The sequence below is a fragment of the Scatophagus argus genome, chromosome 2, assembly GCF_020382885.2.
Source record: "Scatophagus argus isolate fScaArg1 chromosome 2, fScaArg1.pri, whole genome shotgun sequence".
Taxonomy (NCBI): domain Eukaryota; kingdom Metazoa; phylum Chordata; class Actinopteri; family Scatophagidae; genus Scatophagus; species Scatophagus argus.
Window position 1 is genome coordinate 24238151 of NC_058494.1, and position 71157 is coordinate 24309307.

The 71157-nt window shown below is 42.3% G+C and overlaps 4 protein-coding genes across 9 annotated transcripts in view; all 4 read right to left on the reverse strand.

The window, feature by feature from the left end:
• Positions 1-7181: 7181 nt before the first annotated feature.
• LOC124050252 (dnaJ homolog subfamily A member 3, mitochondrial-like) lies at positions 7182-12399 on the reverse strand. 2 transcript variants are annotated; one of them, XM_046372588.1, is made up of 12 exons: positions 12142-12399; positions 11164-11300; positions 10966-11049; positions 10589-10798; positions 10262-10414; positions 9990-10137; positions 9783-9847; positions 9550-9678; positions 9054-9169; positions 8811-8905; positions 8544-8691; positions 7182-7967 (listed from the first exon to the last, which is right to left on the reverse strand). In XM_046372588.1, exons 1-11 carry the CDS (start codon positions 12344-12346, stop codon positions 8558-8560), a joined length of 1476 nt encoding a protein of 491 aa, XP_046228544.1. In that variant the 5' UTR covers positions 12347-12399; the 3' UTR covers positions 7182-7967; positions 8544-8557. The 2 variants fall into 2 exon arrangements, with proteins under 2 accessions (XP_046228544.1, XP_046228553.1); XM_046372597.1 differs by having other exon boundaries at positions 8544-8688; positions 12142-12398.
• A 25307-nt stretch (positions 12400-37706) lies between these two features.
• On the reverse strand, positions 37707-48671 carry LOC124050361 (platelet-derived growth factor subunit A-like). Its single transcript, XM_046372838.1, has 6 exons — positions 47793-48671; positions 47423-47519; positions 43085-43192; positions 42577-42770; positions 39124-39250; positions 37707-38342 (listed from the first exon to the last, which is right to left on the reverse strand). Exons 1-6 carry the CDS (start codon positions 47853-47855, stop codon positions 38332-38334), a joined length of 600 nt encoding a protein of 199 aa, XP_046228794.1. The 5' UTR covers positions 47856-48671; the 3' UTR covers positions 37707-38331.
• A 13501-nt stretch (positions 48672-62172) lies between these two features.
• Positions 62173-68496, reverse strand: LOC124050172. 4 transcript variants are annotated; one of them, XM_046372448.1, is made up of 10 exons: positions 68365-68496; positions 66978-67054; positions 66368-66670; positions 66055-66288; positions 65813-65917; positions 65270-65479; positions 63675-64019; positions 63077-63431; positions 62933-62981; positions 62173-62716 (listed from the first exon to the last, which is right to left on the reverse strand). In XM_046372448.1, exons 2-10 carry the CDS (start codon positions 67030-67032, stop codon positions 62558-62560), a joined length of 1815 nt encoding a protein of 604 aa, XP_046228404.1. In that variant the 5' UTR covers positions 67033-67054; positions 68365-68496; the 3' UTR covers positions 62173-62557. The 4 variants fall into 4 exon arrangements, with proteins under 4 accessions (XP_046228404.1, XP_046228378.1, XP_046228397.1 ...); XM_046372422.1 differs by having other exon boundaries at positions 66978-67122; positions 68365-68495; XM_046372441.1 differs by having other exon boundaries at positions 66978-68127; positions 68365-68490.
• Positions 68497-69403: 907 nt separating this feature from the next.
• The window catches only part of LOC124050210, an 11692-nt gene continuing 9938 nt past the window's right edge, over positions 69404-71157 (reverse strand). The window contains exons 7-11 of one of the 2 annotated variants that reach the window (XR_006841580.1): positions 71001-71157; positions 70457-70808; positions 70313-70361; positions 69864-70094; positions 69404-69770 (exon numbers count right to left, since the gene is read on the reverse strand). The exon at positions 71001-71157 is cut by the window's right edge and continues 182 nt beyond it. Coding sequence is in view for 1 of the 2 variants with exons in the window: in XM_046372500.1 (XP_046228456.1) it covers positions 69957-70094; positions 70313-70361; positions 70457-70808; positions 71001-71157 (696 nt within the window). In the remaining variant the exon portion in view is untranslated. Of the gene's footprint in view, positions 70095-70312; positions 70362-70456; positions 70809-71000 lie in introns of both variants that reach the window. The other variant, XM_046372500.1, reaches the window with a different exon arrangement.

Here is a 71157-nt window from a genome sequence, read left to right on the forward strand (position 1 = left end):
TCTGCGAATTGACTTGCAATTTGACTCGCAATTCTTATGTGAACTGAGTTTTCCACCAGCTCCTAATGGGACCTGCAGGAGACAAGCTATGAATATCTGCATCTCAGAGCACTCCAGGAGAAATGGTAATAGGTTTTCTTGTTCCACAGAGTTAAAAACTCCCTTGGTTCCTCTCTTTGTTACAGTTCACTGCTGTCACAGTGAATTAAGTCAAGAGGGAAAAACTTAACGTGAACAGATTCATTTCTCTCCTATCCATTGAAGATTCTGTCAAAGACATTTAAAGGAATGCTGGCATACATCTGTCTCTCACTAAAATGGCCACTAACTTATCTCTGCAATATGTTTTTGGTCTCCTAAAGTTTGTCCTCCCAGCTTCAGCCAGATTTTCCTCTGTTAGCTTGTCAACAGTTACCCTTTAGTCCATTTTCTTTGTCCCCTTTTCCTTAATATTCTTGACATTGCTTCTTGTCCGACTGTAATTAGAAATAATTAGCTCTTAATTGAATGTCTTGACTCAAAAAAAAAAAAAAAAAAGTTAAATAAATCTTCAGAGAATAGTCCAGAACCACACCTGCAGCATGGGAACAATCAGACGGGGTTGGGTTGCGTTCCTGACCCAACAGAACAGTTCTGGCTCGTTGCAGCAGTAATAAATCAAACAGACCCCTCCTCCCGGTCAGCTACAACATCCCTTTGCAGTCTGTCTTTGCTTTTCTCTGGCGGAGGGAGCTGCCAAAGGATGTCGAGGCTGCTCAGTTTTGGAGATCTGTGATTACACCGTCTATCTGCTGGGATGGAGATATTTTTAATGCAGCCAGAACAATAAACAAGATTATCTTGTATTCTCATTGAGGCATAATGACAGCTTAGAATTTCACAAAGCATAAATAACATAACAAGGACTTGGGGAATCCTCAGTTCAGACTGGCTGGAGAGTGGATGTATTGTGAATAAGCACACAGTTGACAAAACTGCATGATTCAGTGTTACAGGCGACACAGCTTTTTCATTTAAAAAGGGAATTCCCTCAGAAATTCATAAACAACACTTACATTCTTGGTCAAACCTTCCTAAAGATTCTTAAAGGATTAATTCAACCTTTTCCAAGAACGATCAGTTTTCCTGCTGATAGTTAGACTAGAAGATATGAGGCTGGAACCAAGAGGAATTTAGCTGAGCTTAACTTAGTTTATCTTAGCTTAAACAGCTAGCCTGGTCCTGCCTATCATCACCAATTAGCACATTATAGGCTATTTTGTTGTGTAAAAATAACATGTGGTAAAAACCATAAAAATAATCAGGAAGTCAGTGCTCAGTGCCATTAAATAATACAGAAAAGCCACTCTAAAACCACAACTTGTTGTATTTACATGATATAATAACAAGATATAATATGTTAATTGGTGAGTTTTGGTGGTGCTGACAGGCAGATTGAAGCCAGGCTGTTTGCTATTTGTGCTAAAATAAGCTGCTGCTGCGTATTCACTGTGCACACATGAGAGTGGTATCAATCTTCTCTCAGAGGAAAGTGCGTGAGCGTATTTCCCAAAATGTCAAAATACATTTTTAAGGTCCATTTTCATGGAACAATAACATCTAAACTGCTCCCTGTTCTCCCTACACACACACACACACACACACTCATGCACACACACACTGTCCTCCCACATACCACCATCCCACCTTTAAGCAGCAGTCAGATTCATCCTGTAAGCTGCTGCAGTTAGTAGTGACAATAATCCATGCTGTGCTTGTTGCTGGCCATGCTGCTAACACTGAGTGATTTACTGCAGGGTTTGTTTGCCGTGAGGCTTACAAAAGCCACCAGAGGAGGCCAACCAGGGGAACGAGTGGGTGGGAGAGACAGCAGGAGGCATTTAACTGAATGATCTTAACTGAATGATTAGTGTGTGTGGTTCAGGCTGGTCAGTTTCTCTTAAGGACCGTGAGCCTGATGGAAACAAGGTAACTCATACATTTATTCGTGGATGTATGCAGCGAGTTTATCACGCAAATAAATACAAAAATCCAAGGGATAATGGAACCTATTTATGTTTTCAAAAGTTAATTTTTTAGATGTTCTGCAGAGTTTCTCAGTTTTAGTCAGGAAGTCCTCCAAGTGTTACAGTCATCCATAATCTGAATGTATCATTTAAGGACCACTCTTTGTTCTGGCCCATTCACTTCTAATCACACATAAAATATTACTAATCTGTACTGTGTTTTTTTTCCTCCCATTCCAGGCAGTCGTTAATTTCCACTGATTTCTCTAGAGTATGAAAATTGTTGGATTGTTTCGAACTATTAGTCTGGATTACTTGTTTTGTTAAAAATTGATCTGCATTATTTTTGTGAAGTAATGCAGAGCACATTTCAAATCGGTTTGCACTTAAACTGCAAGTCTCACAAGCAAATGATTTTCACACTATAAAAAAATAAATGGAAAACAATGGGGTAACCACATTCCAGGAAAAATAAATCCAAAAGTCTAAAAACTGTATAGCCTGAAAATAATGGTCCGTGATCAGAATTTGTAATTAATGAACTAAGACTTAATTTATGATAATTTAACACAAAAAGACTTGCATCATGTTTTTATATTTAGGATAAATTACAGTTCTAAAACTCTGGATGTAATGATCTAATGAACATACAGAACACACACACACACAGCTGCCCTGGTCCAGGTCCAAATCATTTCAGCATATTTTGTTTTTGGCTAAACTGATGGTCTCCCAGAGGCTGCCTGCTTAAACTGCTGCTGGTTTTATATAATAATTATCCAACCAAGGGAGCCAGTGACTTCACTCTTATATTTCTTCTCTCACAGAAGGACTATAAATTAACCAAAACCTCAAAATATATATATTTTTTCAGGCAGGCATGTTGGTAGCTGGGTTGAAAGCAAACAGGCTACACAATCAGTTTTACAAATCCTTGTTAAAAAAAAAAAAAGGCCTGGAAAACATTACCAGGCATGAGGTCATCCGTTTGTGTGCTATATGTCATTGTATGTGTGTGTAGCTGGGTGAGAGCCGTAGGACTGAGGCCAGCCCAAAACATCAGCCAATCAGCTCTGGATTGATATGGCAAGACCATATGGAACAGATCTGGCAATCTGGTAATCTGATACTAAATCTGGGGTCAGCCTTTTAATAGTTGGTAAGGCAGAAAACATCTCCTTGACCCCTTGAGGTGGACATAAATGCATGCACACCCTCACACCGCTATCAGCCCACATGCATGTGGCAGTGATCTGGAAGCCTAATTAGCTGAGGATGGGGGGCACTGGAAGGAAGGGGAGGGTGAAATTGGACCAGAGATTCCTCTGATTGTGGGTAAATGGGAAACAGGTTGGAACCAATGTTTAGCCCTTAGCTTTAGACACACACACACTTACAAGCTAAATGATGGTTACTGAATCAGTGATGAAATATCTCCATGCTGGCCCTGCCAAGGTGTCCCCTGTGATTATGGCCTCCAGTCTCTGGTTGCCATTATCCATTGGTCCAAAAAGATGTTAGTTTGGAGGCTGTGATTACAGAATGAATCACAGACTAATCTGATTTGGATTACTCACTCGTGCTTCTCTTTCTGCACTGTGCAGTTTCAGAGATCTCAGATCACTAATTTAAGAAACATTTTATAGACTTTAGGTGCTGACACTTTTATCTAGAGAAATTACACATAGACCAAGTAAGGAGGCGGAGGTCACGCCTTAATATGAGGTTTTCTCTGATGACCTGCTGGCCTTGTGGTTGGATGTGCAAAGTTCAAGATTCATCTAAGCAAGTAGTCATCCAGCTGAAGTGTCATCAAGCATTACTGTGATTTCTGCCAGCACCAGGCATGTTGCTGTGTGGTTAGCACTGTCGCCTCACAGCAAGAGGGCTCCAGGTTCGAGTCTGGGTCTGGGCACTTCTGTTTTTGGAGTTTGCATGTTCTCCCTGCACCTGTGTGGGTTTTCTCCGGCTTCCTCCCACAGCAACAAAAACCTCACATTAATTAATTGGCTGCTCTGCATTGTCCCTAGGTGTGTGTGTGTGTGCGTGTGATTGTCTGTCGTTGTGTGTTGGCCCTGAGACTGACTGACGACCGGTCCAGGGTGGACCTGACCTCTTGCCCAATGTCAGCTGCGATTGGCTCCAGCACCCCTTGACCCTGCACGGATAAGCGTCACAGAAAAAGGATGGATGGAAAAAGCACAATTCTCTGTGCACAAACTCATAGAACTAGGGTTACATCCTGGTAACTACTTGTATTACTTTTTTTACTAAGTAATAGGACAACTTGCTGCCTGTCTGTGTGCACCTGGCCACTGCTGGCCAACAGGAAGTGGGTGAAACACCACCACCAAGTCAGCACTTTGGTGCTCACTGCAGCTTCACTGACAGATAAAATCCTGATGATTTGTGTACATGGCTTGTACGTATAGATAAAAATCCCTGTGTGCAGGGTTTCTGGTTTGTGTAATTCCCTTGTTAAAAGGATTATTCACCATCCGGGTCTCAGCCGCTGCCTTATTTCCCTCTGGGGAAGAGGAGCTGTAGGCCCCCATCTATAACCTCAAGTGTCCTCTTCAGGACTCAGCCAAACCAGTGGGAACACAGCAGACAAATCCCAGGCTTAGAGCTCTCCACATAAAACAATCCTCAGTTCCCAGTGGACAGTGAAGCACCAGTGAATAATCCTGGTAAACCAGGCTCAGAATGGGTAGCTTCCAGGCTACCCAGAGAGGCACTAAAGTTCACACACTGTCTGTCACCAGCTGTCACATTTTCACATATTCATTCTCCCTAAATGTGCTCTTAAGGTTTCAGTCAATCACTGTCCTTTTGCCCAAAGCAACAGCATTCTTGAGCTCAAAATATAATTATCCATCACCCTGCAATAGTAAGACAAGAGCACCCTGCAAGTCCAATTACCCGACCACACTCTGCTTTTAACCTTTTTATGTTGCCCCGTGAGAAGATGTGAGGCTGTTTGTACTGTAATGCTAAAGGGAAACGCACCCGTGGTGCCTACTTACTTTTCCCAGTTACTCCCAGCAACCAGCTGTCAGTCGCACATGATTGGCAGACAAAAGCTTTTATCTGTTTGTATAGCTGAGGGTCTATATGGGTTTCTGCCTTTATGGCCACACAAGGTCAGATAATGTCTTTAAGCCGGTGCCTCCATCCACCATTTAATTGCCTTTCACTGACTTTGGTAAAGGCTGTCTGGGTCAAAATCTGTCACTTAATTATGTTGTAAAGGTTTTTGTTGTCTGCCTGCTTTTCAGGAACTTGTTTTTAGTTTAGTGCCAATCTGGGGTTCATCTGCCAAAGAAGGTCAAATGTTATTTGTGGCTATTATGGCAACACCATAATAAAAAAAAACAAGAATAAAACACAGTAAAACACAATAAAGTTGACACTCCTGACACAGCTTGTATCAGAGTAAGAGTAAAGTTTTGGATGTAATTTCTAAATTCTAAGCAATTCTGAACATATGGATGCCGTTTTTATTTAAAGATGTAAATAGTTAATATAATAATGACTCTAAGAGATGTTGAGATTACAGAAAGAAGAAAGGGAGCTGAATGAATGGCTTCCATTCTTCTACTTAGATATACAAAACTTGGAAGTTTCAATCAAAACACAATATAATCTGAAAGATCTTAATAACAAACAGTTATGTGAACATAGACAGACGTATTTTAGTTGCCTCACAGATGACCCAGGAGCTGTATATATCTATGTGTCAGCATGTGCTTTATGATTTCCTTCAGTTTAAAGCAAACAGTGTCCTGTAAGCTTTTGGTGAATGACAGCACTTGTATGAAAGTACTCCTTCGGTCACTGATATTGATGTAACGTACATTTCAGCATGGAGGTGCAGACGCTGAGAAAAGAAACCTCCCCCAGATAAAATCCTTTCTTCTCCTTCCTTTCCCTCCAAACCAGAGAGTGGAGGAACATGGAGGGGAACCTCGGTTTGGTCCTGACAACAAAGCGGCAACCCACTCATCGTGGGTTGTCAACGTAATGACTGAGCAAAAGTGATTCACAATTATGACATCATAATGACAGGGGAAAGCGGTAATTTGTAGCATCCGGAAATCCTAGAAAGGGAAGGAGGAAGCCGAGGCTGCCTTATGTCAAGCTTATATTTTGCTACTGATGTATGTTCTCTAATCTAGACTCACGATTCAAGATATGGTTTTAATTAATTAAGAATTATTTTTGACCCTCCAAACACACCCAGAGATAATCCATCAACCATCAGCAGTTTACTGTTTAAACTAATTAATAACTAAATTTAATCTGTTATTGTTTACGGTTTTATTTTAATTTTATATGCTATTTAATGCATATAAACAGAAGATCATCTCAAAGCGGTCTCGACGAGAAAGTCTGCTCATATACATGTAATCTGGATGTAATATTATGTAGAAATGTTGATATGAAGCTTTATATGATTTTTGGTTTTTTTTTGGTTTTGCACATCATGTTTGTCAAAACCAGACGTGTGGTCCTCTGCATATACGTTTGTCATTCACCCATTGGTGTACAGATGCTCTGAGAGGATGAGGCACACTGAAAGTGATGTAACACAAACATCCTCGGTTTGCCCTCAATAACAACCCTCAGTAAGAAAATTTTAATTCATGTACATGTAAATCTTTTCAAATCTTTGCATAATATATCTTCGACAAAGACCTGAAACATTTGGTCAGAGAGCTTCCAATGTGATAAATGTACTGTGAGGTGCTTCAGCAGAGGAAGTAAAGCACAGTTAGTGCGTGTTCCCATAATAGAAATAAACTTCACTCTTTAGCACCAGAGAAACACAAATATCCACGTCCTGTTTCAGCCTTTACAAACCACGTTAAGAACAGCTGGCTGAGGAAATGCTAGTAATACAGAACCACTGGCCAGTTTGAGGAGTCACAAGTCCTGTTTCTGAAGACTGAGCACAGTTGGGAAAACCCCAGTCTGAAGCTACGAGCATCACAAAAGCTTCTGTTCAGATGCTGCACTCAGTGATGAAGTGAGCGGCTGCGAGGAGCAGTACTGAACAAGTGTTTACATTACTGACTCACACCGCCATCTACTGTTGACTTTGAGGATTGTCAAACAGATCCAAAAGCTCAGTTTCAAAATATATCTGAAACGAATGGATGAAGCAAAAAATTATTTCAATTGCTTTAGTATTTTATTTAATTTTGTATTTGCACAGTTTTGCTGCCACACACAGATACAACAAATCATACAGAGTACACCTAAGTGTGACTGAGACGGTTATCAGTTCCTTTTCTCTACCTGATTTTAGCTCCTGGTATAACTGCAATATGCTCCCATTTCACAGGACTGCTGTTTAGCGTATTGTGGAAGATTTAACATCTAGTGAGTGTTGGATCAAAAAACAAAACTGTCTCTAAAACTGTTTTTCCTAAAACCCATACGACTTATTTAACTGACCAGTTACCATGATGTGTGCGTCGGACATAGCAGTGTACTATTCAGACAAGAGTCTGACTGCACAGGAAGAGAAGCTGAAATGTCAGTGCTACAATGAGATCTTTTTTTTTAAGCTGACCTTTAATTCCTTTTTTGGCTCATCTTGCTGTTTGTAAAGCACTTCGGGACTCACTGAGCAGTGCAGGTTCAAACACAGTACACAGGGAGGAAAGTGATCCCACAATAGTCCTCTGTAGTCTTTTTCCTCTTCCAGCAGTGACTGAGTTTCTCAGCTCAGCACCTGACTGTGGTGATGGGCCAGTGGGAGTGTGGGTGGACCTGACGTCCATGTGGCCTGTTTGCCAACCACTGCTTCAACAATGTGCAACTGTGTCTACACAAATGCCACTCTGCTTCTTCCTCCTCCTCCTCCTCCTCCTCCCTCCATCCCCACAGCAAGAGGTGACAGCATGGAGGCCTGTCAGTGGATTTCTTTTGAACACGTTTACTGTAGTTTTCCACCTGGACAGGGAAGAAAGCAAACGTCTGACAATTGGTGTCACTTTTCATTATACAGGATTGTAAAAATACTGAGCTCAGCTATCCACCAAAGAAGACTTTATAATATTACTTTTTTCCTCCACAATTTTTAAATTAGTGGGACTGCCACAGTGAACAGTTGGATTTTTTTCCTCATTTCACACAGTCAGGAAATCAGTGTTATGTGATGGCATGTTTCTGGCCTAAAGCTGTCTAATTTAAGGATTTTCACTCTAAAAAAGCCGAGGCAAGCTCAGAAAGTTCAAGTTAAATGACATGTAATATAACTTCCTTTTTATGTGAAAAAACAGTAAAGTTCCCTGAAATCGGGACTTGAATTGTTGTCCTCAGTGGTAGCTACATGGCCCTATGGAGGACTGTGGTTATCATTTGTGGATTTTAGATGTGATTACAATTTAAGTCCTCATAAGTTTTTAAATGTAATTAGAAATAAACTGAGTTGAGATAATATGAAATGTTATGGTTTTGCTGAAGGTCATCTTTACATTTTCAACATGTCAGTGTGCCACAGGATCTGTGACAGCGTGAAGCTCCCACCTGCAGCCTGAACATCAACTAAACAGTTTCTTCAGTTTGGAGAAGAAGCCTCCTTGCTGCTTCTCGTCCTCCTCCTGCTGCCGCTTGTCCTGACTGTCCTCTGAGCCGGTTGACTTCGAACCGGAAGGTGAAGTGCTGCTGCGCCCTGCTGGACACAAACACACATTGCGTTCAGTTCAAACAGGGACAATCTGACTCTGTCTGTGTCTCTCTGCACACTGAGGTGATGTTTTAACTAAATAATTGTGATGAACCCTTAACTCTGACCTGCAGAAGGATCCACCCCGTTGACAGTCCCTTGAACATCTGTCTCCTCTTCCGCATACGTCAGTAAGAGAGAGCGTTGCCTCTGAGTCAACTTACTGCAGGAACCAAAACACAATTTAACGACACAAACTGAATTCATGATTCATTGTTGTCATTTATTTTCCAAACTAAGCAGTTCTGTCATTAATCTTGGCTTGCTGCGAAGTCTGATATACACTGATAGCATATCTATGTGGGTCTTACTTTGGCACTCTGATCTTGATGTGAACATAGTGATCTCCATAGACGTAGCTGTTCATCTTTCGAATGCCTTTCCCTTGCAGGCGGATCACCTGATCTGCCTGGCAACCTGAGGGAATCTGAAAACACAGATGACTTTCAAACTAAGAGCAGACAACAAAAATTTGCTCCAGTGAAAATCTCTGTTGAAATGTTTAGAAGAGGTGTGGCAGAGACATCATGGAATAAGAACGTTAAATACTGGCACTTCAAAGCTGCAGTCGAATGCATTAATTCATCAAATGTACTTAACTGCTTTAGACTTTGTTCATGCTCATCAAGACTAGACTGGGCCTGACTGACCAGCTGGTGGGTTTCCCCACCAGATTCCCCCAATATAACCAAGTCCAGTTGTATTTGATTCAATCTCCTTGAGATAGCAATGACGTGGATAAATGAGAAAATCCACAGACATGATGCTGTGCTTTCCCTACATGAAGCTGCAGACCTTCTGACTCACCACTATACTGATGGGATCATAGAGTCCCTGCGTCGTGGCTGTGCCCCCCAGGATGGCCTGAGCTATAGAGATGTATGCATCTGAGTGGATGTTCAAACCATCGCGCCTGAAAACTGGGCTTCTCTGGACCTGTACAGAAGACATTTCAGATCCAATCGTCAGATCATATTTAACCCCAGCACGACACTGGATTCAATATCTCCTTAAATGTTTCAAAAACAAACAAAACCAACCCTGAACGTAATGAGGATTTCTCTTTTCCCTACTGACATTCGCACCGTCTGACCGTTGTCCACTCCTGTGAGAAAACAGCATGTTTACACTCACATCTGGCACAAGACTAAATATACTGACATGTGCTGAGAATCTACATGTTGTTCTTTTTTGAAACAGGTCAGTGCTTTTGTTTCCACTTTTATCCCTCACTCGTGAGGACCTACCAGCAGGTACTGGCACAGAGACCGTCAGGCTCTTCTTGGTCTGGCCCGAGCCTCGGCACAGCGCGCAGGGTGTGATTATGATGGACCCCCTCCCGCCGCAGCGTCGACAGGTGCTGCGCATCATGAAAGGACCCGTGTTCACCGACTCCTGCAGGGGGACACACACAGACAGTAGTGTGGCTGACTAACAGCGCAGTGGAACTGTGTGGTGAAATCCTGAGGGGAAAACCCACTGCGCCTGAAGACAGATCCACATGCGAAAGGAAACTCACCATGCCAGTGCCGTTGCAATAGTGACAGTGAGACACCTTGGTGCCCGGCTCACTGCCCTTTCCATTACACCTCGGGCAGTCGTCATCGATGTTCACATTCAGCTCCTTGTTCACGCCCTTTGCTGCCTCTAAAAAGGCAAGGTCCATCACATACTGTGGAAAGAAAGAAGATATTAATATAAATACTGACGTGACATTCACAACTCAGTGAGCTGTTACATTTAATGCACATATTTTTAACCACAATAATAAAAGGTTTACTGCACTTGTAAAAATCAAAACCCACATGTAAAATAATGGTTAAACATCAACTCAAGCACTTCTGACCTCAGGCCTTTGTTCAAACATGTTGTGCATGTCTCCAAAGCCCATTCCTTGAGTAAACTCTCCAAAGATCTTCCTGAAGAGCTCCTCGGGGTCTATACTGGTCCCTCCAGTCCTGTAGTAGTGCTGCTGGGCTGTGTCAGCACGATTTGGGTCGAAGCCTGCTGCTCCGTATGAGTCATACTGCTTCCTCTTCACCTCATCGCTCAGCACCTTCACAAACAAACAACAGAGCAAGGAAATTCTGTGTTTACTATGCAGGTTTTAACAACATAATCCGATGAAGCTGCTTGTCACAAATTACTAATTGCCCTGCATTTTTGTATAACTGGTGAGTGAACTAAATTACAGTTTACACTTTTATGTCACTGCTTTGGTACCTCATATGCTTCAGCCAGCTTAGCAAACTTCTCTTTGGCCTCTGGGTCATCTGGGTTGGTGTCCGGGTGGTACTTTTTTGCCAACTGGAGACAGACAAAAAAAACCCCAAAAAAACAATTAATTTTCCAAACATTCCACATATTTGAACATCATAACCCTGCAGATATTCTCACAGAGGGACAAAATGTTTGTCTGACCTGGTAGTAAGCCTTCTTGATGTCCTTCTGTGAGGCAGTGCGAGAGACACCCAAGACTTCATACAAGTCTTGCTTGTTTGCAAACCTGCTGCTGGTGTGAAAGGAGTGGCAGGCAGCCCCACGGGGACATCTTATGGCTGCAAAGAAAATTATCCAAAACACATATATAAAATCATCTGGCATTTGTTTGTGCATAGCCAGCAGATAAAAATTAAACTGTTAATAGGAGCAGCCAGTACAGCACCACTGGGATGTATTAGGTCACACTACAACAAATGAATTACTCAAGTAATTTATCACAACTGAATACTAAACCATTCAATACAGTCAGTACACGTCTGAACATAAAAGTCTTAAAAGGCCCTCATTACAAACAATGGCTCAATGTAGTGTTACACACATCAGATTGTTTATGATCACTTCTAAGGCTGCCACTAACCATATTAACAAATGATCCATTATTTTCATAATTTATCAACTCATAAACAGTACAGTAGATCAACAAATACAATCAGTGTTAAATGTAGTGGAGGAAAATTAAGAGTCTCACATAACTATGAGGTACAGGGACTTGTCAATATAACCTATAGTTATATGCATGATTCTCACCTTGTCAAATCATGAATGGAAGACAACACTATAACAACGCAATACTAACTTATTCAGATTTTGGCCCGGACGTGACAACATCACCACGCTAAACCAAACGATGCTGATACACAGGCAATGTGACAACAAGGTTAAACGAACACAGACTGTTACTGATGTAACATTGCAAAAGACTAGCTAACCGAGAGACTAGTTACATCATATGAGGAGGCTAACTAACCTAGTGCTTTAGCCTTAGCTGGTTGTACACTCTTAACACTACGAGGCCTCTGCACTTTAACAGTCTGTTGGTACCGTGAATATTGTCAGAAGACCGCTGATTTAAGAAACTTTGGGAATGTTATGCTAGCAGTTAGCCAGTTATCTCACCTGTCAGTCCTGTCAATGTCACGACATGTCGGTTTGTCCACGGGCTCAGGGTTATCGCTATCCCTCCCCGGTGCGCCTGCAATGTCGTCGCTGAACAAACTCCTTTAGGTCTGGCGGAGACATGCAGAAAACGACCGCTATGTTGTATAGGAGAAACTGACGCCGATAACCAGCGTGTAGCAAGCCGGGCGGAGGAGGACGCCATTTTCGCGTCACTACCGGTGTCAGCAGGTCCGTGGCCGTCTGCGCATGTGCACGTTTTAGACGCTAGCAGAAGTGGGGGGCAGTGGTGGAATGTAAATTAAATTAAGTTTTACAATAAATAAAATTAAGTTTACAATAACTGTAATAGCGAAAGGTGCACGTATTTTAGTACATCTCTGTTACGCCACTTTATACCGCAGTGGAAGAAGGAGGATAACCAGGTTTTATTTTACTTAGAAAGTAGCATGAACATATAGAATAAGTACCTCGTTACAAGTGAAGCAATGTATTCAAAATGTGAAAGTTTAAAATATTAACGACAGTATTAAATATACTTGAAGTACAAAGAGTATTCATTATGCAGAATGACGTGTTTCAGAATAATGTAGGCCTATTTCATCATAAGACAAACTAATGATGTTGTGGCTGATGAAGGTGGGGGTATATTATATATTATATATTTCCATATTGGAAAGATCAAGTCTGGGCTGTGAACAATTACAACTAAAGTGAGAGCTGCCTTTTCTATGGATTAAATGCATTTTAATTAGTTGTTTTTATACTCAATGATTTATGATCTCTGTGAAGTGTAAAACAACCCTGTAATAAGTTACTTGGAATCTCAGTGGACTATAATCACTGCAAGATGCTGGAGAGGGGAGTTTGTATTTATTTATAAAAAAAACCTCACTTATCAAGAATTGATTTGGTTAATTTTCTTGATTAATAATTGTGAAAATGTCAGTGAAAGAATGGGCTTTATTCTCACCATTCCATTAAATGTATACAGAAATAACCCACAGTATTGACTTTGATTGCTTTTAATTCCCTTCATCTTTATGACGATCTTTAATTTAAATGTTAATTTAAATTAAATTTAATTAGTTTTAAGAGACTGAATACTTTTCTTGTGCTGCCATCAAGACCTTTACATGTGCACCACAGAGGCAGTAGATGGCACCACGGAGCTGCGAATGACACTGCAGTTAAATGCACCAGCTAACTAACCTGTATGTGATCAGTCCTTGTAGATGATGAAAATAACAAAATAAAATAATGATAATAATAATTATACACACACACACACACACATACACACATATATCATGTTCCAGGTATCACTTCGTCCTATGCTAGAGAGACTAACTTTCTGAAAACTGATGAGACATTGACTTTTGTCCCAGGGTGAGAGTTCAAAGGTCGCTGAAAGGGTGGTGAGGCAAGAACAATGTTCCTCTGCATCAGTCAGGTGTCACGATGGGGTCAGACATGTTTTCTTACTGCTCAGTGACTGAAATTTTTCTTTACACAAAAAGGTCATCTCTTTGGATGCATTCGATTTCCATTCACAGATTGTGACCCATCAGGACGGTATCATAGACTTTAATGAACAAGAACAAAGAGCTTCACATGATAAGATCAGAGTGCTGCCAGTAAAGTGTGCAGTGGGTCCAAGGATGCAGAGCTATGAGATATTATTTCTAGTTACATGAAGGTTATCATTCTAGAAACCATAGCTGCTTAACAACACCAAGCAATGAGATGCTGTCCATTGACACAAAAGGAGCGCGTTATGAGATAGACACAAGTCAAGTAGAAAGATCAAGACTTTCATGTCCTGAGTTATGTCAAGACTTTTATTTTTTTATTGAGGCGAGCATGTTGAATGCTTGTCAGTGTGTGTGTGTGTGTGATGAAAGAGACGCTCACACTCCCTTTTACTTTCCCCTCCTTGTTCCCCACCATCTCCCTCTCATTCCTCGCCGTCTCCACAGCGACCTTCAAAACAGCATCCCAGCTGTGTGTGGCTGAGTGGAATGTTTTACCGGAGGAGGCGGACATTTGCCACTCAGTAATGTAAATATCACTGTGAGCAACGATTCTCATCTCAGTAAAGATGCTCTGACTTTCAGCGCCAGAACACCAAGACAGATGGCTTAATATTCAGATACATAATGATGCGTGCAGGTGATTGGTTTCTGTTCATGTGTTTTGGATATTTGACTCATCACATGTGACTGAATTGTTTGAGTCTTTTCTTCTTATCCTCTGGTCATTCTTTGCTTTTTAATCTCTCCAGCTATGGAGATGGAGGGCCTGAGGTCAAGTCATCGGATCAGTGGGAGGTGGGGCTGGGCTGTCAATCTTTACTCAGCTGCTTATGCGCCTACCACACACACACACACACACACACACACCCACATTGTATTGTCATAAAGTGCCGGGTTCAAAGCAGCAGTGCTTGCTTCAAGGCTGTGGTTGTAATTAGTGTGCTGGGGTTATCAACGGTGGTAATAGATCTCCATATATCAGCCTGACTGTCAGGCAACCAGCTCGGCTACTTCATACCTCAGGCTGAAACACAGACACATGGAGAGGAACAACAACACTGACCCAGATTGCTCCCATGCACCTCAAACAAACACACAATTATAGAAAAAGTGTGTGTTAAAAACAGTTGTATCTTGTCCACTGAGAATTCTGAACTCTGATTGGCTGGCAGGTGTTTGTTACCTTAGAATAACCGTACATCATAACCAGACACCTATGGCAAAGGTGTTTGTTATTCTTAAATAATTCACCCGTGTTAAACTCTCTATACATGTGATCAATAAATGAAAAAATGCCATCCCATACTCACAGTCCAGCTGACAGCAGATGTTATGGGCTTGCTGCAGTGGTGGAGCATAACAATCCTATAAGTTTCCTTCTTGTTTTAGTGTTTAAAATTAAATATTCCAGTGCTAGTAAATTTTGATTTCAGCTTTAATGGGACAATCTACAAATTAACTGGAATGAGGAGTAGCCTCATGGTAGCAGGGGTATAATGTGACTCTGCAGGAGCTTTATCAAGTCTGAGATGATAACATAATTAAGTTTTGTCAGGTTGAGCTTGGAGACCATTAAACTTCATTTATGAAGACCACAAAACCTGTGTTACAAACTGAGGACATGGAGTTTGAAGGACAGGAGATTTTAATCAAAGAGGAAGCCCTGATGAACCACGTTTGATTCAGTATTCGAAAATGGAAGGATAACAGGATATCTTGGTCTCTGCTGCAATTATGTCATCTGCTCCTTACCCTGCATACATGTATGCTGTATGCATTGTCTAATGTACATACAGTGTCTCCTAAATCAGTTTTATTCTCATAAAGCTTTCTCTAAACAGGTTTGATAAAGCTAATGTCACCTGCAGTCCTTCGTCACTCCCACTCTGCGCCCTTCCTTTCTCTTAATGGTTGTTTTGACTGAAGAGGTGGGAAACATCAGACTGCCTTCCTGTGATGTCCCATCGTCATCAGTAAAAACCAGAGACATGCAGTCACTAGATCACGACAACAGAATGATCTCACATCCAGAGGAGAGACTGAATGTCTCGCATTCGTTTTTCCGAAACACACAGCTGCTGTTATCGCTGGAGGGCTGAGCATCCATCAACAGCATGAGAGAGTGAGCAGAAGTCAAACCATGTCCAGCATGACACTCCACACTCCCTTCTGTTATGGAGATGATGCTGCTGTTATGGTTACAGTCTGTGCTACTGAATTACTGAATGGTCCACAGTATCTCTCAGTGTTTGTGTGTGTCTACTCGTCTACAGCTGATCGGTCGAGGCAGAAAAGAAATGGTGCAGAGGGAGAGTGCAAACCGTTTGACAGAATTTATTTCATGGTATTTGTATTGATATTAAAATGTACTGAGGCACCACATTGTTCAAACAATTCGCCATGTTGTTTAGTGTTCAGTCTTTTGCTCTGTCACCATGAGCTATTGTTGATTATTGACCACATTTTCAATTTTAAATCTAGACAAAAGTATCCAGACAACCCTCTTTATGGGTCTGTTCTTCAGGGTTTGGGTTCGGCCCCTGACTTCCAGTGAAGGGAAATCTTAATGCTTCAGCACACCAAGACATTTTGGACAATGCTATGCTTCCAACTTTGTGGCAACAGTTTGTTGAAGGCCCTTTTCTATTCCAGCATGACTGTGCCCCAGTGCACAAAGCAAAGCTCCATAAAGACATGGTTGGATGAGTTTGGTGTGGAAGAACTTGACTGATCCACACAGAGTCCTGACCTCAACCCCATCCAACACCTTTGGGATGAACTGGAACGGAGATTGTGAGCCAGGCCTTTTGGTCCAACATCAGTGTGTGACCTCACAAATGCTCTGCTGCATGAATGGGCACAAATTCCCACAGAAACACTCCAACATGTTGTGGAAAGCCTTCACAGAAGAGTGGAAGCTGTTATAGCTGCAAAGCTGTCTGTGTGTTTAGAATGAGATGTCATTAAATGAATGAATTAATTAAAATTCGATGTCTTTGAAGTCCCTGTTGGTGAATTGGTCTGATGTCCCACTACTTTTGTCTATATAGCGTACATGAACTGATTTTCTGTCCACATGGGGGCAGCACAATTAATTTTAAGCACAGAACTGACCTATCACCTAATAAAGCTGGTATGGCTAACTTGTCGGCTACTTTAGTAGACACAGAGCAATGTTAGCATTCATTGGACATATATTTATATCTTCCTTGAATAGTCTAAAACTCACCCTTCGTTTTTACCTGTTGTGGTCACCACTGACTGACTGCTATGGGTTCTTCTTCTTCTTTTTAGAATATCACCTCTAAAACCTCTTTTTTAGTATCACTTGACTGTATCACTGTTGATTGAATTGTTTCTCCCTTCTGTCTCATCTAATGTCGTGTGAGATATTGTATCCTTCCAACTGCATGTAGGTGGTCCCATCCTTTATTAAATAACTTCTCTGTTAATGTGAGTCCAGTTCCCCTTGGGAGTACTCAGATTACACCGCCCTGTTCCAGCCCTCCGTCTTTGTCTTCATCAGGCCATTTCCTTCCATTTGCCTAAGCATAAAATGTCAATCAGCCCGCAATGACCTCATGTGTTGAACCATAACATCAAATCGCAACACATGTGGAACCCAAGCATGAGAAAGCAAACAAGCTGTGAAAAATTGGGGCTTATATACATGGCTCTGGGGTTTTGTCCTCCATCAGTATGGTTGCTATGGATGATGGAGTCGTTCCAATAGTTTTTGGAACAACAGTAAATAATGGAGTTGTTCGCTGTGGAAGTTGGCAGTCGTCCCTGAAATTCCCGAATCATTCAGGATTTGACGCCTCGAGGCGGCAGGACAATGGCTGTTAGCTCAGTTTTGGATTTCTTTGCTGAAGCCTTGAGATAACAGGCTAAGTGTCCAGTCTGTTTTAATTGAAAATAGAGTGTGGTCCTGACAGATCTAATTAAAATATTTTCTCTGTTCATTGCCACGCAGGTTTTGTAATCTATTATCATAGAGTGAATAGACTTCAAACTCCGAAGCAGGGCAGAGGTTAAATCCTCATGAAGTAGCCTCTCTGTGGGCCAGCTGTATCACGCAAAATCTTAAATTTTGGGGGAGAACCCAACTCTCCCAAAGATATGAAATATGTCAAGCTGAGATTCATGGAAATAAAATGGTACACAAGACCACAAGACTCTAATATTTCATGCTTAAAAAACAAAACACTGAGTCCTTGTTTTGTCTTTCTCTCAATGTAAACATCACAACACGTCATGTACAAGACAGTCAACAATCTTTAAAGTTTTTGAAGGGAAAACGGTTTGTTTGCTTGTTGAGTATCTGCCACAGGTGAGTTGGCAGAAGTAATGGCACATAAAACTGCCTCAGTGTGTCTGCCATTGCTATGCTATACTGACATTAATGTATACATTTTCAGCGACATGAAGATTTACAAAAGTCACAACTCTGGTCCAGCCACCATGCATGTCACGATAGATGAAAACGCTGGCTGAATGGTTGAGTTGTGCAACATATTGGCAGGTTTCCACCACACTGCCAGCCGTCTTACCACTAAATTATCTGAACGTGTTGTCTGATGAACTCTGGCATAACAGCACCACCACTTTACTGTGTGGAAAACAGTGAAAGCAGGCTGGCATTTTCCTGGCATCTATTTCACATCAAACCAGCGAAGATGTTTGATTTTCCCGCAGGCTTTGAACAGGTCTTCACTTTCTCTTTTGATGTTCATTGTTATAGCTCGACAGACTGAAGCACGGTGACGTCAGACAGCTTGGTAGTAAAAGAAAATGGATTATATAAAAACTGTGGCGACTCGTCTGCTCCCTCTTCAGCATATTCACTGGGTACAGCAGAGAGAATGGCCGTCTTTGTGTGGTTATGTTAAGTCACTAATCTGCAGAGTCAACAAACAGAGGGTTTCTCTGCCCCTGCGGTTCCGTGGCAGCAGCCCCGTTCGGGTGATGGCTGCCATGGGGCTGCTCGTAAATGTCTCTGTGGTTACCTCTAATTCACGTCTTCCCAAGCCGAAGTCTAAGTGTGTTTGTTCGTGTGTGTGTGTGATGGGTATCTGCTGCTTCAAATGAGAGGGCCTCTCCAGTGGTAGGATTTTGGGGTTTCTGGCCCACAGCAAATTATTGCCACCAACACACTGAGCCAGTATTGCTTTTTCACTGGAAACAGCTGCAGATGAAAATGATGCTGATGAGTGTCGAGAATGAACAAACAACAATAAAGTTGCTGGCTGTAAAACCAAAACAATGAGCTGAAAGGTGACCTAAAACTCTGCAGAGCTGAGGAGTACTGATGACAATGATTAAAAAGTTTGATTATTCAGCTTTTTAATTCATTTTCATTTTCCCCGAAAGTAAAAATGCTGGCATTTCACAGAAAAAAATGTTGCCACGGAAAGTAATCAGCAGTCTAAAAGGACTGCTTTTAGCCATTTTGTTCAATACCATCTATTTTCTTAAAATATGATTATTCCCTTAAATAAAAATAGCTCATAGACTACAATGAATGAGAGCATTTGTGATGGTTTTATGGAAAGTCATTATCTCTCTGGTGAAAATCCAGACCAACTGCCTTTATGTTTTTATCCCTCTATCACTCTACCAAACCTTATCCCTCTCTCAATCTCAGCCCTGGAGCTCTGTAAACGGTGCTGTGACGTCTTGCGGTCGATTGTTCAAAGCGTTTGCCAGTTGGGCTTCCAGTTTGAGGAGAACGTTTGTGGTCAGCCAATTGGTGGTTTCCACGGCGGAAAACATTTTCATATGTACTGATAAAAACTCTCAATAAGAAGAACTCACTATATTTTTTTGTATGTTTTGCACACGTGTGTTGCCTGTCAGTGAACGCTCATGCGTAAAGGAGACGCATGGCATATGCGCAGATCTGGAACAGGCCACCCACTCAGAAGCTGTGGACTGGGCCGTTCCCAGGACTCTTACCCAGGCCAAACTCATCCAGGCCAATTTGGACGGCTCCATCCTGATCCTGGGAACATGCTGTACCTGCACTAATGAACACTAATGTGCTTTCTCAAGCTGTTTTCATAAGGACTCCCAGCGGTAGTTAGTTATGGACTTCACCAAATACTTTTAAAATGCTATGTTCAGAAATATCACATTGGCACCATGTTTGTTTTCAGCTCCAGCCTGTTTCATATTCATGCATTTTCCTCATTATGATGCTGCCGCACAGTCACTCCACAGAGCTCTTCTGGAGTTGCTGTCCTTCCTTGCTTTCCTCGATCAGATCTCTACACGCAAAATTTATCCTCACACAATACATTTCCTTATAACTGCATTTAGAATATAAATGAATCCCCATGATGCAAGAGAGAGATAGAATTTGGGGATGCACGACCAAATTAAATGCCTCTAATAGAGCATGATCTGTGAAAATCAAATATCATTCCCAGGCCAAATTACACAGTATCAGCCCAAATATGGCCCAAGCTGGGAGTGTGTTCTGGACAAAAATGAAGTGTTAAGTGTGTTACAGTGGAAGACAACCGCAGCATCTGCAGAGCCTCACAACTTCTGGTAAAAAGACAGCACGTCAAAGCTGTTTACCCTCTCTTGTCTCATTTGACAGGTTCTACGACGTGTTCAATGACACTGACCTGCAGAAGCACACTCCACTGCATGACTGATAACACGAGATCAGAAAGAGGAATTTATGTCACCTTCCGTGAAAACCTGCGACCTTTTGAATATAACCTGCCGGTCAGAGGCATCGCACCGAATGAATCATGTGTATTCTGCACATCTTCTCGACATGTTCGGTCAAACTGGTCGAACGGTAAAGCAAGTTTTGGCACCGAACACGTGCAAATTGTGAAAGATGGTAAGCTGCACTTTTCACATCTCTGACTCTTTTGTGAGCCACTGATGACAAATTTCTTACCAATATCTGCTCTCCGCATCACAAAAGAGGGATTAATCATCTGATGATATTCAACTACAAAGCGCTACTTTGAAAGCTTTCAAACTACCTCACATTTCTTTTCTTAAATCTTATAACTACATCACATGACACCAATACCATTAGATTCTCTTATTTATGCATCTTTTAAATGGAATGAACCACCAGCTGCTGCCAAACAAGATTCTTTCATCTTGTTCTGAGATTTTAAAACTTTATTATCTGATGGGGGTTTTTTTCCCTGATGTCTGTTTTGTTGCTTGATTGTGTTGGTCTGTTCCTAATTGTGTTGTTTTGTGGTTATCGGACGGTGAATGTTTCTTGTTCTCAGGCCTCCCTTGAAAAAAAAAAAAAAAAATCACCCTAACAAAACTACAAAAATATGCATAGTATGATCCTGTTATTATCTGATCTGGCACCACGTTTGCTAATAGAGTTCTGCACGAAGCCCCGGTGTTGACTTGACCCACTTCCTTGCAGCCATTAGTGTTATCCGAGGGTCAACGACTATCAACCTCTCTAATTTGTAAAAATGTGCACGCATGCAGGTGAGACCACTCCCATATCTCCGACGAGCTATTTCCCAGGAAGTCTCTATCTGCCCCATCAGATCTCTAACAAAGAGTCCTGCTGGTTGTTCACACCACAGGCCCCCACTGCCGCCTGGGGCTTTGTGGCGCTTCATCGACCCCAACCCGGCCCAGCCCGTCGTTTTCTGACCTCCAGTCCCCTCAGGTGACATTTGAACCACCCAGGCCAGCAGCCCACCTGAGTGCAGCCTCTGGCTATAGGTCAGTGACCACCTCAGTGTTGACAGCAAGAGGTTACTCTGGGCATGTTAGATACCGCATGACAAAAGAGCAGAGAAAAAAGCAGCTGCGCAAAAAAGTTCAAATCAAGAAGACAAACTGAGATATGAAAATGTGTTGGTGTTGTGTCTGTCTTTGCCTTCATGTTCTTCTCTCTCACTAGGACCACCAAGGCTCCTTTTCGACTGTGGGAAAGGTGTCTGACTTTGACAAGTTCACTTAAGTCTCATACCGAATCAAGAGAGGCTCCATTAGCGAGGGAGTTAGAGCGGGGATGAAAGATGTGTGGCAAGGGGGAGGAAGGTGGGAGTGCGAACACAAGGCTTGGCAGGATGTTACTTTCTCTGAGCTGTTTTGTCAACAGCTGAAGATTGCACACTTGACACGTATTGTTCATCTCGCTGCTCCCCAGCCGCTGTGAGCAACGGAAATCTGTGGAAGTACGAGAAGCAGGTTGTCAGGACAGCCGATTGTGTGTTGATGTGACAACACTTTCCCCGGTCAGTATGAACTGTTTAAGTGACGCGGGTCAAACAAGCCCATAATTCCTCCTGTTTGACCGAGTGTGGAAATGAGGAGAGATTATTCCCAGTTTTTAAAATCAGAGCAACAGAGCCGTTCAAGGGTTTTTGAATACACAGTAAAAACAATTAGAAGTGTGTTCAACATGGTCTTTAATTTTAGCTTTCACTCGATAGAATTTCCTGAGTCAAAGTATTGTTACAGCACTGAAGCCATTTTGAATAACAGATAAGCACAAACAACGCAGCTATTGGATGCTCTCAGTGGGGCCTTTTCCACTCTTGTTAAACAAAAGAGAAACAAAAATGTAGAAGTAAATAATGTAAGTAATTTAAAAGTTTGAGAGAGATGATTTTGGAACAATTTGATATTTTGCTGACCACTGGGGGGCAGCACAACAAGCTGCAAAGATAACATCGACACATTATTATCATAATATAAAGTTGATAAGGTGAATGAGTTAGCACTCACCCGCATATTAACACATGGAATAAAAATATTAATTTGAGCAGCTTTAACCAGTTCTTTTTTCTGTCTCGTATGAGTCCGTTTTCTGACCATTTTGTGTCTTTTTTCCCCCCATCCCCTTCATTTTTTTCGTTTAGTTTTAGTGAAATTAGTCCAGCTGTACAGCATAACGTAAAGCTTACTGCAGAGGATGACCCTGCGTTCTGTTTTCTACTTATGCAATCTCACTTTGCAAAACAATTAGTTTATGGACAACTGAATCTGTCGCTACACCAAGAACGCAAATCTGTGTGGAAAAAAGGTGATGTGTTGTATTGCATTGTGTTTGCATGTTGTTTGTTTTCATTGTGATGTTCCCTTAAACAATTTATACTTTTTATTAACACTACTCTAATGTAGTACCAATAGGCTGTCTAACCCTTTTTTGGGGGTTTTACATATTAAAAGGTTTCTCCCTTATGATATTGTCTTTTGACTACTGAAGCCAGTGAACACAGAAGCATGCAGACATGCAACACATTTACTGCCACTTAAGCAGCTGAAGTATCCAGCGAGGCCCTGGCTTAAATCAGCTTACCAGAGGAATGGGATTTTCTTCTAATGTAATGAAAAATAGCCTCAATAAATTCAAATTGTCAAGGTACCCCCTAAAATGGCAACAGATGTTTGAAAGAGATGAGGCTGACAGGAGACGAGAGAGGACTCAAGGGAAAAAGATAAAAAGTCATTTTGAAAGAAGAAGAAGATACGAGGATCAGGATGAAGGATGAGGACGACAGCTTCACAGAGGAAAGAGGTTAAAGACTACGAAGACGACTGCAATCATCAACTTTAACCTGAAGACAAGGTGACTTCTGTTTTAGCTTCAGTTGAAGAAGGGCGTGTTATCATATCAACTGAGAGAGTCTGATGTCCAATGAAAAAATTTACCAACAGAAAACAAAAGAGGAAAATTTCCTGAGCTCAAAGTGGTAAATGGCGAAAATACCTTTCTGCTAATTTTCACAATTTTTTTTTTATTTATCTGTAAGCAAAATGATAAGCACACATGGCCTTCACATATGCTTCTCTTCACAGAGGTCAGAGCAAGGGATTGTCCGTATCACCCGGACCCTGCAGTTAGTTTCTTTGGCGAACATGATAGATGTGACAACAGCTGCCCTCCTTCTCACAGCTGGATTAAAATTTCCCATCTGTGACCCGCCACTTATTGATTTATCCTGGCACCTGTAGGCCAACCTGCCACCTTCAAGTGCAGAGGAAGAAGAAGAATGAGGAGTCCAGAGCACAGACAGGAGTCTTTAGTACAACTCTGATCCCAGGTTCAGAGAGTTAAGTGACGTTATTACAGGGCCACAAAGTCCACGGAGGGAGGAGGTCGGGGCGGATTGATGGATGAACAAAACATCTGCCTTTGACATGAGACACTGCCATTTGCTTCCCAACAGTCAGTGTTGGTTTCTTCTAACCCTAACCCTAACCCTAACCACAATTGTTTTCTAACCTTGGAGGGCACTGACAAATGATCAGAGTTTTCCATAAATGCTGGTTGTTAGCCGGACATAAAAACATTCTGAGCCAAATTCTTTATGATTGAAGTCACGTCACAGTCACTTTATGTGTTGGATGTTTTTAGTCATATCTGTTAACCAGATGAAGAATTTTTGTCATTGGATGTCTGGATCTTTAGTTATCAGAGAATTAAGCTAAGCTAACGTTAGCGGGTGCTTGTCTTACACCCCCAGTCTCTCCCTCCTGGGTGCCCTGTGTCTCGGACACAATTTTCAAGATGAAACCTGCTTTATTTGGTGTTTTTATGATTTTAATTGTTGGGTCTATTTGGAGGAGGAGGAGAAAACTTTTGATAAAAACCTCCTGAACAACACTGAAGGCCTAGGCTAAAAATAAAACAGCAGTGGTTAAATGGATGTAAATGGATCCTGTGATCTCATACTACTTAACAATGTTAGTTATGAGTGTAATCTGTAGAACTTGTGTGTTTGCCAGTTTTTCTAATGTGACACCACAATGACAGGTGAGAAAAGAAAAACTCATTAAAACTCATAAAATGTGCACATTACAACTGGTCAAGAAGGGAAAGATAACATTTGTGGCAAAAGTGGTTGTTCTGGTGTGTCAGGATTGGGGAACACATTGTTCAGGTTAGAGAGTGATCTTAATTACGTCAACAACAACAAAAAAAAAAAAACAAAAAATATTACTTTCTGTGCTGGCACTGGATATAAACCATAAAGTTCAGGTTTGTTAAGTAGTAGAGATACTGTGTTCCAGATTTCGTTTTGTTTTGGTCCTGCTGCATGAACAATCATGATTGTATTATTTCACTTCAGTGTTCCAAGTTCAATAACGTAGCAGAAGATTTAGCAGCTGTTGTAGCAGCAGAACGGGAATGATACCCTTTAAACTGTAAAGATTCTCAGCTGTTAATTGGAGTTAATTGGTTTATTAAGTGTTGACTGGCTGCCCTAAAGCTACCTCATTTATTTAACCTGATAAAAAAAAAAAACAACCCTTTTCTCTTGATCGCTGTCTTCACTGCCCTCCTCTCCTCCTGGTCTCTCTCGTTACACCCGGCGGCTATAAAGACACTTTATGACCGTTCCTCAGTAGCCTCCTGGCCTTAATCCTCCCTGGGTTTAGGAGACAGGGAGACACTTTGCTCCTCACTTCCCCGCTGTTTGATCCCACATATCGTGCTCTTCCGGTCGGCGAGGGAAGAAAAGGGCAGGAGGAGGGCGAGAGAGAGCAAGGTGGAGAAAGACAAAAGACAAAAAACGAGAGAGCGTGCACTGTGACTATGCCAATATGACAACAAGACATAAACGCAATGTTGCCAAGTTGGATGTCTCTGGTTTTTGAAGTCGGACTCAATCCCTGGATGTAAGTTTTGATGCTGTTATTATGTAACACGATGAGAGAAGGATGAAGAGGAGGAAGAGGGCGAGCAGGGACTTATGATATGAATTCCTGTTGGGGAGGACAGGCGTATCAAAGCCAGTGGGCAAATGTGATTTGTGGTGGAACCTGCAAAATGCTCATAAAGAATGATATCTCTGCATGAGCGAGGTAGCACTTTGATCTCAGGTAGGAGTGGCTGACAGGATGCCCACAAGATGTTACAAATCAAAGAGGAGGGAGAGAGGGAGACTGAAAGATTTCATATTTTCCTCCCAAACGTTTTGATGTCTTTGTCTGAAGCATGTTTGAAATTCTCTGGCAATCATCCCATCATGTCAGGAGAGAAACGTGAAATTGGATGGGGGAGAAGGGGAAAGGACAGGGTCAAGTTTAAAACCATGCCCAAGTAGGTAGAAAGTGCGTGTGTGTGCGCATGGAGTGTTGTTCATATGGTGTGGACATTGGAGTGTGACTGGTGATTTTTCTTTCTTTGTCCGGGAAAGACAATACTAAACCCCCTCGGGTGGGAGCATCTTGAAGGAATCCTGATCCCTATGGCAGGCAAGCTGGCACCTGACGGCTGGACAAAGCTGAGGTCAAGGGGTTGTGAGTCAAAGGTCAGGAGTGGAGGCCTGATGTGGAAGCAGAAAAAAAGACCAGAGCATCACCTTGGATCATTTTGTCTCCTTATTAACTGTCCAGCTCCGCGGGACGCAGGAGAGCAGCTGTTTCTTTTGTTTTGGGGGAAAAAGGTTTGGCCTGATGGATGCAGCCGCTTGTGGATTGAAAACATCTTGCATGTTTCCTCTCTGTGCTACTATCTCTAATCCTCTCTCATTCTGTCCTGCTTAGATCAACAAACTGATCTTCAAAACAAACCAAAACATCGGCGCAAATTCATTTACATTCAAAGCCTGGGAACAGGTGCAGCGTGACAGTTATAATGAAATACTGCCATTAGTTACATGGGTTGCTTGTGAGAATTGTGAGAGATTTTTGAATGTAACCCAATATTAAGGGATTTTCCATTGTTGTTCTTCCTTTTATTGGAACAACAAATCCATTCAGCTGAGGTATTTTCTTCTGTATTGAACTCTAATGAAGGCCCACGCAGGTTTTGATTTCTTTGTTTTTACCAACGCCAGGGCTCAAAATATCATCATATTTGGTCATATTTAGTTCTTGCCAAATACGCTGCTTTCCCCGAGTCCGTAAATGTTGGCGTTCTCTCCATACTGTGCTCAAGTGTCCACGTTTGAGATGAAACTGTGCCTCAGTGTGGCAACGTTCCCCAGTGAGGCCTGCTTATTTCACCTCTGAATTGAGCTCATTTGAATTATGGAGCTCTCTTGAGTAGCTACTAAAACTCAGTGGTGAGAAAAGAGAGAAAGACATCAATGGGCTGAAAGAGGGAAAAGGGGGCTCATAGAGAGGTGGATATAGAGGCAGGGGTAGACAGGGGCCACTGAGCTGATAGTAAATCTGGTTTTATTACTGAAAGAACATTAAGAAAAACAGGCACATGCTTCAGTGAATGCACCAGCAGAGTGGACCATTCTGCAATGCGACAGCTTGATGATTTGCCACACCGCTAACAGGCAAGTTAATCATTTTTCATTGTTGTTTAACCTGGCTAGTCCCACTTAGATCAAGAATCTGATCTTCAAAGGAAGCCAAGACAGCAACGTGAATTAACTCGCATTTAAAGAGAACGTGTCAGTGTTTTAACACAGCACAGGACTTCTAGACTACGCAGACTCTGGAGGACATGTAACCCACTTGAAAGAAGTGAATAACCATCACATGACTGAAGCCAGTAAATGTGCTTCATTCAAGTCAGCATAAAGGGTGTCAGACTTCAGAGAGAAAACCATGCAGGGACCCGACAAAGACTACAATCACAATCACATCCCATAAACCATCCTTTTCAGTTCTCTGAATGTGGAGCGCAGAGCACTTTACCTACATGAGTAAAATCATGTGTTGTTTGCATTTCTTCTACATGTTTCCTCCCCGGTTTGGGTATTTAAAGCACATATTTCATGTCTGGAAATTCCAGCGCTTTTATTCTCCAAAAGCATGGGTGCATCTTTTTGGGATTCAATTTTTTTAAAACTTTCTGTAAGCTTTGTGTCTCCCACTCGCCGTTACTCCCAAGATTATCACCTCCTGAGCCTCACCATGTTCATGAACTGACCTCATTCCTGCATGCAAACTCGAGCTAATCCTCTGGTTACAGCAGCACTAGCAAACGGATGTCAAGAATCTGTTGTTTTTTTGTTTTTAAGAGAGATTCTTCAGTTAGCTTTTATTCAAGAAGACACGGTAAAATGTTCAAAAGGCAGAAATTCTCACAATTTAATTCTCATCTGTTTTTCTTCTTTAACAGGAGCTGACATACACAAGAAACAGCAAAGTTATGAAATGCTAAATGAAGGTGATTTTTATTGTATTAATTAATGTATTTACTCTGGGAGGGAAGCAGGATTACTCAAATGCTGTATTTATGTGTTTAATAAGTTTAAAAAAACATAAGGAAATAGTTATCTAATTAGGTGAATTCAATGCTGAGAGAAATTCACTACAGCCCTTCCAATAGTAATACACACTGTGTGTGATACAGCTGCCTGCATGTACTACATATGAAAGGGATCAAGAGAGCTACAGGTCAGTACAGTAATATTCATCCACAAAATATTAAAATATCCCACAGGATCTAAATATTATCTTTCAGGCCGATGCTCTTGCTCTCCTCTGGTATCACAGCGGCTCTTAATGGCTTTGTGGTAAATGAGAACGCAACCACAGAGGGATTAAAGAGAGAAAGAACATGCTTGACTGACATAAAAATAACTACAATACACAGACTTTGCTTACAGCTACATGTGACATCGGGCTTAATCTCCACCCACAGCTGCACTCCTGCAAAATAGGTTAGAGGAAAGTCACGGCTCTGGGTGGTGACTTATTGGGTCTGAGGAAGTCAAGATATTAAATGTTACGCGAGTGACTTAATGTTGTCTAACATGACTGACATTATATCAGCTGGGTCAGACACTAGCATAATGCATGTGTGTACACACACCCTCCTCCAGTGAGTCCATCAAAAAGCACTTAACCCCTCCCAAGCTTAACCCCCCCCCCCCTCTGTTTTTATTTCTCTGATCAGCCACACTGCTGCTGCTTCTCGCTTTGTGTCTACAAACACTCAGCGGCAGCAGCAGGCCTTTTGCTCAGCCAGGCCAAAGACAATGGTGGAGCTGCAGGAGATGGAGACGACGATGAGGGCGACGAGGAGGAGGGGGGCCTGTTTTGTTGAGTGATTTGAAGTGGCTGACAGCAGGATGGCTTTTTGGTGGTGTTTGTGTGTGTGTGCAAGAGGAGTCAAGCAGTGAATAGCAGAGCAGGAGGTGTGTGTGAAGAGGTGAATGGAGTTTTAAGGAATATTTGATAGCGATCAAGCAGCTGTTTCCCCTCAGGCTGCAGTGGGATGGAGACCTGCAGCAGCCAGTGCCCAGTTAATGCTGAGCAGAGACACAAATGCAAAATCCTAATTTCAACTATTTTCTTAAATATGCTTACACTTCACTCCACCGATGCCTCAAATATGCAGCCTGGTCCAGGCGGAGTCAGCTAACAGAGCTGGCCAGCAGTAGCTACTGTTAGCAGACGTTAGCAGTTACTTTAGCATCAAGTAAAACTCTGGAAAGCGCAGAGAGAAGAGGCAGAGCAGCCAGAGGACACAGGGAAAACCAATAATTCTCTATAAATATTTTCTCCACAAAAAAAAAAAAATAAAAAAAAATAATTCAGATGATTCATATTCACCAATACAGTTTGTGGTGTGTAACCATAAAGTTTTACGCAGTTCTCGAGGGGATCAAACTCGCTAGCCGAAGTTAGTACAAAAACAGTCGTGGGAATAACAGAAGTGCATTTAACCAGGAAGTGCACATGACTTGTTCTTTAACCAATCAGTGGCCAGAGCTAACCTACAAGAGATTTTTTTTATTAATTACAAATGTTTCTGTATTAAACTGCCCAAACAAGATGATCTGATGATTGAGTCGCATTCAGTGTCAAATTTGAAGCAACACACCACCTACACCTATTTCACTTCATTATATTGAACAAAGTCTGGATTAAGGTGCTCTCATTTGTATTTTCCCGACTGAGGAACATGGGAAGAATTTGACTTAAACTCATTTAGTTCAAGTAATTGTTCAACTCCAAACCGACAGGCTCTGTCAGCGTCTGCCCTGCAAAAGATGAATCCACTTTTACTCAGCATTTTTGCATCACACCTGCTTCAAACACAATTAATTTGCCTTCAAAATCAAAATTGCATCATACATTAGACCGGCCCGAAAGAAAGCTTCTCACTGTTGTTCTTGCTCTTGTAAGCTGTTGCAACTTTCCTTTTTTTTTTTTTTTTAGGTATTCCTTTTTGTCAGTTGAGCACAGTTATATTGTGTGTGTGGTTATGTGGATCATATCCCGAGAAGAGCCTGGCACTGTAACGGCTGCTGGTTTACCTGAAGGGCCTTCAGGAGGAAAACAGGAAGGAGGAGATACACAGAGAGAGGAAATGGCTTTGACCAACATGTAGAAATGGATTTGTTATGCTCCATTACAAGAAGAACGTACTGTAATACCCTGCTGTATAAAGAGGCAGAGTTTAAACCTGGGGGTGGACAACACAATATAATAACACTGTAAACTGGAGTGAACTGGCCTTCATTATAAACACTTGGGCATCAGCTGCAGTGGTGGAAAGTCACCAAGCATTCAAGTGAGTATGTTGAGGTACTTGTGCTTTACTTGAGTAATTCCATTTTCTGCTACTTTGTACTTCTTAGTGTACTACTCGGACTTAAATCTTTAGCTACCAGCTGCAACATTAAAGTGATTCACACACGATATGAGTACTTAAACTTTAAGTATACTTGATGATATTTGCGTGCTTGTATGGAAACAGACAACTTCTGGTGTTTCTAAGTGCTTTTATTGTTGCCACCACTGTTGCAAAGAGAATTGGGTCACTTTCCTTTTACTTCGGAGTAGCCAGTACAAACAACAAATGAAATAAATACGAGTTTATTCATTCATTTATTCTATAATGGAGACATGAAAGCAGATAGAAATGGTGCCAGGCTGCAAGACTGACCGGATTGGCGGTGACACCATTGCATACCAAAAGCAACGTTTATAAAGAAACAACTGAAAATTCCAAAGGCCCGATGGTGTCATTTCATAATCAACATTCACTTGATACATTAAAGCTAAAAAGACTTGTCTACTGCCAGTTTAAGTAAAAGCTCTGAGTATCCTTCCCTCGGCTATGGATCTTTGAAAATTAGCATCGTAGGACACAGGAGTTCGGAAGCTTTTTCTACTTCATATCTTCCTCTCTCTGTCTCTGGATCTGAAGTTTTTAATTTGGGGCAGAAATCACATTCAGTGGAAATAAACACCAGATCCAGCACTAGAGCAAAAGCCTCAACCACACAGCAGTAAATCCTGATCCAGAGATGCCAGACCTCAGCATTCTGGGTCCCTGCTATATCCAGTGGTGGAAACAAGCCTGATGGTGGGAGGTAGACATGTTTATCTGGTAAGACGAGAAGCATAAAGCAGGTCTGTGAGACACATGAAAAGGAAAGGAGAGGACAGTACAGTGAGACGTTGTCCTATTGTCCTGTTCACCAACGCCCCCCCTTGTTAAGTTGTTGCTCTGTGTTTGGTACGAACTTCCTAAAACAGAGCTATGAGTGGTTTTGGTATGAATGGGAGAACAACCAACAAATGTGTGGAGAGCAAGTCCACAGGAAGAGCACCAGACCGGCACCAGTTGAATCCAATTCAACATGAAAAAAGGCCAAAAAGTGTAAGTGCATCACATGATCCACAATGGTCAAAAAAGCCTTTTGTTCTCATCCATTAACATTTGGGAACAATTAAATCATTTTATCCCCATTAAGGTTAGCGGAGGGCTAAACTGGAACTTAATCAGCACGGCCAACAGAGGCCTCTAGTGCGCAAACCATGTGGAATGAACAGGCGCCAGCTCTGATGCTGGATCTCATTCTACCACTGTCATTCTGTCATTATGTAAAGCTTAGGCTTTGATCCACATGCTACTGCTAACAGGCTCACAATGACATCGCTGACACAAGGCTGTTAAAACTGCTACTTTTTTCACCTTCTTAGTTTAGTGTGTGTGTGTGTTTGTGCACACACTAATTAGCACAGAATACTGAGTACCGCTGAGGCTGATGGGGAATAAGGTATTTGTCCATAAACCAAACTAGTGGACAGATTGAAATCTAAACCTGATGATGGTGCTAGAGCTAATGCATGCGTATGTAATTAATTTCATGGCAATATAGCAAGAAGTTGTGTAGACAATTCACTTAACATAAATATTATGGAGGGAATATCAGGTATCTAAGTGTAGGAACACAAGGGTTTTGTAATCTGATCCGAGATCTGAAGGGAGCGAGTCAGGTTGTACTTGACCTGCAGAGCATTCAGCATTTTAGCTTGCATGTTGTTAATCTGCTTAAGTGAGCTTTAGAGAGATGGTGTTTCTCTCTCCGTTTTACACACACAAACCCACTTTCAGACACACCCACACCTACACACACACACCAATCATAAGCAGCAGCATTGTTACTCATGTCAGGAGTCATGCCGCTATTGGGATACGTCACGGGGGGGGGGGCCCGGGCCCAAAGCAGTCGGGCTCTATCATACTCTGACTGGATTTCTAGTTTATTACAACTTGGGTCACATTTTTGTCTTTTCTGTCAGTTATAATAACATTGCGCTCACCAAAGTGCTTTGCTGAGATTTCTTTCCGGGAACACTGCAGCATCTCCAAAAGAAAGGACCAATAAATGAGCACTGAGTTCATCTGACAAGATGTAAACACAGATTTTTGCAGACCACTTTGAAGGTAAAACTAGACATAAGTTCACCCGCAATGTCAGGAATATTCCTTGTGCATTCAGACATATGTTAAGCAATGTAGTTTCATGTTGACCCAAGAGGGCAGTTTGTTGACAGCAGGGTGAGGTTTTTATCATTTGTCCACCCAGGTCATTTTTATTTATATTAGCCAATATCACAGATTTGCTTCAGTGGGTTTTAAATCTGTACAGAAACACTCCTTAGACACTTCACCTCGAGAACAGAAACATAAAAACACACACTGACACACAAAGAGAAATCATACAGAGAAATCATTGAAAAGCTACTGAAGCTTCATATTATATCACTAATGTAAGAGACCTTCATATATCCATACATAACATAGTAAAAGGCACAGCGGTGTTTTGACCTAGATGCTAACAGATTAGCAGTGATAATGTCAACATGGTGGTTTAATATTTGCTGTGTCCACCATCGTAGTTTAGCCTGTTAGATAAATACAAAGCACAGCTAGGGAAGGCCATTAGTTTAGCAGGTGTTTGGTTTGCATCCAAACACCTGCAAAAAAGCTGATGATGGCACCAAGATGAGTAGGAAAAATGTTGCTGACAACAATAAAGTACAGAAGGATGTTTGGTTTCTTGGTTGTAATGTTGTCACTTTCCACGAGCAAACATCAAGATCACATTTGATACAGAGCTGTGAAATCTGCTACGTGTGGGCGTTTCCATGTAGGTAGGTGATAAGTATCATGATGTGGACACACTTAAACCAACAACCCACCTGATAAACAGCAGCAAGTTAGAGCACATCAGAACTTCACAGCAGCAGAGGACTAACTCATACATTAAATTCGCAATAACCCACAGCTTGAATGTAGTTTTGATAAGCTGCACAAGACATTTGGCATGAGGTGGATATGAGTGTATACCACAGAACAGAGGCTCAGTTTACCGCAGATGTAATCATACTGATTTGAAAAGCGAAGTAAGTTCAGCCAAGGCCATGGCTTTTCAGTTGACATACATGCTTAACTGAATAACGTCTGAGAAGAAAAATAAATGCAACACCTTTTGAGTGACAGAAGCCATGAAAACACTCCTGCTTACCTTTCCAAGATCAACATACAATAAACACTTGCAATCAACATTAATGAAACAATGGCATCAACTAAAAGGGAAAACATGTGCAAAACCAATCAGGCCAAAACAAAGCAAGCAAGACCAGTCCAGGCCACCACCCAAGGCCTCCAGACTCAAACATTAATGCTCACATGTCAGCAACATGCAGCAGCGTTAAAGCATCACGATGCACACGCCAAACACCAAATGAATACAAAGTTCAGCCACTACACGGAATGACTGGAACGACCAACACCAGAGCAAACGATGCAGCAGCAGCAGCAGCATAAGAGCGTTTCAACAAGCAGGCAGCATGCTCACTGCTTTCAACACAAACAGACCGAACAGAGACATCAACCCAGGATAAGCACATTAGCAAAAAGCAAAAAAAAAAAAACCAAGCACTTAGCTTGATGATGTGAAGCAGTGAAGTCCGGCCTCTTGGTGAAACGTCTCTGAAGAGTCTCTGTGGTCCCAAACTCTTAGAGCTTCAGGCTTGGAGTGTTTTGTTTCAGGCCTACACTGAATTAACCAAAAGGGTTGCTAATGTGGTCAATGTGCAGCACAAGCACCTATCAAATCATCCCAGCGCAACAGTACTGCTTTAGTGTGTAGTATTTCTCAAAACTTTAAAACGTATGAGTAGCCTCAACTAGCAAAGGAGCCATGTTCAGCAGCAGGAGAGCACAGTGGGCAGGGCATTAGTTTAAATAACCTGCCTTGAAACAGAGGGTGCGTTTGATATACTCTCCACACAGTAGAGTATGTCATGTGTGATTGTAGCAAACATTTGAAGTTGTCTGTCTGAACTAGTTTGCAGGTTTCACCACAATTCCTCTGGAAAGACTGAAAAATGACTGTGGACAGTAAGAAGGGAAGAGGAAAGAAAGCATGAGGAGGGAAAGAAACTCTGCTGTCACTTTTTCTTGCTGTGTCCCACCTCCCCATCGCCATCCATCGTAGCGGAGGCTGCCTGATCATCTTGTATCTACCCAGCACAACACAGTGAAACTTGTTCTCTGCAGCCAACTCATGGGAACAACTCCAGCTCAAGTCCACCTCTTAAGTCCACCACCATCCACCACCCTTAACCACTCGGCCATCTTGGTTTAAGTGTACTCACGTGTTCATACTGACATCAGAAGCTGTACTGGTCTCTCTAACTGTTCCTCCTCTCCTTTCTGACTGTGAAGAAACTACATTGGAATATCATTTTAATAAGAGATGAGGGACAGAATCAACAATACAAATTCGTTTGAGTGGCATCAAATTTAAGGTCAACAGGAGGAGCAACATTAACTGGATGGGACAGAGTCTGTTAATCCGAGTTTCTCCAGCCACATTCAGTTTAAAAACTTTTGTGACGCCTATAGGGTTCTCACATGCTCAAACACAGGAAGCATCATCATCATCAGATATTATTTTTGTGTGGTTCAAAAACAGTACAACACTTGAAGCTATTTGTGAATGGTTAGACCTTTGACAATTTAGGATACATTCATTTAAGGTATTTTGTGTCCATTTACAGTTTATGATGGTTTAATGTCATTTGTTGTGTGTTCACTGTGAACTCATCATTTTTCCTTTGAAATGTTGCCCCTCTAACACACACACACGCACACACACACACACACACACACAATCTCAAGGTGCTCCAGTCTGTTTTCATTTCCTCCCTCTTACCTTTCCAACCCTGTCACACACAGTCTTATCTCCATCTGTCTCTTCTTTCTCTTTGTTCCCTCTAACACAAACAACTGGTTTCCAGTGCTTTAAAGTATATCCACAGTATTTTCTCTTTTATGCGTTGACATGTTGGGTGTTGGGCTGATGAAGCTGCAGCGTGTGTCTCGCTGTTGCAGATTTGACGGATTGGAGCCATAAAACCAAAGCTTTTTCTTTTTTTTTTCATCACGTCTTCATGCACAGTGTCGTCTTTGTGCAGCTCAAACAGAACCACTCAATTATGAAGTTTATGTATTTACATTATCTGCCCACTCTGGTGTTGGCCAATGCCTACACACGGTTTACTCCAACTCCTCCAAGAGAAATATGCCAGCAAAGTGAGTTACGCAAAGTGACCTCAAACCCACATGAAGTCACCCGACTGTCTGCCTCGTCTGCCTTTCGCCACCACAACCAACAAACATTTGTTTTGTCCTCTGTCTGTTGAAAATGCAGTCAGCTGTTGAAGCATGTCCTAATAAGTGTTTAACGTCTGAAACATAAAGAGATGCTTGAGGCTGAGTGGAACCACAGCGCACTGGTCCAACCAGCAGGTTTGTGGGATGCCAGCAGGGACTGGAACAGCCCCATGGGAACAAGGTTTGGCTCCATGGCTTCAGGTTTGGATGAGGGAGGAAAAAAACATCATGTCGTCGCCACCAAAGAAAACAAATCCCACAGTCTTCTCTTTATTTTGTAGTTTACTAATTGGCTGCTCTTCCCAAGCCAGAGTAGTTGTTACATAAAAATTAGGTTAGTATTGCAGAATGAAATAAAGCAGTAATCTTTCCTCGGTCAGCATGTATCAGCTGTGTTTGAAATTTGTGTTGGGAGTATTTACTGAATGGTGATGACACCTGAATGAAGTCCAGTTGCTGAGGAAGGCAAAGTGAAACAATTGAAAGCTCATGAGAAAAGCTGGTGGCGAATTTGAGTTTGGAACATTTGACTTTAGATTTCTGCTACACTTCCCAGCCTCTACTGCTCTACATACACTTTATAGACAAAAGTAGTGGGACACTATTAGACCAACAGGGACTTTAATGACTTCTAAATACACGGACAGTTTTGCAGCTATAACAGCTTGTGTTTCTGTGGGAATTTGTGCCCATTCATGCAGTAGAGCATTTGTGAGGTCACACACTGATGTTGGACCAAAAGGCCTGGCTCACAATCTCTGTTCCAGTTCATCCCAAAGGTGTTGGATGGGGTTGAGGTCAGGACTCTGTGTGGGTCAGTCAAGTTCTTCCACACCAAACTCATCCAACCATGTCTTTATGGAGCTTTGCTTTGTGCACTGGGGCACAGTCATGCTGGAATAGAAAAGGGCCTTCAACAAACTGTTTCCACAAAGCTGGAAGCATAGTATTGTCCAAAATGTCTTGGTATGCTGAAGCATTAAGATTTCCCTTCACTGTCAAGCCCAACCCCTGAAAAACAGCCCCATGAAGAGGTGTGTCTGAATACTTTTGTCTATATAGTGTCTGCCTGCAAATCATATCAGCATCAGATGACAGACATGCATATGCCTGCTACGAAGAAATAATAGAGCCAGATACCAGACCCAACAATGGCTACCTGGGGCATACGCCAAAAAAGTCTTGTAGCTTCCTGGTTTTCTTCCTGGTTACGAAGCCCACTGAGTATCCGCAGTCACGTTTCTCCCGTTTGTCCCAGAGACTTTAGAAAGTATTGTAACTTGAGGAAAATTTTACAAATGTAAAACCTCCACATGTGTCAAAGATTCATAATTGAAAGAAACACAGTTGACCTCGTTTTTATATATATGTATATATATATATCGGTGGAATATGGGAAAAAGGTACAGCTTTGGGCCACACTCAGTAAGACAACAAAGGTTTGCCAGCGAAAGTATTTGTCTCATATTTTCCATGTTTTTTTCTTTCTCCCCCACATAGTCTCTGACACAAGTTGAGAAAATATGATAGGAACTATTTAAGCAACAGCACTACCAGTCGACTGTGTCCTGACGTATGACTTCGCCAGTGCGGGGAGGGGATGACTGGATGTGTATGTGTTTGTGTAAAGTGAGGGAGAAACAAAGAGTGTGGCAGAGCTCCTCATCACACACTAATGATAACGGACGCCAGGGCGAGCAGCTGACGGATGCGTGGTGTTTTTACATGAGGTCACCTTCTCCTGCCCGTCGTCCAGCCCGTCGTCTGCGAGTGGCGGGATGAGGTCACTCCTGAAAACATTTACCTTCCTCTTTACCGCGTTAATTGTCATTTCCTCAGTTTGAGTTTGAAATAACAGCAGTGACTCTGGAACAACACTGAAAAATCACCTGTTAGCTGTTAGTTATTCCACTGCGTTAACAGCACACACATGTCTGCATCAGCTGTCCCCATTAGCAGGGTTTTATCTGTGTGTGTGTGTGTGTGTGTTACTCTCAGTTACAAATTCACAGGGGTTTTAGCTTTGGTATTATGATCTTGGAGATAATCTGTCTCTCACACACACACTCACAGAAGCCTGTTTGGTTCCTCTCTCGGGTTCAGATGAATTCTTAACTCCTTCAGTCAGTCTGAAAAACCCGTTTGTCTTAAAGCTGTTTTCCGATCACCACACTCACTTTGTTTTCATATAAATAGTTTATTAGTGTCAGTAACATGTCATAACAGGAGCATTTTCTTCCCTCCGTTCTTTAATGTTGATAACATAACAGAAGTAGAAACAGAACAGTGATAGGAAATGAGAGGTTATAAAAATAAGAGGATATAAGTGTGTGTGTGTGTGTGTGTGTGTGTGTGTGTTTTGCTGAGGAAGAGTAAATCTTGGAATACAAAAGCATAATCCCAGTCACTGTTTCGAGTAGGGATTCCACCCAGTTTATAATCTGAGTCACTGAGCGGTTTATAGTCTTTAGAAGGAACAAGACGCAGACAATAAGTCCTTTGATATCCCACAATCCACCTCACTTTGCGTTCAACGTTCTGAATGTTCATCACCTAATGGCTTCTCTTCTCCGTCGAGGAAACCGTCAGCCTGTTTCTTATTCGTTTCTGTGTGTGTGGCAGGTTTTCTTTCGCAAATCTTTCAAAGTACAGCCGAGGTCCACGTGAGTCAGGTGTCGTCCGTCAGGCCTCTGCTGGTCAAAATACACGCCATCAAACCTCTCGCGGTCACTTGATGGCAGGGGACGGTGGAGGCGTTCGAGGCTGAAGGTGTCCTCCACTCCTCCATCTGCCCGGCTCTCTTCACCTGATGCCTGTTGGGAGAAGAGTCGAGTGCAGATGAGGAAACCTCGACACACCTGTGCTGTAACTGTAGCTGTGCTCAGTTTATCTGAAGGGGCTACTTGTCTTATGTCTTATGGTTTTGATGAAGTGTTATCTGTTTATCTATTTATTTATTGGTTTTGTTTAACAATGCACAGACAAAACACATTGATAAACAACACTGTGAACGAGCCAGGTAGCCTAAAGGCTGTTTTTAATCTTTGGGATGGATGTTACAAAGTTGCATTAAAAACAATGTTTATGTCACGAACGGCGTGTTTTAATACACATTTTTAGATTCAGATGAGGTACGTGTGTCAGCAGGAAGTTGCATGGCTGCTGCAGGGATTAACGCCGACTGCAGACCTTCCACAGGATTAGAAACTGACATTCATTGAGTAATTTACAGTGCAATTTAATAAAGAAAATATTACTATATATTATTATTATGACACTTTTATACATTTTGCTCACAGTGAAGCCCAGTGAGAGTGTCACAAACATCCCCCACGACAAACACACACACACACACACCCTTTAATACATGTTTGAACTGGGAAAAGCAATTCTTCTTTCCTGTCTGTAGTGCAGGAGAGACTTTTGGATAAAAGGGGGGCTGGGGGTGTAGGAGGGTGTGTGTGTGTGTGTGTGCAAGCAGTGAGGAAAAAAATACCTCAGATCTCTTATCAGCTGAAGCAGCCTTTACATTATAGCCAATGCATAACACACACACACACACACACACAAACAAACAAACAACTGTATGCTCACCATTGTCTGCATCTGATTTTGGGCTGATGTGGTGTTTGTTAGTGCACATGCACTCCAGGTGATCCTCCAGCCTCACGTGCACCTCCCTCAGCTTGGGACGCCTCCGCACGTACTCCACCTTTGCCACCTGGAGAGAGAGAGAGAGAGAGAGAGAGAGAGAGAGTGAAAGAGAGGGAGAGAGAGAGTGAAAGAGAGGGAGAGAGAGAGAAGTGAATCGTGTCAGTAAATCGATTTCACGTCCCGGACAAGGAGCCAAGTCATGGAGCTCCAGGTCTGATTACACAAACATCTCTGCTTCAAGTCCAGACAGAATCAGAGACAGCCGAGCGCAGACTCACGAGGTTCAGCTGAGGTGAGGAGCTGTGCTGCTAAAGCACCAATCAGGCCAGGATTCACCTTTAATGACAGGCTGCTAAAAGAGTGAGCCATGACACAGCGTGATCGACTGCTTCTGTCTGAGATTAAAGTTCAAGCCCGCATCCTACAAAGTGTGTTTTATTTAACAGCCCAATCAGTGTGACATATGCTGCACTGAAGTCATACAGAGGAGGTCTGAGTGGTTATTCACTCATACTTATACAAGTGCAGCCATCTGGAGGCGGCGGGTCATGTCCTGCTCTTCATGTCACATTAAGTATTCCGTTAAAGTGACAAAACGAAGACGGTTTTAGGTTAAATATAATGAGTCTTCTCTCATGCTTCAAGTAGGCGTTAACCTTTTCAAACAGTTACTTCCTGCAGTCACTGCTGGTTGCCTGGCAGCTGCTGAGAGCCAAGAGTCACGCATAACCATCCACGGAAGCAGTGAATTAGCGTTTACCAAATAAACAGACACGGTCTACCAGCTTTGGAGGTGCTGGTGGCAGATTGGTCCCTTCAGACAGAGCCAGACGAGCTGTTTCCAGTCTTTGTGCTACGCTAAGCTAACAGGCTGCGAATTCAAACTGTACTGGAGAGCTGCATCATTTAAGCGTCCATCAGAAAGTGAAGAGACGTATTTGCCAAGATGCTGAACTTCAACCAAGTGGCCACGTTGTCTCTCAACGCAGCCTTGAAAATGTTAATCAGGCTTTAGCTGCCAGGAGCTGAAGGTTTCCTCGTTATGTCGACAAAGACAGAATCTGTGAGGGATTACGTTTCTCTTGCAAATTTGTTGTGTATTAACACAGTGCACTGGATTGTAAAAATCACCACAGGTGATGGGTGGAATGAAGATCACCTGGTCGGCCTCTAGAGTCGTACTGTGTTGTCTTCCAGCTCTTCTCTGCTACGCTCCTCCAAGTGGTTGCTTTTTAATTTGCTGTGACTTTGCGGCTGCTAGCTCGGTCAGGTCTCTCTCGTAGCTAAAAGAGGTTTACAGTCCAGCAAAGCACCCACATCTCTGCCAACTCTACTCCAGCTCACCTGTTGATCACATGCTACAGCTTACCCTCATTACTGGGCAAGACCGAGGGATGCAGTTGAACTCTCAAACAGAAACTTGCTCCATTATAATCGAGCAGAGTCCAGCAAACTCTCACGCCTGTCGCAGCCTGCTATGACAGCGCAGAGGTCAAGCCGCTAACGCTGATGTTATCGCTGTCTCTGCGTCTCACACGCGGACACACCACCTAAACCTCAGCGCTGCCGCTTTCCCTCCGGCTGTGTGTGAGTGCATCTGAACGCTGGATCTCAGCACATGTGAGTGACTTTATTTTTGATTTCCTCTGCGGGCGGACAAACGACGAGTCCTTTCATCTCAGATTGAGTATCAGCAGGCCAAAGCACAGACAATCAAACTCGCCTTCTCTTTTCTTCTTCAGCTTTTTCCCTCTTGACCTCTGGCAACACACACACACGCACAAATACCTTCTCTTATTTCTATATCTTCCACTCTTCTTATTTCCCACTCGCTCACTTCTGCTTTTCAGTCTCATTCACTTTTATTGCATTTTTATCTTTGCATGTAGACTTTTTTGTCTAATTTTACACACAACTGACATCAAAAGACACATAAAACCCCGTTTAGATAATCAGTAATTGAAGTAGCCATAACAGTGATGGTAATCATATCAGTCCGTGTATCAGAACGTGCAGTTAATACACTCAGATTTACACAGTGAATATCAATATCACATTAATGTCATTCTCTTGATTTAAAAGTGCATCTTAGAGCCCTTTATGGTGTGCTGAACACACACACACACTCACACACACGTTTTGGGTCAGCTCCCACTTGGCTGATGGTGTGAACCAGTCAGGGTTTACTGGGTCTTATTTCCAGCTCTGGCAGAGATCAAAAGGAAGCTATTATGTTCTTGAACTGACTCACTGCCAGATTCTCAATCAGACACACACACACACACACACACAATGGTTAAGCCAGGAAGAGTAATTGTTTTTGGCAGGTGTAGAGTGTATACCTCCAGTAAATGGCTGTGTGTTTACATGCTCTGTGCCATCATTAGTTTTGAGTGTGTGTGTGTGTGTGTGTCGGTGCCACTAAAAGACAAATAACAGAAGCCTCTTACAAAATGTTTGTGTTTGTAGTTGTTTACGAAGGATGTGCCAACATGGTGGACTGGTGAGAATGAAAGCTTAGGAAGTATTTTTGCCTCCTCTGCTGTCTTTTTGTTTGTGTTTGTTCGTCACTTTCGTAGTAGAAGTGGGCAGGACTTCTACCTTAAGTTGGTGTGATTATCTCCATTGGTGGTTGGTCTGATGTTTCCTCTGGGAGAACAAAAAACTGGTGATGATAGCTCATTAGTCATACTGTTTTGGGGATTTTTTTTTTTAATATGAGATTGTTTCATGTGAAGACGTCCACATGAGAATAAAGTTTTTATGATAAAAGTTAGGAAGCTACAGGAAAAAAAATGAAAATCTCATTTCTGAAAAGGTCATTTTGAGACGCTCCCTAACATCAGACGTCAGTTTCCTGTGGTATTATGAGGTAGAAATAAAACCAGCAGAACATCAGTCAGTCTTTCTCCTGAACTGCACAGCGAATTTAACAAGAGCTGATGAAAAGCGGAGATGACCTCCACCTCCACCTTTTTTTTGCTCTTTTGCCTCCAGCTTATTTATTTACATTTCTAAATCACAGCAAATCTACAGCTTTGGTCATTTGTATTTCCTGTTTGTGCTTTACATACAGTTAAATCCGATGTTTTACTTTTTTTCTATGATTTCTGAACGGGCTGATGGAAGTTGATCTTGCCAGACATCAGAGATCCTGACACCACTTTAGAAAGCCTGTGAGTTTAGATATAACTCAGTAATGACTCTGATAATAATAATGTAATATGTATTCATATGCAAATATTGTTTTTGCATTCATTCAGCAACCAGTCTTCAAACCTTACATGAAAGCTTTCTGTTAGAGGGAAAGATTATCACACAACATGGCACACAACTGTTTCAATATTACGGAAGACACACTTCCAGACGTGGTTCCTTGTTCCTGTAGCTTACCTTGACCGTGCGGTGGTGCTTGCGAGCCGCCTGGCATCTCATGTTGCTGGTGTTGCAGCAGCCGGTGCAGCGTTTCACCTCGACGCAGGGCGGCCAGATGATGAAGTTGGCTGAGGTGGGATCCACCTGGCTCCTGGGGATCTCGTAGATCGCCGTCCGCACCTTACACACCGCCGGCAAGGCCTCCTCCACCACTGCAGGAGATCAAACAGGTCAGAGCTCGCAGAGGGAGAAAGAGCAACAAACACTTTGTCACTTTCAACCGCTCCATCTGTGGGACATCAGCACCACAGAGAACTTTCAGAGTCTTAGTACTGTGATATTACATGAATATCAACATGTAACGCACTGATAGCTGAGACTCTTGTGTCTTCGGTCCTTGTGGTCATTCTGAAAAAGATCAACAACTACAAAACACGGCACAGAACACAACTGAAACCTGAGAATATACGGAGGTGAAAAGTCACTGAGTACTAATACTGTGTGTGTGTGTGTGTGTGTGTCTCACCGGTGCTCCTCCTGTGCCTGGTGAGTGTGTGTGTTCTCTTCAGGTCGAGAAAACTGTGAGAGAAGTCCTTGTGATAGCTTTGTTTGGTCTCCCCGAGCACCTCGTTCTCTGGGTAAAGACAAAATGACAGAGAAGTCACACACTCTCACCATTCATAAATATTCCCACACACACACACACACACACACATTGAGACTCATATTTGAAGGACAAAACACATGTGAGAGGTTATTCTTCTGGGAAGCATGAACGTTCTTAAATTTTGCTCAAAACACTGAAAAATTATCTTCTGGGGAGCACGAATATCCACATGAAATGATTAAATGGCTGACAGACTGACCAGTAACAAACATGAGTCAGACATGCAGGATGTTCACATGCCGCGGCGAGCCTTTTAAAACGGACGTCTTTGTCGAGTCCCTCCTGATCAAGGCACAAACTTAACCGGGTTATTCTAACTAAGTTATGATGTTTGGATCTGCCAGCAGGTTACTGAGTTCTCTGCGTGCAGTCGGTGAGAAACTCAGTCCATCGGAGCGTATACCAGACACATTTTAAATCTGCTTTCTCTGGAGTTCGTTCAGAACTCCACTGCTGAGAAAATGCTGTTTTGTTGCCTCAGAGCTTAAAGGTCTGTGGTGGCTTTTTTTGTTTTTTGTTTTTTTTTTGAGGATTTGTAAACAAAAACATCGAATCTTTGTTTGTGTCTGTACAGGACTGTGAGGCCGCCAGAGCAGCTCAGTGAGAGACACGACGGCCGTTACGGTCACGTGTTTCATTGGCACATTCAGAGCAAACTGGTGACAGCAGAGTGAACCTCAACATTATCGGTGAAGTTTGTCTTGTCAGCCTGGTGACGCATGAAAACACAGAAAGACCTGAGCGTAAAACGTGCTAAAAATGCACAAAACACATCATTGAAATATAGAAAACATTAACCACCAGACGAGCTTACATTAAACAGTGCAAGACTGATAAAGAGCTGACTCGTCCTGAGCGTCTTTAATCCTAAAACTGAACTTCACGCATGTAGCTTACAGGTTGCATGGAAAGGTTTCAGATTTCTTAGCACAGTATTATTATTATTATTATTATTATTAGTATTATTATTATTGTTGTTATGTGCACTGAGTGTATGTGAGCTCATGTGGTAATAAGTAACGTTTACGAACAATTTTGGAGTTTGGACTTTGTTACAGTCAATCAGCATCATGAAAAATCAACTTTATGAGCAGTTTCTATTGATGCTTCAGGTCTGATGGCTTTAATTTAACCACACAGAAGCAAATAAATAAACCTTAAATTATGACAAGCGGAAAAATCCAAGCTGAAGTTTATGTTTTAGTTTAGGGATGATTTTGAGTCTAACGAGGGAGGTTTTCACACAGATCTCTGCCTTATGTGTGTGTGTGTGCGTGTGCGCGAGTGTGTGTGTGTTTGTGTGTGTTTATCGAAAGATGCTGTAAAAGTCCTTGAGGTGTTTCTGAACTGTTCACACATCCTTCAAATCATTTCAAATCTCAGCCCCACCAAACCACAGGATCGTTCATAGCAAATAAATTAGGCGTGTGTAGTGTGAAGCTCTGTGTGTGTGTGTGTGTGTGTGTGTGTGTGTGTGTGTGTGTGTGTGCACGGGGGGATGTGGTGGTGGTGGGAAATCCCGGAAATCAGCATAAATGATGTTTGGACAGGACTGTTTTAATTTGATTGTACACCAAACTACACTCTTCTTTGTGTGTGTGTGTGTGTGTGTGTCACTTTTTTTTGTCTGCCATATGTGTGTGCAAGCAGTCACGCACACATGCCTGCCTGTATACACAATGTGCTTCTGCAACAAAGTCCAACTTCAACATTTCTGTCTCTCTGCCTGTCTCTCTATCTGCCTGTCTCTCTCTGTCTGTCTCTCCCTCTCTCTCTGTCCATCTCTCCCTGCCTGTCTCTCTGTCTGTCCATTTCTCTCTCTCTCTCTCCACGTCTGTCTCTCTGCCTGTCTCTCTCTCTCTGTCTGTCCGTTTCTCTGTCTGTCTCTCTCTCTGTCTGTCTCTCTCTGTCTGTCTCTCTGTCTGTCCGTCTCTCTCGGTCAGTCTCTCTCTCAGACTGTCTCTCTCTCTCTCTCTGTCTGTCTCTCCGCCTGTCTCTCTCTCTCTCTGTCTGTCTCTCTCTCCGTCTGTCTCTCTGCCTGTCTCTCTCTCTCTCTCTCTCTCTCTCTCTCTCTCTCTCTCTCTCTCTCCCCCCTGACATGCAGGAATTTGAACATGAATTATACATAGCAACACAGCAGCCCTCCAGCGGGCCCTGCTCTCAGGCCAATAATGGGCAGCATGACAACAGCATAATGAAGTGAGCCACTTGACCCCCACCGAGCCGGGGAGCCGTCACACTCGACATTTGCATCTCAATGATGCCAGGATTAATGGTGGCACCGCTCGGGGCGGCAGACATTAAAGAAAAAATGAATCGACTACTTTTCACAGGCGACCAAAAGTTTGGAGCAGAAGAAAGTTTGCGTGGCAGGAATCTGGAGCCTGACTCAGGGACGTAAAGGCAGGAAAGTCTGTTTTGTGTCCGCAGTTATTTCCTCCTGTCTCACCTCACTGAATCTGTCAGGACTGATGTTTCAGCTGGATAATGAGAACTGACATCTACTGGGTTTATTGAAGGTGAATGTCTGGTGGTGGTGGACATGTAGTCATTGTGCTTTACTGACACGGTGTTTACTTTATGGGCTTTTTAAAAGTGCAAAAAACTTTTTTTAAACCCAAATTTCAGTTACAGTTTGAACCTAACTGCTTTTCCAGAAAGAGGCCACGAAGAAAAAGAAAACACGAAGACAGAGAGATCGCCATTATGTTTTTGAGGGGGGAAAATGTTTTTAAAGGGGTTATTTTTCCAATGAGCACCACACATTTGACAGGAAGCAGAAAAAAATGGAACGTGTTCATGTGGACATTTTCATGGCAGTAAAGCTCCTTGAATCCTTGAACCCTTGAAGGGTATTAATCGCAGGAAATATGTCTCTCTGATTGAAAAACTAGGTCATTTATCTAAATATTTTTGACTGTTTGGAGAAACCAGCAAGTTGTAGTACTTCCATAATCTGAAGGAACTCGGCTGGTTTTACAGTAAGCGTGCAGTGTAAGTTAACATATCCTGACTTTTAGTTCTTATCATGAAGCTCCGAAAACACTACAATTCCCATAATGCAGCTGTCTCTTCGTTAGACTCCCTCTGAGTGGTGAATGCTCACACCTCTGAGACTCTACACCCTCTGGAGTTTCTAATGCAGGCTTCCCATTCAAACCTCCATGTCTCCAACCCCAAGACAACCCGTCTTACATCACTTTTTTCTCACAGCAGATCGCATTCAACTGGTTTTCACCTGTTGAGTTCTGCTCAGCATGACCAGAAAGTGATTTTTGAAATCTAGTGGAATGCTCCTTTAAACAAACATTTTCTGTCCAAATCTATACCTCATTCTCAGTTCACCACTGACAGTTAACTCAGAGTTCACGGTGGGTGTAAAAAGCACGATGGGCCGCTGGTTTCCGAGCAACACGCAGTGAGGCATCCTCTGTGCGCACTGCGCTGAGCCAGATTCAACCAACACCTCAGTCCAGAGTCTGAAGCCGCAGCTCTGACAGGCACAAAGACGCTTCAGCCCGGTCGCCAGAATAAAATACTCACGTTAACACTGGATGACAAGCAAGAGACGACAGTTCAAGACCCAGCCGACAAACTTATTTTTGTTATTTTAGAAACCGTTTGTACATTTCGTAGCCACCTTTGCTGATATTGACCGACACCGATATTTTCCTGCTTCTGGCGTCAAACCCAAGTACCATAAGGCAAAACGTTACACATGACATCCCATAAGTGTTTCTGTGTATAAACTTAATCAGATTTTAACCACAATGATGTCACATCATGAAAATTAAAATGTAAACATATCAAATGTAAAGTTTCCCTGGTTGGGAGAAGCGTATAGTGCCAACATTTATTCTGGTAACCGGATTGGGAAGCTTCCGGCGGACTGATGTTTGTCAGCAGTGTGAAGTTCAGAGCCTTTAGGGATCTTTGAAAGCCACGGGGACATCATTCATTCATCATCTTTTCCATGAAAGGCTCGATCAAGTGTCATACAACCACTGACCCGAATATCATGCATTTTGTCCTCACTACAATCCTTTACCCTGATAACAGCTATGTCATGGAGCTCATATCACAAAACGTCACATGAACTGAATTTTTCACCGAATAATCTCATTTTGCTGTAGGCTAAGGCTCGCTAATCCAGCGTGTGGGAGTGAGAGAAACTTGTATTAAAATGAAGCGCTTTACCTACGGAGTCTATCTCTAGCAGCCGCTGGAGGTCGCTGATGCTGCGGATCTCGCTGCGGGAGAGGCGCTCCAACAGCTCACGGGGGAGAGGAGACTCCTGTGGGAAGAAAGTCAGTCCATGTGGATGGAGACACAGACGAGACTGTTGGCGCAACACTAATCTGCAAACTCAGTGACAGCCAGCCTGTTGCATTTACTTCAGAAAAGGACAACACTCAGGTCACCTGTGCCAAAAAGCATCCGTGCGTAATTGCGCAGAATGAATTTAATCTGTGGCATGTGCCGCGGTTACTTTTTTGTAAGAGTTGCAAGAAATGTGTCGACAAATCTCACTGCAAGAAACAGCAAATATCAGCCACAACTGTCTTACCTCAGCAGCGGTGCGTAACAGGCAGAGGTAGCCGGCGAGGAGGTGGTACACCGCGGCTCTCATCTCCTCTCAGATCCGCTGCATAGGCACCAGGACGAGGCGAAGGTCCACTGCAGGAGCCGGGCTGTCGCTCCCTGCTCGCGGGAGCCCAGAAACATCCCTCGGGAGGACTGTCCACAACCACGACCTCAGTGAAAGAGCGACTGAATGTGAAGCTGATTCTTGGACTCTTGAATGAAAGGCGGTGAAAGTACAGAGCCAAGCTGGTCACTGTAGGTGAGAATTCCAGAATAATATAAAAGTGAGCCCAAAGCACGTTTAAGGCCGTTCAAACGTCTGTCCAGTGGCATGCAGCATCAAAAAAAAAAAAAAAAATCAAAAATAACTGAGGTCAAGTTGGTGCCCTGCAGCTGTTCGTTTTCAGAAGAACAGTCGTTCAAATGAATCATGAAAATCTTTCTTCTACATTCACACGTCCAACAATATCCATCATCTTGTCCTCAGTATAATCCGTTCGTAACCACACATTTGTGCGTCCTGCAGCGGCTGAGCATCTTGGCACGTTTCATGGGCAAATCTCAGAAAGTGGTTCAAGCTTTAAAACTGAAATGTCCTGCGATAACCGAACCTGTTCCGAGCACGAGGAGTCGACGAAACAAGAGCAAAAACGGCGCAGGCACGAGGAGTTTGCTGTCAGATCACAGGACTGCTGGGAACTCCGGGGTGAATGAAGTCGGGATGCTTCCAGTCACAGGATATAACCGCGCGCGTCCCCGTGCTGCCGCGCCGCGAGCGCGCTTTGCACAACACACGAAAGCCTACAGAGCGCCAACTCAGGCTGTCAACTGGTCCAACGCAGAGGCTCGTTTTTATCACAGCTGTTTTCTTAGACTGACAGACTCGTGATGATGATGATGATGATGATACACTGTAACCTCACACATTTGTGAATCAGTTGTTCAACAAGTCCCACTCTCTGTATGTGTGTGTCTGCGCCCGCGTGTGTGTGTTTATGTGTGTGTGCCATTATAAACATGATAAAACATTCTGTTTTGCCATCATCGGTCTAGAATGTATTCTTCCATACGCTTGTGAGATCATGAGGCATAGACATAGTGAACCTGACTGGTTTGGAACTACTGCATTTTCATGGCAACTAAAGATTTTTTCAGCTTTCAGATACCAATGGCTCATGGAGACATATGGGAAAAAGTCCAACAATTGTGGAAATTTGTAGAACAGGTAAGTTGTGAACTGGACTGGATTTAGGATCCGTCCTGACTTGCCATTAAGAGAAGGATGTCGAACATGCATTAGAACCACCAGCCCGTCGACGGAAGTTGTGAACAGGACTGGATATGGTATCCGTCCTGACCTGCCCATTATGGGAAGGTCCTACGTCAGCTACTGTTTATGTGGCTGGATTAAGGATCCATCCTGAGCGGACAATTTACACACAAGGTTTCGAACGTTTGAACCACAAGCCCATTAATGGAAGGTCATAGAACACTAAGTCGCGTATTAGACTGGATGGTTGTAAATTCTGTGTGTGTGTGTGTGTGTGTGTGAGAGAGAGATCAGTGGCCCTGTCAGTGTTTAATTGGTGTGTAATAAAGCTCATTAATGAATGTCTAGACCAAAGATTGAGTACAAAGTCCAACCTTATTTGTGCAGAGAGAGAAGAGAAAAGTTAGTCCTGCTGCTGCAGATGTAAGACAGATGAAGGGGTCGCTCATGTTAGAGTTACATGTTTGGAAGAGCTTCCCATGGAGCGCGCTGGGTATGTCTTGATGCTGCTTTCACGTCCTTCTTCTGTCTTTTCGCTTTTACTCGGACTCCCAGGTTGTCATTTTCAAGTAATTTTCAAGTTTTTAAAATGGGTTTTGTGGCAGTCATCTGATCTGAAAAACAAGTTGTCAAACTTTTAGAGGAGCCCAAAAAACTCTGGGTGTGGTGGAGTGATTAATAATGCCTTTAGCCAGCTGATGTGCCCTTGAGCAAGGCACTTAATCCCCCCACTTTGCTCCTCCGGGCGTCTGACATGGCAGCCCACTGCTCCTGTGTGTGTGTTTCAATCAGTGAGGGATCAATAAAGTAAATAAAATAAAAAAATAAATTCATCCATCCATCCATCCTCTTGTGGTGGTTAAGTTGAAATATTAAAATGACTCCTCACACTAAATTAACACCAAAATGTCACATTTAATGCTTCTGTACTCAGAGTCGTGTTGACAGTCAGCTCAGATTTCTTCTGACCATGAACACAGTCTTTCCCTAACGTTAATCAAACAGCTTTACTTTTCCTGAACGCAACCAAACCTCAACCTTAAACTGGTTTTATCACTAATTTCTCAGAAACGATTAGCTTGTCGCGACTGTCAGTTCATTTTTAAGCCTCCATCCATCCATCTGCACCACCTGAACAGAGTGGCTGAGTTCTCAGTGTCAGCACATACTGTGAAAAAGGCAGGAGCACAGACAGGGTCAGCCCAAAAGAGACGAGGTCATCTTTGGGTTGTTATAGTTGTGTTTAAATCTGTGATTTCTGATGAGTTAACATTACATTACATAACAGCGCTAACCTGGTCCTTTAATATGCATCTAACGGAGTGTGTGACGTGGGAGGCACATAGCATTTGTACATTTCTTTGGGTCACTGGAGGAAACTGTTGTGGGAGTGTGAAAGACTTTCCAGAGCTAAAGCTTCATAAAGCAGCACAGGAATCTGGAAATCCAGCGTCACGCATTCGAACGAGCACGTACACATTTACCCTCCATTTGTGTCTGCTTGGCTTCCCTGTATACGTACACACACACACACACACACACACACACACACACACACACAGCAATTAACCCCCCACACAGAGTCACCGCCCTGTCATCTTCTTTCATCCAAATAGGCTTCATCTCGTTGTCAACAAGCTTCTTATCTCTGCCGTTCCTGCCCTCAAAACCCTCCAGTTATTCATCTTTCCTCCTCTTTCCCTCCTCTCTTTCCTTTGTCCTCACAGGAACCTGTAAGTTTGAGTCGGATTAACTGTTAATTTAAATGATTTTGTGTGTGTGTGGAAAATCCAGGCTGTGTTGGACCAAACACTCCACCAATTAAAACCCATTTAGGCTGACAGAGGCTAATACCATCACAACAGAAACCCACCTCTGTCGCTCTGCCTCCAGCTCCTCGTGAATGGCTTCAGTGCACCACACACACAAGCAGACAAAGAGCTGGAATGATGGAGGATAAATGGGTCGGAACCGATCCGGATCTCACACCAGCGTCCTGATCCTGTCCTTCTCCGGGCCAGTCAGGCTCCCTGCTGTCCAAAGACCAGCTGTGACTGTGGCAGACAGACAGAGAGGAGTAGAAACATCCAGTCCAGCTTTGAAAATGCATGAGTAACCTTTTCGTGGAAAATCCTACATTTGCTTTAAAGGCCTGATCAAACCACAAAGTGGCACAGCAAAATCATTTGTGAAACATCTGGTTCTAGCAGTGCCGGGTAGTCATTTCATTCGCTGAAGAGTTAATAAAGAGGTTTACTCAGAAGCCATATTTGCACTGTCGAGTCGCGTCTCATAACTGTCTGCAGACTTTCCTCTTTTTAAAGCAGTTTGTTATCCAGCAGTAAAAGTTGATGGTGCAAAACATTTGACAGCTTCAGCTGTTTTGGACTCCTGAAAGGTTGGCACAACTTTAGTGCTGAATGGCTCTTCAGCTGTGAGGGAGATTTCAGATGGATCATCATCATTTTTGAACAGCTAATCATGTACACGTTTCTTTATTCTCTTGTTTCTTTTTCTTTTTTGTTCTAATTCTTTTTGAAAGCACCACTGGGGGTCGTCCGAGCGGAAAACAAATTACGGAAAGTTTTGTTTATGTTAAATATGATTGTATATTTTATTTTATTTTATTTTTGCAGATATTTGCTTATTACAGCCAAGTTTTTATGATTTTTTTTGTAATTATGAAAACGGAAATTCATATTTCATTTTATCAAGTTAAGTGAAATTTAAAGCTACATGGCCCCTAAGCACACTGGTGTCCTTTTGGTCCTTTTGTTAAAATGCTTTTCTAAAAAAGGGCAGAACGTCGAATTAGCTTTCTTCTCTAAGTTTCTTGTGGGATAAATAAAGTTTATCTTATCTTAAAGTCTCCTCCTTGTCCTCCCTCCTGTTTTTCTCCCACATAACTTTCCACACAGAGTATATGGTTTATAGAGTTTATTTATAACAAACCAAGGAAAAACTATTTTCTTGTATAACTTTTCCAGTACTTTTCCTGGAAGCAAACTGTTGTGAATGCAGTATTGACCACATTTGAGCTTAGTGATTTTGCTCAGGAGCACTTCAGCAGTGCAACCTGCTGAATACCACCAAAGAGAATTGAGTAAAATGACAATATAAGAGTCAGATTTGGGGAGGAGGGTGTTGGAGATATGAGCAGTGACAAAAATAAAAGAAAGAAAGAAAAAGAGAGAGAGGCAGTGTTTAAGAGACACACAGGCAGTAAAAGTTAATCCAACGGGGGATAAGAACTTTTACGAGTAGGGTGGGGGTTAAGGGCCATCCCCGACTTTATTCACAAAACCAAGCACATGGTGGAAAAAAACCGGTGCACACATTTTTTCCCTCCCCTTCTCTCTTCAATCCGTCCAACATTAATTATTTTTTTAAAAAAAAGTCAGAATGGATTTCACTGTTAAGCCCAGAGTAAAACCACTGGACACCTGCCAAACCCTATTGTGCAACGCATGAATGTTTGGTCATCGGCCAACTGGAGACTTATCCTGGATTACCATCTGAAATATGCCAGCATTTACCTTCATGTAATGCTACCCCCCCCTCCCCCCCACCACCACCAACACCACCCCACCACCCCACCACCACCCCCACCAGCTACCCCGCCCGTCTGTTCATCACAGGCCACAAGGCTCTGAGAGAATGCTTTATTTAGGTCCTTTTGGGAAAGTGAAAACACAGGGCCCTACTGTGTACTGTGTCAACTCAGACAGAGAGGCAGCTTAACTGGAAGGGGCCTACAGTAAGTGCTGGACCTCCCACCAATCAGATTTACTCTACAGAATAAACTGGAATGCACTCAAGAGAGCACACACCTCACCAGAAGGCCGTGCAAATTTCTATTTTTTTTTTCACTTCAAAGAAGAAAAAAAATCACATTTTAATTTTAATATTGCACCTTAACTACATTCTTTGGAAGCGTAAATTAAGTTTTTGTCAGCTGAAATCGTGACCTGCACCTCTTACTATGTCAGATGTCACTGTTTAAATGCTATTACAGTTCCTGCGTCCTACAATCCTTGCATTGTAATCTAAGCAAAAATAACCACGTGTTCCTTCTCTGTTGGGCTAAAGTTTCAAAAAACACAAAGCATCCCTAGTGGAGGTAATCAAAACCTGCTGCTTTCATATCTGTTTCCAGCATCATTCTGGGATGTGATTCTTCAATTCTACTACCTTTGACAGACAAAATAATTTCTCCAACATCACTGATGCACTGACAGCAGAGAGGAGAGCAACAGGCCAAAGGAGGTCACATAGAAGCTGCGTTTTTCTGTTTCAGTGCACAGTTCTCTCTAAATATCTCACACTGAAGCATAGCCAAACCACACACTGTATCCATGAACGCAGCATCCCCCAACCGGGCCTGAGACCACAAGGTCGAGTCTGGGAAGCCTCCTGGGAAGCTATGAAAAGGAAAAGTAACTCGGTGACGCTTTGTCCTTCAACAATGACCACAAGCTGCTGGATCTGCAGGGCTGATCTCAGGTGTGAAGCCTGAAGCAGGGCTGAAAAATAAATGCTGAGAAACGGCAGTGAAATGGATTTATTTTGTCATACGTCTACAAGGCTGCCCACATCACAATATTCAAATAAGCCCTCAATACGTGAACTAAACAGAGGAATGTTTCTGACGGACATATCTCTGCCTCCTTATCGGAGCCTTGAGACAAAACATCACAGCGCTGGTCCTGCTTGAGTACTTCCTGTACTGTCGTTAACATCTGTGATCCGCCTCTGTGTGTTCAGATGGAAAAGACAAAGAGCTGCTCCCACATGCCTGATTCAGCAGACAAGCAAGGAAAAGCGACGAGGCAACAAGGCAGTGACACTCACACAACAGATTTAACACTCCACTGCTGTCCGAGGACACTGTCCTCCTACGGAGAATGACAGAATCAGTCGTTTCAGAAGGTGTCCCAACACCACATATGTTTACCTTCAAAGCCCTATAGAAGTCATAATAATTCTGACGGTGGCAAAAGGAGGAAGCCAGGAAACGTCGTAGATCGACAAAGTCAAGGTAGAGGACACCTTACCTGAGATGCTGCCAAACTATGATCTTTCTTTCAGCCTAACCAAACCTTTCTAGAATATAAAAAATAAAAAAAAGACAGAAAAATTAAAGAATTTCAGCAGTGATACGATTTGTCAGGGCTTTGGAAGGCACAGAAGAATAACATCTTCCTTTCTATAGAGATATTAAATGGGAATGGACCAACACTAATTATTGCGTTTGGGTGTTTCAGCCACACCCACCGATCATAAAGACTGCAGTAACTTCAGAAGTGGCACTGCTGCCACCTTTGCCACATGTCAGTCCATGAAATTTCTGCCCTGCTAAATTCTGTCCTGGTCAGCTATAATTATTGTGACATGGAAGCAACTGGACTCTGGATCAGTGGAAAGCTTTTCTTTGGAGTGATGAAGCTTGCTTCACCATCTGGAAGTCTGATGGATGGATCTGAGTTTGTCGGACACCAAGGGAATGCATCCTATGGGAACGCTTAGCGCTCCGTAAAGCTCGATGGAGAAGAGTTGAGGATCTGGGGCTGTTTTTGAGGGTTTGGGCAAGAAGACAAATTAGCCAGCTGGGTGCTTCCAACTTTGTGGCAGCAGTTTGGGAAAGGCCCTTTGCTGTTCCAGCATGACGGTGCACAAAGCGAGGTCCATAAAGACACAGTTAGATGAGATTGGTGTGGAGGAACTCACTTGGCCTGCACAGAGCCCTGACCTCAAACCAACCAAACACCTCTGGGAAGAAACCGAACGCCAATTAGAAGCCAGACCTTCTCATCAAACATCAGTGCCTGACCTCACAAACGCTCTTTTGGCTGAATACCTACAGACAGAGCCTTCCCAGAAGAGTGCTGGACAATATGGCCTCATAGGAGGTCCAGTTCCAGATGAAAGCTATCGGTCTTAGTGAGTCCAGCAAGCTCATATATGGTCAAGTGTCCACTGAATTTGGGCTATTTAGTGTATTTGGAGGACTTGTGTTTCTGCCAGGCAACATTAAATTAATATTTCATACATAAATTCATGTTTTACTGTTTTAACTTTGATTCTGTTTAGTCAACACAACATAAAACTGCCCGAGCCTCCACTTCAGATGCTCTATTAAGACACAAGAACGCTGGACAAACTCAAAGCAAGGTGAGGAACAAAACATCTGATACCAATGGCGAAGGTGAGGCTCATCATCAGCTTTGGAGCTTAATGAGCCAAATTGCACCTCATATTGTTGCCAAATGGTGATTTAATCCACAACCAATTCTCAGAAACTAGGACCTTTGTTTATCTTTATCTAAACACTGCAGAGTAGGATTTTGCGAGGAAATGACACCAGTAACACTGATTTGCTGGGAATAAACATAAGAAAAACTTCTTGATTAGCAAGGGCAACTACCGCCATCATGGAAGAAAAGAGTGACAGCAACAGAAACTTTAACACTGCTTAATTAAAACTTGCATGCTTGCAGTTTTTGGATTCGGCTCCCTGGTTTTTCCTGCCCACCTGACATCAGCTGTAAACCCGAAGCTGAACCCTGAAGTCTTAAGTGAAGCCTCACATTAGCACATCAGAAATCCTTTGAGAGTCTAAATTCAGTCCACACCTGCAAGAACAAGCAGTAGCAGCAATAGTAACGGAGTTACTATTTGAGCTGCTCTGTTATTATAGCAGTAATACTGTTATCATAGCAGTTATTGCTATAATCACTTTCACTCCACTTGATTGAAGTCAGCTGAATAAACCACAAAATAACCACTAATATGTCAGTCCAAGTCACGTCATGCTGTTTAAATTTCCCTTTGGGGATAAATAAAGGAATTTTGATTCTGATTCTGATCCCGATGTAAGCCCCAGACATGGAAGAAGTTCTGTGAAGAGCAGATGAAGCAGGTATTGTGGCACTCAGGTCTGTAGTCTGATCTCGGCCTGGAGTCCACAAGATCTTTGTCTTTGTGTCACCATATCTCTCTGTACCCAACATCCTCATCGCTCATGTCAATGCAATATTTACATCAGGATATCAACAAGGGAAGGAAAAGGGAACCGAGAATCTGAAATTCTAATCTCCGTCCTCTAAAGATCTGAATCTTTAGACTTTGTAAATAACATTTAAATGTGGCCACAGAGACATTTAAAGTGGCTGCATGTGTAGTTTGTCCTCATTTATTCAGTAGTCCAGCACCAGATTAGAATGACACACAAGTCAGTTAAAGCAGTCGAGGTCATTCAGATGATGCTGTCTTGTTCCAAGACTGATCAGAAGAGGATGATGAAGTGATAAAGCATGCAGTTGCTGTTCCCTTGTTACCAACGCTAATTAGCCTCCAGGGGTGAATATGAGTGATTGCAGCATTCCTTTGAAACAGCAGCTAATCTACCCTCATTTCATTTTAGGAAACTTTCCAGCCACAGCCTTGCATTTCTCTCTAATCTGCTCATTAAAAAATATTGATTTATAGGCGAAACTGTGCGAGGCAAACTGCAACTGACATCTGCAACCTTTCAGCACAGTGATCACTTATGTTATTACCAGTTTGATATGGCACATATTACCTCATTTTCATTTTCACAATACAAAACAATTAAAAAAAATTTGTTTGGATTTGAATTGTCTTGTAGCATGTCCTGAGCCTGACCGTCTCCCACTTCCAGCCAGCTGCAGCACAAGGTTGACACCTCTTCCCTTTTCCTCTTCCTCCAATTCTATCACCTCTCCCGGCAATGTTTGCCAATTGATTTATGTGATAAGGTGATGATCAGCAGAACCGTGATGGACACAGCTGGGACTGAGTGACAAAAAACAAAAAAAAACAAAACAAAAAACCACTCTTGTTGGGACCAACAAGGTCTGCCCAGCTGACAGCTGTTAGGGAACTATGACTGCAGAGTGTGAAAACAGGCGCCGCTGGATCATTTGACCAGTGGAACATTTGATTCAAACGTTTGTCCGTCCTCAATTGTTCCGCGTTTCAGTTGGGAGACTTTAATCTCCTCTGAGGAAATAATTGGGAGGCACTGATGGAGTTAATTGCGTTTTCCATTGATGAATCATCAGGAAGAGTTGGTGAACCCTGCTGACCACACACACACACACACGCTGTCTCTCTCTCTAATGCACATTAACACACACATAAGCGCTGATAACCACCGTGGGCAAACCCATCTCTTCCACTCTTCCTATCAGTCTCATTTTCAACCTCTCTCGCCCTCACTGCTGCTCTCTAAGAGGCCAATTAGTAAGGCTCTCACGGCACTTATTACCACGCTGGGAACTGGAGAGAGAAGAAATCCCCCTGTCTCCTCTTCCAAAAGAAGGATTTCTGCCTCATTGTCGCCGGGCTGAGAGCGAAGGATGTGGGGTGTATTTGGAGGGCTGCTGCTGTGGTAATTTTGGCCGGGAAACAATGCGACGCTGTCTAAAGAGGGGTAATGGAGGGAAGTAGCGGAGGTGGTGTTTGCCCTGTCTGTGTGAGTTTGTATATACACAATCCTCTCTCTCTCTCTCACACACACACACACACAGTGAGGTGACATCATAGCATCACTCAAGATGGAGGAGGAAGTGTTGTATTAACTCCCAATCAGGACGATGACAGACGCTCGTGTCATCGCAGTGAGTGAGGCTCTTGCTGCAACAGTGTGTTTGAGTTAGTGTGAAAGTGAAACTGACCCTCAGTGCCCATTAGCTTTTATTTACGTTTAGTCTTAAGTATGTTCTCTTCTACTCAGTCTGGGATTTTGACTACTACTACATTTCCCAAAAAGGCGTTCTGGGGCTTCTGAGAGCTCGACACGCTGCAAACCTGTGAGAACACATGCAAACAGACACAAACGCAGCAAATTCAGAATAATCTGCACTAATTTGACAACTCACAAGCAGCATTTAGAAAAAAAAAGCTGGCTAATATAGAAACACATAAGAAAACGAAAAATACTGAAAACTGAAAATCTTTTTTTAAAATGAAAATAAAATGTGAACTAATACAGAAAGCTTTCTGTGAAAACGTACATCACATTCTGGCACGTGAAAGCAGTGACGACAGAGCGAAGACATCGGCTGTTTTGAGGTCAGTGTAGAGAAAGCAAAATTTACACCTGAATCGTGTGGCTGCTAAAGGGAACAACGAGTACCAACCAATCACAGCACAGCAGGGCTACACCAGAGGAACAATAACGCAGCCTTCAGGGCTTTCTGCCAGAAAGAATTTCTAACACCTGAACCCAACCAAGTAGTTTTGTGACCCACACCTGACCAAACTGTGACAGAAAAGTGAAAATTAATAAAAAATTGAAAGAGTAAGTCATCTAAGTCTAAAAATAATAAGGCAATAAGTCTTGAACCTTAATCTCCTGTGTGAAAATCCAGCGTTTGATCCATTCATCCATCAACCCGTTTCTGACAGGAAGGCCTGAAGGCTAACTTCTTCAATTTGCATTTGGACACACACACACACGCACATACACACAGGCACTTTGCATTTAATTGTGTTTTCTCACTTTGTTTGCATGTGTTGTCATATTGGTGAAAAATGTTTTGCTAATGTGCTGGTGTTTTGTTTTTTTTCCTTCTGTGATGTGAAATACTCCAAACATAAGGTACATTTACATACAGGAGTTGATTCTGGACACATCAGCGACACAATCCAGTCCAACTGGACCACTGGGACCAAGACCATGTGATATGATTAAAAGCTCCAGGTATAGTAAGTGAACCTCGTGTTAAAAAGATTCATCTCATGAAATTCCTGATGTATTGAAGTTAAATCATTTAAATTACATCTAATTATGAAACTGGACTCCAATGCCGAGAGACAGAGACGTGTCTCATTTGCTTCGGTAAGCAGGGAAAACAGACATAAAACAAGATGAAACTATCCTGTCAGCAGTGAGAGCCAAATTATTTCAAAGGTAAAACGTCTTTGATCCAGAGCTGCCACTAATGGCTTTTTAATCAAGCATAAAGCTCGAAGGTATTTCAAAATCTGATGCCAGACTTTAAACTGGAACGTTTTGCCTGAGACCACATTATTCTGCTGGCATTTTGGCAACATGAAAAAAACTGAAGCATACTCTTATGTATTTATGTCTTAATTATACAGCGCTGTTATGTTAACTGCTTTCCAACCCGCCAGCAGGTGATGGCGGCAAGAAGAGAAGATTCTCACTTGTGTTGAGACATGAAGTAGCCTGGCTCTGCTCTCCGTTTCATCAGCCCTTATTATTATCATCCATATCTCTGCAGAGACATCGTTAAAAGTCCTCGATAAGACAGAGACAACTGCTCAACAAGCCTGAGCTGGAGGGGCTGAGCATGAGGTGGGGAAACTGCAGAGGGAGAAGTTACAAACGCTGGAATCAAGGGACGCAACCGACTGGTTTGTCTTATTGATCTGTCTGTTAGTGTTTGGCAATGAGTTGCCTCTGCTAGAAGTTTGATGGCAAAATACACCTGACAAATATGGAGTGAAAACAGAAAAAAACACACATTTTGAATGAACTGTTATTAACTTATTAAAGAAAGTTTTGGTTTTGTTTATCTACACATGAACCAGTGAACCTGAGACTTGAAGCTGTCCTGATCAGTATTTATACTGAATTAATTAAATTTGACGACTAATGGAAAGCAACAGAGAATGAACAGACTCTGCAGTTCATCTCTACAGAGTTTCAGTGTCTTTCAGCTTATTGTTTTACTTCTCTGGGTCAATTCAATTGGTTTTCCATCAGAAAAGCTTGAAAGGCCCACAGTAAACGACTAAAACAAAACCTTGTGCTGCAAAACAAAAAAGGTTGGTAACTAGCCAATGAGTGGAGGTAACTAGCCTAAAGTAAGGAGTAAATACTGACCTCACATGAATCCACATGAATCCACATCTTCAATGCTAATGTTGCTCTGCGCCCACTCAATGTGAAAATAAATCACCATTTGCCAACAAGGTAATCATACCAACTTGACTAAGTTGATAAAAAAGAATTAATAAATAAGGATCAACAAATCACAATGTTGATATGTACTCAAGCATGTTCAATGCGGCAACAATACAGAAATTTGTTAAAAGTTCACAATATGTAATGTATGTATGTATGTTCACAGTATGTAATCACACAATGTAAGTGTATATATATATATATATATATATATATATATATATCTAAAGATATAAAGATCTTTCTGGTTATGAAACAAAGAAATTATCATTTGGCTTCTTGATTTTAAAAGTTCACCTTGAAATGCTGATTAAAGGTGGTCCTGATAAACTGTATAAACAAACGCAGGTGTGTGTTGTTTTCCTTCGAGGCTGTGAGGTCAGCATGGCCTCCATGACACACCGAGATAGAAAGCAGCCAGCGCGAATGTTGTTTATTTCAACTGTGTTTGACAAATCAAAATGCTTTTTTTTTTTAACTTAGCAACAAATAGGAAACATGTGAACTTTATAAAGTACATGAAATTGATGACTGAAGAATTCTGGTTAAAGACTTTGCTTTAATTACCCTTTAATGCTTTTATTTATAAAATTCAAGTTAAGATTTATTTTAAAAGTGATCACAGGAAAGCTGTACTTTAAGATTGAGCTGTGATCACAGTGTCCTCTGTTCTCACCTATTTGAATCTAAAATGAAATCTATAATTCTCATTTCTCAGCATGCAATACCAGCTAAATTACTTTGATGTATTTTATTCCCCATAAAACTGTTTCCCAGAAGGCAGCAATGGACCAGCAAACAAAGAACCAAAATAACTTGACTTATAGAAGTTTAGAAGTAGTAAGAAGTAAGTAGACCCGATGAGATTAACCTGAACGCATGCAAAGCATTAACAAAGTCCTTTCATACGGAGCGGCATGAGACGAACCGGCCTGTCTGTCTCACATTCTGCCCACATCAGAGGTTGTGAAGCGTGCTGATGGGTTTTACTGAAGCTAAAACACTTGGATCGTGTCAAAACAGTAGTGGTCTGCTCAAACGTGACGGTTCAGCTTTTCAGTTGCTAAGCTGCATTGAGGGCTGTGATCCAATTGGCCTCGCAGTTCACTTATTCTGTTTTTTGTTTGCATTGAAATTTGTATTCTGTTTCTGACACTTAAACGCCACTGATGGTAGAAAAACGAAGGTGATTCAAGAGCTTGTCTGACTTAAACACACACACTCACACACACACACACACACACACACCATGGCCTTGTCTGTTCTTCTCTGTGTTATGGCTGGGAGCTGCGTATAACCGTGGTTGGCTGTTAACTATTAACAAACTCATCGTGCATGAATTTCCACACACACACACACAGTCTTGTTTCCATCACTTTCGGGGACATTACATAGACTTACATTAATTTCCTAAAGGCTTAACCACCACCTAAACGTATAAAAAACATGACTTGCCTAATCTTAATGCTTACCTTAACCTAACCTTGACCTAAACTAACTTTAAAGCAAGCCTTCACTATGCATTGCAGGGAGATAGATAGATAGATAGATAGATAGATAGATAGATAGATAGATAGATAGATAGATAGATAGATACTTTATTGATCACGAGGGAAATTCAAGAGTGGAGTTGCACTTTGTCCCCATAAGGAAGAAGGGTCGCCATAACGTTTTCAGACATCATCTGTCAGATTTCCTCCATTTGATAAACCGACAGTGGGGCGGGGGGGGTCAACTGGTCTCCAGAGCAGAGGTCCATACTCAAATTTCCCATTTTCACATCAGCTAATCAACAAACAGTGGAAAATATTACTGAATGTCTGCAACACACGAGGGTGTGGAGAGAAAGCTGACCAAATGCCTCAGCAGCATACTGTAGTCCTCTGAATGTGTTTCACCCACTGCACGTCCTCCTGCTGTGATGATGGCGCCCTCTGCAGGACAGAATTCCTTCTGCTAAAATTCATTTAATTAGCCACCGTACCTGCAACATGGAGCTGAATTCTTCTTCACAGCCAGTAGGGGTCTGATCAGTCAGTATTTTCTCTACAGCAATTCACATTGTGATTATGATATAGCAGGAGTTACAGATTTTGACTGGGAAAACCTCAGAATGGACTGACGCTTCACTCTGCCTTTCATGATGATCATTTAATTTTATTTGAATTAGTTTTTACTTTGAGTATCAGCTCTTTATACAGCATACATGTGAAAGAACAGAGGAGATGTGAGCTTATAATGGATGCAAAATAGCGTGAAAGGACAGGGACAGATGATTTCTATGGGAATATGAGCGATCTGGGACATGTCTCCCTGTCACACCGGTCTTATTATATTTAAAATGCAGCAGGGAAGTAAACAGAAACACAGCTGGACTTGACACTAAAATGAAAAAAGCAACCTATTTGTATTTTGTAGTTTGAATACACAGTGTGTGGCTTCTGCCACAATGAAATCTCTCATTAATGCACTATAGAAAGCTGACAGAAATGAAGAGCAAATGCTGTGGAAGTAGTCTGATTCACTGGATGTACACATTTGTGTAGTCAGAAGGCTTTGGCTGGATGTTGGCGTAGAGATCATCTTTGTGGTTCTCAGAGAAGTGGAGTCTGCAGTGGTGATGGTCATCCTGCTCTGCTGATGGAGCTGAGATGTTTTCATACGTGGCATCAGGGTTTGGCTGAGGAGACGAGACAAATAACAGGACGTCATATTGCATTAAAAGGTTTGGTTGACTGTCATGTCAGAGTTTTATAAAATGCAACCACAGCTGAATGGGACAAGATTTTGCTGCCGTCCAGAGGAAGGAAATGATGATTTCTTTTGGAAGAGAAGCAGGAGAGAAGATGGTGATGTTTGTCTAAGCTAACAGAAGTGTTCAAGTACGTTGCTTTACCTGCTCTGAGGCTTCACTTCTTGGGGACTGGCTGGACGTCTTCTCTCTTCTGTTCAGTGAAATGAGTGAACATCAAAACTAATCAGTGACGTCAGGTTAGTGTGTGACTGTCATTGTTTGGGAACAGATCACAGTGTTTCTCACCTAATCCACCAGAAAACAGCAGAGGTTGTTAAAACCAGGAGAGCAGCACCGACTGCTGCAGCTGCTGCTGCTGCTGCTGTCCAGTTTCCTGCGACACTTTGGACAGTGAGAGTGTTTTCATGAGAGCTGATGATCTGGAGAGTTTTGACAGCACAGGAGTAGTTTCCTGCATGCTGCCTGCTGACTGGGTCTAGAAGCAGGTGTTTGTTTTGGTCCTGTGGCAGGGTCAGAGGTCGACTGTTCAGGTACCAGATGTAGTTTGTGTCGTCAGTCAGAGGACAGCTGGTACTGCAGGTCAGTGTGACTCTCTGACCTTCTGTCACCACTGCAGAAGGACTGAAGTCCACTTTCACACCTGACAGATGGTTAGATTGGTCAGTAAGACGTCTTATCTCACAAGTCCTCTGAACTAGTGAACAAAAATGGACTGTTTTATAGTGTCTCCTGAAACAACTGATGTACTGTAGGTACAAATAGTTATCCCCTCATGTTAAAAAAGCAGTAGACCAAACTTTCTTTGTGCTGACTGCTGGTGGTACATGATGTGGAAGTCAGTAATTTACTCTACAAATATAAAGTATTTATTCTACAGAATTACCTGTGACAACCAAAGTCACTCCAAGAACATCAGATCGTTTCCATTGTCCATCTTGTCGCTGGAGTCTGAATGTGTATTCTGCTGAGTCATTCTCAGTCAGGTTAGTGATTGTCAGGATGTGGAGGTTCTTCATGTTGTCGTGGTAACTCACTCGACCTGCAGCCTTCATCTGCTCTTTATCTCCTTCTGTCGCACTTCTCTTTATTTTATACCAGGATTTAGATTTTGGTGGCTGCTGGTTGGGATGAGAATATTTACTTGAAATGCTGACTGAAGAGCCTCTCAGAGCGCAGATTCTCCTGCTGACATAATTCACACTCCAGCAGTTCAAATCATCATCAAGACCTGAAATACAGAGAAAAGAACAACAGGAGGAGTTTCAGTTTAAATGCTAACGTAAATAATAACGTGTGTGTGCGTCTTTGTCTTTGTGTTTTTTAATTTCAGTTCCTTCTGTAAATTTGAAAAACACAAAACTAAAATCTTTCTGTCTGCTGCAGCATTTAAACAGTTTCAGAGCTGCTGACTCAACCTTTCTCGTCTGATGAATAGTTTGATGACCAAAGCTGCTGTCTTCACTGACTGACTCTCACTCTACAGGGACATCTAGTGGCCACAAGTTGTCAACACACATTCATGAGTGATTTGATGATCAGGTAAACAAGAAAACACAAACTCATTTTCAATTTGTGATACCCATAAAAAACTTTGGTCGTACTTTAGATGAGAGAGCACATCAACCATCAACTGTTTACTTATTAGCATGCATATTGGGAGCATATTGACTCTTTATTAGTCATTATGAAGCACTTATTGATTCTGTTCTCTACATGACTTTATACTACAAATACAAGTCCATAAACTAGCTGCTGTCCCTCGCGTCTTAATTACTGCTTATTGATAGTAAGGAAGGAAATAAGGAAATTGTTGTACATGAATCATGGTCCTCATCTGCTTAGCTCAGCCTAAGGTGGTGGCACCGCAGGAATAGTCATTACTAACACTCCATGAATATGGTTTATTCTTCTGTATCAAAACACAAAACTACAAGTGTTAACAGTGTCCAGTTAACTCTAAATTAATTCTGACTCAGAATATGTTCCTCAGTCTAATGTGAGGTCTCAGACTCATCACTAATTCACCAGTAGTTTGTCTCTTGTTAACCCAACTCAAACTGCTAGTGAATTAGTGAGTTACACGTTCTTGTGCTGAACGTAAAACCCACACTGAGCAAAGCAAATCAAGATTACAATAAATGCAAAATTACCTCCATTGTAGTCAACAAAAAGCAGTAATTAGGCAACTAATTTAAGGCAAATCTGTTCGCTGGTTAGTTGTACAATATGATCATGCAGAATGAGGCCTTAGTAAGTGATTTTTAATGACTAATAAAGCCCCAATATGCTGCTGATAAGCAGTTTACTTCATCGATACTGCATTAACTTGTGCGGTGTTCTGGTTATTTTATCTGCCCTGTGACATTGTAACTATCATTCAGATCATCTTATTTCTTATTGTCTGTATTTAGATTCATGATGAGCAATGTCCCATACAGGAAAACAGAACACACAGTTTGTAAACAGGCTCATACTCACAGACGGCAGCAGACAGCAGATCCTTGAGGCCTTCGACAGCACAGGAGAAGCTTTCATGAGAGGAGCGGGAACGTGAAAACTGTTTAGATGCAAAGAAAGCGTTTTCTCCTGTGTACCACGTGTAGGCAATGTGGGCGTCACTCAGAGGACAGACGGTCTGACAGCTCAGTGTGACATCAGTCTCTGCAGGAGTCTTTTGAACATGTACTTCTGTTGGGACATAATGAATGCATTATCATCACTTGTACATTTAGTGTAAAACTTCAGTTACAAATACACAATTTGTTGAATACAAACTCTCAAACTCTGGTGAGTACAGAAACGATCAAACAACAAACAACAAAACTCTCTGAGCCAATGAGGAAGTAAAAATGGATTTTTTATTTTTTTTTTGTCAAGAAAGCAAAAAAGTTTAAAGATTAAAGAAATGCGTCATTATCTCTTCTGCAAAAACTGAATGTGAAGACATCTGAGGTGTTAAGAGGACTGTGTGTGTGTGTGTGCATGTGTGTGTGTGTTTGGTGGATGTTTGAGAAACGGAACCTGTTGGATATGTGATGGAGCAGGGCTCATCCACTGATGTCTGCTGAGAAGAACACATTGTGCCTCCAGCATAGGTCACCTTAAAGCAGCTTGATGTGACAGAATCTGCACAAAAACACATGTGATACTTTATTTTCTGGTGTACACAGTAACAGTACTTCAAGAACTTCATCATTTGAGGTTCCAGTGCCTGATTAATAAATGTACTTTTACATGACATCGAGCCAAATGTTGTCACTCACCCACTGAGACTTCAGGGGCTCTGAGATCCTCGTAGCCTTTGATAGCACAGGAGTATCTGACTGCTTCCTCACTGCTGACCAGCTGTTGGTACCAGGGAGACCAGTCCTGATAGAGAAACTCTCTGTTCTTGTACCACATGTAGGCTGCAGGGTTTCCAGTCAGAGGACAGCTGGTGCTACACATCAGTGTTACTGTGTGTCCCTCTGCGGTGGGAATCACCTTCACCTGCAGCTCTGACATGATGGGGAGTCAAATAAGAATTAATATACTGAAGTCACTGTTGAAGTCATTCATTACTGACAGCCACTGTACCTGCAACATGCAGCTGGATCCGATTGAACCAGCAACGGTGTGGCTGGTCAGTTTCCTCTCTGCAGCAATAACTGTTTTGATCACTTTCTCTAACATCTTTGATTGTTAGAGTTGGGTGATTCTCTTCAGACATGTTGTACGTTACACGATTTCCATCTGCAGTGAGTTCATTCAGAACGTCTCTGGATCCATCCCAATGTACAGTGTACCATTTCATGGGTGAAGTGGGATGTTGAGGTGAGCAGGTCAGATCCACTGATGAACCTTTTAATGCACAGATCCTTCTTGTTTGTCCCTGAACCCCTTTAACAGAACAGTTTATTAGCACACATCTGGTCAGGTTTGTATTTCTTATAACATTCTTCTCCGTACTGATCACCAAATGATGATACTGTCTCAAGCTGTAAAGCATCTGAAAAGCTCACAGCAGCAGAATATGTGGACATCTTGATAGCTAACATGTATTCCTTGTTCAAATTTAAATCAGTCTGCATTTCCTGCAATTTGTCCACAAACCAACTCATACAGTCCTGTACACTCGTAAAACTCACGTCATGTCTTCATGTCGAGTTCACAGTTAATCAGCATCATATGAGAAAGTCAGTCATACCTGAGATGAGCAGGATGAAACCCAGACAAACACATCCAGCTTCTGTCAGCAACATGGCTGTTGAATCCTTCAGCTTTCTAATCAAGAGGTGTAACAGCATTTGTATGAGCGAGACCTCAACAGCTGAATTATTTGGAATACAAGCCTTTCAAAAAATAATGAAGACAGATAAAAGTCAGTTCTCTCTTCCAGAGTGAAGGCTGGAGTGAACAGGCTGGTGGTGTTGGTTGGTGCTGGTTTGTATTTTAGTGGTTCACACAACATGCAGCTCTGAGACCACAAAGCAACCTTCCTTCCTCTTTCATTCTCAGTATTCTTAGTTTAATAAAATAAAATTTCTATATTGCATTAAAGATTTTGACATGGGAAGCCTCAGAATGGACTCAGTGTGTTTTTCTTCACTTTGTCTTTCACAATAATGATTTGAATTTATTATTAGTTACTTTTAGTCTATCAGCTCTTCATACAGCACACATGTGTATACTGTACTGTAAACTGCAGCATGAACTCATCAAAAAGGTGTGAAAGTTGCTTCAGCGAGAGCAGACGTGACAGAAAGAGTTGTCTGCAGTTAGTTTATAACTTAAACAAACTTCTATGAGCAAAAAACTTCCTCCTTTTTAACACACTGCAGAATAAGAAGATGAGGAATAAGAAGTCAACAAGATAAATGAAACCAAACAGTTTCCTTAATATAATTCTATTACTGTCCACAGTGTTTTTGCAACTACTAAGTGCAGAGACATGAGAAGCTGACATTAACATTAACTTTTTCTATGTGACATCGTTAATAAAGCATGAGATTCAACACCAACAGATTTAACTGAAATATCTACAAAACATTAATGAGTGAATGAAACTGTTTTCACATTCAATCACATTCAAACTTTAATTAGGTCTCATTACTGATCATAAACAGCACACAATCAGAAATGCCAGACAAAAAGCAGTCTTCTTGACTGTTCCAGTGGAAACACAGACCACCAAGGCAGAAGTCTGTGGCTACTGGGCAAAAAGATCAGAAGGTTATGTGGGCTATAAATACTATGGGCCTATTTAAGCTCACTGTCAAAGGAAATGAGCTCAATTGCTCTGAAAGATGATATGAGTCTTCCTCTTGGTGGCTCTCTGTGAGTTTCTTCACTGCAGGCTGCACAGAAGATGACTAATTAAATGACTAATAAAGCCCCAATATGCTGCTGATAAGCAGTTTACTTCATTGATACTGCATTAACTTGTGCGGTGTTCTGGTTATTTTATCTGCCCTGTGACATTGTAACTATCATTCAGATCATCTTATTTCTTATTGTCTGTATTTAGATTCATGATGAGCAATGTCCCATACAGGAAAACAGACCACACAGTTTGTAAACAGGCTCATACTCACAGACGGGAGCAGACAGCAGATACTTGAGGCCTTCGACAGCACAGGAGAAGCTTTCATGAGAGGAGCGGGAACGTGAAAACTGTTTAGATGCAAAGAAAGCGTTTCCTCCTGTGTACCACATGTAGGCAATGTGGGCGTCACTCAGAGGACAGACGGTCTGACAGCTCAGTGTGACACCACGCTGTGCAGGAGTCTTTTGAACATGTACTTCTGTTGGGACATAATGAATGCATTATCATCACTTGCACATTTAGTGTAAAACTTCAGTTACAAATACACAATTTGTTGAATACAAACTCTCAAACTCTGGTGAGTACAGAAACGATCAAGCAATGAATCTCTCTGAGCCAATGAGGAAGTAAAAACTGATTTTTCTGTTTTGTCAAGAAAGCAAAAAAGTGACAGAAATGCGTCATCACCTCTTCTGCAAAAACTGAATGTGAAGACATCTGAGGTGTTAAGAGGAGTGTGTGTGTGCATGTGTGTGTGTGTGTGTGTGTGCGTGTGTGTGCGTGTGTGTGTGTGTGTGTGTTTGGTGGATGTTTGAGAAACGGAACCTGTTGGATATGTGATGGAGCAGGGCTCATCCACTGATGTCTGCTGAGAAGAACACATTGTGCCTCCAGCATAGGTCACCTTAAAGCAGCTTGATGTGACAGAATCTGCACAAAAACACATGTGATACTTTATTTTCTGGTGTACACAGTAACAGTACTTCAAGAACTTCATCATGTGAGGTTCCAGTGCCTGATTAATAAATTTACTTTCACATGACAACGAGCCAAATGTTGTCACTCACCCACTGAGACTTCAGGGGCTCTGAGATCCTCGTAGCCTTTGATAGCACAGGAGTATCTGACTGCTGGTGGTAATATAATTCTATTACTGTCCACAGTGTTTTTGCAACTACTAAGTGCATAGATATGAGAAGCTGACATTAACATTAACTTTTTCTATGTGACATCGTTAATAAAGCATGAGATTCAACACCAACAGATTTAACTGAAATATCTACAAAACATTAATGAGTGAATGAAACTGTTTTCACATTCAAACTTTAATTAGGTCTCATTACTGATCACAAACAGCACACAATCAGAAATGCCAGACAAAAAGCAGTCTTCTTGACTGTTCCAGTGGAAACACAGTCCACCAAGGCAGAAGTCTGTGGCTACTGGGCAAAAAGATCAGCAGGTTATGTGGGCTATAAATAATATGGGCCTATTAAAGCTCACTGTCAAAGGAAATTGCTCAATTGCTCTGAAAGATGACGTGAGTCTTCCTCTTGGTGGCTCTCTGTGAGTTTCTTCACTGCAGGCTGCACAGAAGTTGGTTTCAGGGGATAAGAAAGCAAGAAGGAGCAGCCTCGTGTTCTCCCAGAGAGTCGGGTAAGACTGGGAACAGAACTGTTTGACCCCCATGAGTCCTCAGCCAGACGTGTGGAAAGCAACCAAAGAGAAAAGTTTCCCACTGAGTTCAGCAGTAAAATATGTGCTCACCTTCATGTCTGCACTCAGATTTCCGCTTGTCTGCGCCTGCTGTGATACTGAAGTTATTCCAGTTATTGACACTACGAGGGGAGGCTGACTTGTTTAGTGAGAAGGCTTTGGCTGGATGGTGGAGTAGAGATCATCTGTGTGGTTCTCAGAGAAGTGGAGTCTGCAGTAGTGATGGTCATCCTGCTCTGCTGATGGAGCTGACATGTTTTCATACGTGGCATCAGGGTTTGGCTGAGGAGACAAGAGACAAATAACAGGACGTCATATTGCATTAAAAGGTTTGGTTGACTGTCATGTCAGAGTTTTATAAAATGCAACCACAGCTGAATGGGACAAGATTTTGCTGCCATCCAGAGGAAGGAAATGATGATTTCTTTTGGAAGAGAAGCAGGAGAGAAGATGGTGATGTTTGTCTAAGCTAACAGAAGTGTTCAAGTACGTTGCTTTACCTGCTCTGAGGCTTCACTTCTTGGGGACTGGCTGGACGTCTTCTCTCTTCTGTTCAGTGAAATGAGTGAACATCAAAATTAATCAGTGACGTCAGGTTAGTGTGTGACTGTCATTGTTTGGGAACAGATCACAGTGTTTCTCACCTAATACACCAGAAAACAGCAGAGGTTGTTAAAACCAGGAGAGCAGCACCGACTCCTGCAGCTGCTGCTGCTGCTGTCCAGTTTCCTGCTACACTTTGGACAGTGAGAGTGTTTTCATGAGAGCTGATGCTCTGGAGGGTTTTGACAGCACAGGAGTAGTTTCCTGCATGCTGCCTGCTGACTGGGTCTAGAAGCAGGTGTTTGTTTTGGTTCTGTGGCAGGGTCAGAGGTCGACTGTTCAGGTACCAGATGTAGTTTGTGTCGTCAGTCAGAGGACAGCTGGTACTGCAGGTCAGTGTGACTCTCTGACCTTCTGTCACCACTGCAGAAGGACTGAAGTCCACTTTCACACCTGACAGATGGTTAGATTGGTCAGTAAGACGTCTTATCTCACAAGTCCTCTGAACTAGTAAACAGCTGAATATGTTAAATTGACTGAAAGGCAGACTGAACCTGACTTTGACTCTGCTGACTGCTGGTGGTACATGATGTGGAAGTCAGTACTTTACTGTACAAATATAATGTGTTTAATCTACAGAATTACCTGTGACAACCAAAGTCACTGGAAAATCAGACTGTGTCCATTCGCCCTCATCTTCCTGGAGGCTGAATGTGTATTCTGCTGAGTCATTCTCAGTCAGGTTAGTGATTGTCAGGATGTGGAGGTTCTTCATGTTGTCGTGGTAACTCACTCGATCTGC

Coding starts and splice junctions, on each gene's coding strand:
- LOC124050252 (XM_046372588.1), bottom strand. CDS start 12,346: ATGGCGTCCTCCTCCGCCCGGCTTGCTACACGCTGGTTATCGGCGTCA. Junction 11,050..11,163: donor TCAAGAAGGCTTACTACCAG/GTCAGACAAACA, acceptor GTCTGTCTCCAG/TTGGCAAAAAAGTACCACCC. Junction 9,170..9,549: donor ATGATCCCATCAGTATAGTG/GTGAGTCAGAAG, acceptor CTGTGTTTTCAG/ATTCCCTCAGGTTGCCAGGC.
- LOC124050361 (XM_046372838.1), bottom strand. CDS start 47,855: ATGAGAGCCGCGGTGTACCACCTCCTCGCCGGCTACCTCTGCCTGTTA. Junction 47,520..47,792: donor TGTTACGCACCGCTGCTGAG/GTAAGACAGTTG, acceptor TTCTTCCCACAG/GAGTCTCCTCTCCCCCGTGA. Junction 42,771..43,084: donor CAGGCACAGGAGGAGCACCG/GTGAGACACACA, acceptor GATCTCCTGCAG/TGGTGGAGGAGGCCTTGCCG.
- LOC124050172 (XM_046372422.1), bottom strand. CDS start 68,421: ATGAAAGCTTCTCCTGTGCTGTCGAAGGCCTCAAGTATCTGCTGTCTG. Junction 66,671..66,977: donor TTTCATCCTGCTCATCTCAG/GTATGACTGACT, acceptor GTTCTGTTAAAG/GGGTTCAGGGACAAACAAGA. Junction 64,020..65,269: donor TCTGCTGTCTGCTGCCGTCT/GTGAGTATGAGC, acceptor TCTGTATTTCAG/GTCTTGATGATGATTTGAAC.